This window comes from Pseudorca crassidens, chromosome 13, assembly GCF_039906515.1.
Source record: "Pseudorca crassidens isolate mPseCra1 chromosome 13, mPseCra1.hap1, whole genome shotgun sequence".
NCBI classification, from domain to species: domain Eukaryota; kingdom Metazoa; phylum Chordata; class Mammalia; order Artiodactyla; family Delphinidae; genus Pseudorca; species Pseudorca crassidens.
In genome coordinates, this window is record NC_090308.1 from 88,213,487 (window position 1) to 88,285,575 (window position 72,089).

Consider the following 72,089-nt stretch of genomic DNA (forward strand, 5'->3'; position numbering starts at 1 on the left):
CCCTGAGCCCACAGCCTCCTCTGGACATGACCCTGCCCACTAGAGGACCCAGGATGCAGCTGTACACAACATTGGGCAGACACGAGTTCCAGAATTCCTTGGTCCCTGGCCCTGCCTTCTAGGGAGCCTCCTCTAGCCTCTGAACAAGCCTCACCCACCAGAGGGCTGACACCAGACTCAAGAAAACCACAGTCCCACAGCCTGCAGATCCAGCCTACCCATCAGCAGGACAGACCCTTCCCTGGGATAACCTGGGCCCTGGTACTGCCCACTAGAAGGCCAACACAAGTTTTGGGACACCCTGGGCCCATACCCAACTGTGTCAGAAACCACCCCTTCCCCCAATTGATCTGACACCAACTCTGAGAAACCTGGGTCCTACAAGCAGGCTCCAGGACCCAGCTCTGCCTGTCAGTAGTGCAACACTTGGCTTCACCTACCAGTGGGTAGGCAATAGCACTGGAGTCTTCTTGACCTCAACTCAACCCACTAGTGAACTAACATAAGCCCTGGAGACCACTGGAGTTCTGCAGTCAGCCATTCATGATGCAGTACCACCAGCAGCAGCCTCTACACAAGGCATGACCTGGAAACAAACCAGACTGGGAGCAACAAAGTCCATGAGACCACACACATAATCCATCCCCCACAACAGAAGGACCCATGCAGCCCTCATAACAGGAACCCCTAGAATAAATAGCTTGGGGGATGAGAGTGGGGTACACTGCTGGGATGCATGGCACATCTCCTACAAAATGTCACTTCTCCAAGATTGGGAAACATAACCAATCTACTAGATACATAAAAATAAAAACAGCAACTTAAGCAAAATGAAGCAATAGAAGAACGTGTTCCAGACAAAGGAACAAGATAAAACCCCAGAAGAACTAAGTGAAGTGTAGATAAGCAATTTACTCAAGAAGAAATTCAGGGTAGTGATTGTAAAGATGATCAAAGAACTCTGGAGAAGAATGGGTACACAGAACTAGAAGTTAAACATTTTTAACAAAGAGTTACAATTATAAAGAAGAACCAGAGATGAATACAGTAACCAAAATGAAAAATACACTAGAAGGAATCAACAGTAGATTAAATAATACATAAGAATGGATCAGAGAGCTAGAAGACAGAGTAGTGGAAATCACTACTGCTGAACAGAAAAAAGAAAAAAAAAGAAAAAAATTGAGGACAGTTTAAGAGACATCTGGGACACTATCAAGTGCACTAATATTCATAATACAATGGATCCTGAAAGAAGAGAGAGAGAAAGGTGTTGAGAGCATATTTGAAGATATAATAGCTGAAAACTTTCCTAACCTGGGAAAGGAAACAGACATCCAAGAAGTCCAGGAAGTCCAGAGAGTCCCATACAGGACTAACCCAAAGATGAACACATCAAGACACATTGTAATTAAAATGGCAAAAATTTAAAGATAAAGAGAGAATAGTAAAAGCAACAAGGGAAAAACAACAGATTATATACAAGAGAACTGTCATAAGTCTATCAGCTGAATCTTCAGCAGAAATTTGGCAGGGAAGAAGGCAGTGGCATGATATATTTAAAGTAATAAAAGGGAAAAACTTACAACCAAGATTACTCTACCCAGCATGGTTCTACTTCAGATTTGATGGAGAGATCAAAAGCTTAGCAGACAAGCAAAACCAAAAAATACCACAAAACTGGCTTTACAAGAAATGTTAAAGGAACTTGTTTAAGCAAAAAAGAAAAGGTCACAACTAGAAAGATGAAAATTATAAAATGAAAAAGCTTATTGGTAAAGGCAAACATATAGTAAAGGTAGGAAATCATCCACACACAAATCTACTAGGAAGGTTAAAAGACAAAGTAGTAAAATCATCTGTATCCACAACAAGCAGTTAAGGGATATATAAAATAGTTAGATGTAAAATAAGATATCAAAAAGAGTACTTGTGAGGGGAAGAGAGTACAAATGCAGGATGTTTAAAATGCATTTGAAACTAATATCAGTAACTTAAAACAATCATGTATACATATAGATTACTATGTAAAAACCTCATGGTACCCACAAAACAAAAGTCTATAACAGATGAACACACAAAAAAGAAAAAGGAATCTGAACATAACACCAAAGATGGTCATCAAATCACAAAAGAAGAGAACAAAAGAAGATGAAAGGAATAAAAAATACCTATGAAAACACCCCAAAACAATTAAAACAAGATGGCAATAAGAACTTAAATATCAATAAATATATCCATAAATGTAAATGCGGTAAATGCTCCAATCAAAAGACATAGAGTGGCTGAATAGATATAAAACAAGACCCGTATATATGCTGACTATAAGAGACTCACTTCAGATCTAAAAACACACAGACTGGGGATTCCCTGGTGGTGCAGTGGTTAAGAATCCACCTGTCAATGCAGGGACACAGGTTTGAGTCCTGGTCAGGGAAGATCCCACATGCCACAGAGCAACTAAGCCTGTGCGCCACAACTACTGAGCCTGCACTTTAGAGCCCATGAGCCACAACTACTGAGCCCCTGAGCCACAACTACTGGAGCCTGCATGCCTAGAGCCCATGCTCTGCAACAAGAGAAACCACCACAATGAGAAGCCCATGCACCACAACGAAAAGTAACCCCCACTTGCTGCAACTAGAGAAAGCCTATGTGCAGCAACAAAGACCCAATGTAGCCAAAAATAAAATAAATAAATAAATTCTTAAAAAAATAAAATAAAGCACACAGACTGAAAGGAAGGGATGGAAAAAGGTATTCTATGCAAATGGAAATCAAAAGAAAGCCAGGGTAGCAATACTTAGACAAAATGAACTTTAAAGTCTGTTATAAGAGACAAAGAAGGATATTATATAATGATCAAGGGATCAATTCAAGAAGATATAACATCCAACGTAGGTGTAACTAAAGTCCTAAAGCAAATATTAACAAGCATAATGGGAGATATTAACAGTGACACAATAATAGTAGGGGACTTCAACACTCCACTTACATCAATGGACAGATCATTCAGACAGAAAAATCAATAAGGCTGTAAATGACACTTTAGACCAGATAGACTTACTAGATATATGTATAGAATATTCCATCTGGAAGCAGCAGAATACATAGTCTTTTCAAGTGCACATGGAACATTTTCCAGGATATATCACATACTAGGCCACAAATAAGCCTTGGTAAATTTAAGAAAATTGAAATCATATCAAGCATCTTTTCTGAAACACAATGCTATGAGACTAGAAAACAACTATGAAACAAACACTTGGAGGCTAAACAATATGCTACTGAAGAATCAATGGATCACTGAAGAAATCAAAGAGGAAATAAAAAAATACCTGGATACAAATGAAAACAAAAACACAGCAATCCAAAATCTATGGGATGCAGCAAAAGCAGTTCTAAGAGGGAAGTTTATAGCAACACAAGTTTACCTCAGGAAACATGAAAAACTCAAATAAACAACCCAAACTTAGACCTAAAGGAACTAGAAAAAGAAGAATAAGCAAATCCTAAAATTAATAGAAGGAAAGAAATCATAAAGATCAGAGCAGAAATAGAGACTAAGAAAACAGTAGAAAAGATCAATGAAACTAAGAGCTGGTTCTTTGAAAAGACAAACAAAATTGATAAATATTTAGCCAGACTCATCAAGAAAAAAAAAAAAAGAGAGAGGACCCAAATCAATAAAATCAGAAGTGAAAAAGGAGAAGTTATGACTGACACCACAGAAATACAAAAGATCATAAGAGACTACTGCAAACAACTATATGCCAATAAAATGGACAACCTAGAAGAAATGGACAAATTATGTATAATCTCCCAAGACTGAAGCAGGAAGAAATAGAAAATATGAACCGACCAATTACCAGTAATAAAAATTGAATCAGTAATTTAAAAACTGCCCCCCCAAAATGTTCAGGACCAGATAGCTTTACAGTGAATTCTATTAAACATTTAGAGAAGATTTAACAACTATCCATCTTAAACTGTTCCAAAAAATTGCAGAAGAAGGAATGTCTCTGAACTTATTCTATGAGTTCAGCCTCACCCTGATATCAAAACCAGACTAAGATATCACACAGACACACAAAAAATTATAGGCCAATATCACTGATGAACATAGATGCAAAAATCCTCAACATTATATTAGCAAACTTAAATCAACAATACATTAAAAGGATCATACACCATGATCTAGTGGGATTTATCCCAAGGATGTAAGTATTTTTCAATATCTGCAAGTCAGTCAATCACCACATTAACAAATTGAAGAATAAAAACCCTATGATCATCTCAGTAGATGCAGAAAAAGCTTTTGACAAAATTCAACACTCATTTATGATAAAAACTCTCCAGAAAGTGGGTATAGAGGAAACATACTTCAACATAATAAAGGCCCACAGCTAACAATCATACTCATTAAACTTATCAAGCAGAAAAATTTTTTCTAAGATCAGGAACAAGACAAGGATAGCCATACTCACCACATTTATTCAACACAGTATTGGAACTCCTAGCCACATTAATCAGACAAGAAAAAGGAATAAAAAGAATCCAAATTGGAAAAGAAGAAGTAAAACCATCACTGTTTGCAGATGATATGAACTATACATAGAAAATCCTAAAGACACTACCAGAAAACTACTAGAGTTCAGCAATGAATTTGGTAAAGTTTCAGGTTATAAAATTAACATACAGAAATCTGTTGCATTTCTATGCACTAACAATAAACTATCAGAAAGAGAAATTAAGGAGACAATCCCATTTACCACTGCATCAAAAAGAATAAAATACTTATGTATAAACCTACCTAAGGAGGTAAAAATCTGTACTCAGAAAACTGTAAAACACTGATGAATGAAACAGAAGATGACACAAACAGATGGAAAGATATACCGTGTTCATAAATTGGAAGATTTTATGTTGTTAAAGTGACCATGGTACCCAAGACAATCTACAGATTCAATCCAATTCCTATCAAAATAACAATGGCATTTGTCACAGGACTAAAACAAATAGTTTTAAAATTTGTATGGAAACAAAAAAGACTCTGAATAGCCAAAACAATCTTGAGAAAAAAGATCAAAGCTGGAGGTATCCTGCTCCCTGATTTCAAACAATACCACAAAGCTACAATAATCAAAACATTATGATATTGGCACAAAAAATAGACACGTAGACCAATGGAACAGAATGATCAATTAATATATGACAAAGAAGGCAAGAATATACAATACAGAAAGGACAGTCTCTTCAATAAATGGTGCTGGGAAAACTGGACAGCCACATGTAAAAGAATGACATCAGAACATTTCTCTCACCATATACAAAAATAAATTCAAAATGGATTAAAGACCTAAATATAAGACCAGAAACCATAAAACTCCTAGAAGAAAACACAGAACACTTTTTCACATAAATGGTAGCAATATATTTTTTAGATCTGACTCCTAAAGAAAAGGAGATAAAAACAAAAATAAATAGATGTGACCTAATTAGACACAAAAGCTTTTGTACAGCACAGAAAACCATGGACAAAATGAAAAGACAAGCTACTGAATGGGAGAAAATATTTGCAAAAGTGGTTAATACCCAAAATATATAAATAGATCATACAACTCAACATCAAAAACACAAACAACCCAATTAAAAAATGGGCAGAGGACCTGAATATACATTTTTCCACAGAAGACATACAGTTGGCCAACAGGCACATGAAAAGATGCTAAACATCAGTAATCATCAGAGAAATGTAAATTAAAACGAGAATGAGATTTCACCTCACACCTGTTAGCATGACTATTGTCAAAAAGACCACAAATAAAAATGTTGGTGAGGATGTGGAGAAATGGGAACAGTCATACACTGTTTCTGGGGATATAAATTGGTGTAACCACTGTAGAAAATGGTATGACGGTTTCTTAAAAAACTAAAACTAGAACTACTGTATGACCCAGCAATTCCAATCCTGGGCATGTATTTGAAAAAAAATGGAAACACTAATTTGAAAAGATACATACACTTCAATGTTCACAGCAGCATTCTTTATAATTTCCCAGATAAGAAGCAACCTAAGTGTCCATCAACAGATGAATGGATAAGGAAGATGTGGTATATATATACAATGAAATATTACTCAGCCAAAAAAGAATGGAAGTTTGCCATTTGAGACAACATGAATGGGCTTGGAGGGTATTAGGTTTAGTGAAATAAGTCTGTCAAAGACAAACAAATACTGTATGATATCACTTAAATGTGGAAACTAAAAAGTTAAGTAAACTAGTGAATATAACAAAACAGAAACAGACTCACAGATATAGACAACAAACTAGTGGTTACCAGTGGGGAGAGGGAAAGGGGGTGGGGCAAGATAGAGGTAGTGGATAAGAGATACAAACTATTATATATAAAATAAATAAGCTACAAGGATATATTGTACAACACAGGGAACATAGCCAATACTTTATAATACTATAAATGGAGTATAACCTTTAAATATTGTGAATCACTATGTTGTACACCTGTAACATATATTTTTTTACATCAACTATACCTCAATAAAAAAAGAATATAATCCATCTTAAGAAAAAAAAAGCAACCAGATTACCATGCATAGAAAGATAGTTAAATGAATTTGATTTTTTCCACTATGGAGTATTATGTTGCTTATATGATCAAATTTTTATAAAATTTACAGGAGCAATAACAACAAAAAAACAGATTTATTCTTCAGATTCACACGTGCTTGCTAAGTATCTTTTAAATATTTCCTTTTAAGCATTCTTTTCCTTTCAAGGTATTTTCTTTCTCTCTGAAAAATTGAGAAAAAAATCAAATTGGCAATTTCTGAAAAAGAAGAGACAAAAGTATGTGAAATACATTTTGGTTTCAGATTCTCTATAAATGCCATTCTGAAATTTTTCCTTTCCTTAAACTTTCAGCTATCACTCACTTTCTACAAATGAAAGAATTATATTTCCTCCTATGTAGACTTCCAACTGAAGATTTTACTATTTAGAAATGCTAAATATATGATATCAAACATCACTCCTAAAAACTCTAAAACACCTGTGCCCTCATAAAATCGATTGACAATTTGATTTTTGCTGTAAGTGGTCAAATAAATTTCCCACTCAGATGGGACAATTTTAGAGACAAAGAAATGATACGAATAGAGCTTCTTTAATCTGAATGGCTCCTGACAGTCTCACTAATGAAAAGAGAAAAGGGTTATTGAAGCTTCCTCACCTTATATTTATGCATCTATTTATGGTTTCTTAGGTGCTGAATTTTTTAAAAGTCTGGATTCCTTCCCATCTTGCCTTTGTGGTTGAGGGTATGGACTCTGGGCACAGGCTATTGGAGTTCATATCCTGTTTGTGCCATTTACTAGCTGTGTGAGGCTTCCACAAGACACTTAAGATTTCGGTGCCTCAGTTGCCCCCTCTGTAAAATGGTGGTAGTAATGGTGTTACCTCATTGGTTTTGGTAATTAAATGAGTTACTATCTGTAAAGCACTTAGAAGTTCACTCTAAGAACTATTTAAGTCTGTCTTATTTTATTCATTACAATAATGTAGTAGTGCTAAATATCTGTTAAATCCTTAAAGCTTTTGTTGTAATTACAAACTTTTACAACTGGAGTGGAGGAAGCAGTGTGGATACTCCAGCTTCATCTAGGTCACAGTTCCAAAGTAAAGAGACTGATATACACTGTGCTGTGTAGGCACATGGGCTCTCATTGAAGAAGCTCGGTTAATGAGGAGAGGAAAGAAGTTTTTTGGGAAGTTTTTAAAAATTTTTATTTCTTTTTCTAAAACATGTTTGCTTAATTAAAGACATATTACTTTAAAATTTATGATACCATCAGAAATTTATTTATTGTGTTGTAACATAAAACACACCAATGGACAGGCGATATACACCATTTAGATTATTATCTATCATCCTTTATAATAGCCAGTATACAATGGAAACTAAAGTCTTCAAGTGATTTTGGGCCCTATTATTTGAGAATCTAATGTCATTATGGTTTTTAAAAATATATTTGTATATAGATTACAATTATATCTGTTTTGCAGACAAAATTATTCATAAGTCATCTAGACTCAAGTAGAAGGTACAACTTATCTTTAATTCTGTCTACTATCTAGGAGGCAATGTGGTACGAATATCAAGTTAATTTTGTGAATCTTAAATGACTCCCCTAGAATGATTCTTAACAAACCCGAAACAGGAGTAGATAATACAGATTACATTCTAAATCAGGAATGTGGTTAGAGAACACTAAAGTGTTTGGTGTGTAAATTGTGTGAAGGGCTCTAACTTTATCTGAAAAAAAATTATGAATATAAATAATTACTTATGGGTGAAGATGTCTGACAGTAGATGTTTTCAGTCCTTTATCTAATAGAAAGAAGGCACTGTGGCTATGGTGATTGACAGGAGTATAGAGGATATCACCAGAAACTAGGTCATCATAAAAATTTGATTTGGTGCAGCAGAAGAGAGTATTTGTTCTTTGGCAATACATACTTAATTCTCATAATAGAAATGTAACATATTTTCCTAGATAATAAGTTCCATTTTTCTCATATATCATTCATTCATTCAACAAATGTATACTGATCTCTTGTAATGAAATAGGCAGTGTTCCAGGTGCTCAAGTTACAAAAGAGAATCCAAATTCTAGGATGTGAACCCTCTGCTATGTGAAACTCTAGGAATTCACAGCTTAGGTGGGAGATATAAAAACAGATAAAATACAGTAAAACTTGATGAGCACTATATAGTTATATGAAAGCCAGAGGATAGAGTGACTAACTGTACATAAATTAAATAAGATATCATCAAAGAAAGATCAAATAAATACAATTGAAAGAACTGCTTTTTGAAGAAAGAATGTCAACAATTTATTCATTTCTCTATGCCCCCATTTTCATATTTTTAATTTTATGTTGGAGTATAGTTGATTTACAATGTTGTGCTAGTTTCAGGTGCACAGCAAAGTGATTCAGTTATACATATACCTATATTCATTCTTTTTCAGATTCTTTCCCCATGAAGATTATCACAGAATACTGAGTAGCATTCCCTGTGCTCTACAGTAGGTCTTTGTTGATTATCCATTTTATAGATAGTAGTGTGTAGATGTCAATCCCCAACTCCTAATATATCCCTCCTCCACATGGGAGACAGGGTGTGGTGTGGACGCTGCTGAGTGGAAGAGAGCACAGCCCGGCCATCAGACCTACTTCCTCATCTTGCTGATTATCTATTTTTATGGGTTTACAACTTTTCTAAGAACTTTTGTATACAAAGGAACTTTTTTTTTTAAAGTAATTTCCCCTTTATATTTAATCCAAAGAAGGATCTCGGGCAATTTGGGGTTTTTGGTTTTGGCCTCGTTTCTAAGTCTTTTTTCCTCTTTGTTGACTTTGGTGTTCGGGCACCCCCACTGCTTCGGATTCCTGAGGACCTTCTGGGCACCCACATTAATGAGGCAGCCACCTGGCGAGTCTGACTTGGCTGTCAGCGACGCACTGCTCCCATCCTTCTCCACTGTCCGTTCCGGCCCCCAGGGAAGGGGGAAGACACTGCGTCCAGCAGGTGTCCTAAATAACCGTGGGTGGGGGAGCTCTCCCACGTGAAGTGACTTCCCCCGGGGCTTCCTGTCTGCCCCTACGACCTGGCGGCGGCGACCGTGGCCACCGACCTGCAGAGTGGCAGAGTCAGCGCGGCTTGCGACAGAGCAACCCGGCTCTCCTACCCTGGAGGGAGACGGAGGAGTTCAGTGATCTCCTGGACCTGGACTTTAATCTCTCCAACTCGCTGTCCCATCATGAGCCAGTGGTTTCCACCGTGTCGTCGGCATCAGCCTCATCCTCGTCCTCCCCTTCGAGCAGCGGTCCTGCCTGTGCACCCTCCACCTGCAGCTTCAGCTGTCCAGACCAGGCTGGGGGCGACCCAGACTTGGAGCCAGGCAGCAAGGGCGGTGGCCTGCTCCATGGCCGGGAATCTGCACCCCCTGCAACAGCTCCCTTCAACCTGGCAGACATCAACCACGTGAACCCCTCTGGCTGCTGCGTGGCTGAGCTCCTGTGGCCCGAATTGGACCCAGTGTACACTCCATGGTAGCAGCCGCAGCCGCCAGGTGGCTTGATGAGCACCTTGATGGGCAAGTTTGTGTTGAAGGCATTGCTGAGTGCCCCTGATCATCGGTGTTAGCAAAGGCAGCCTGGATGGCAGCCACTTGGTGGTGGCGGCACCCTACAGTGGTGGGCCGCCCCGCTTGTGCCCCAAGATCAAGCGTGAGGCTGTCTCCTCATGCATCCTGTCGTTCTGACACTAGAGGCCCACTTGGTCACTGGACCCCCTCTCAGCAATGGCCACTGGCTGCTGGCGCATGACTTTCCCCTGGGGTCGCAGCTCCCCAGCAGGAGTACCCCAACCCTGGGTGCCGAGGAACTGCTGAGCAGCAGTCATCCTGCCCTGCCGCTACCCCAGGCTTCCATCCCCACCCAACTACCCTCCCTTCCTGCCCTACCAGATGCAGCCGCAGGTCCCACCGCTCCATTACCAAGAGCCCATGCCACCCAGTTCCTGCATGTGGGAGGAACCTGAGCCAAAGAGGGAAGAACATCGTGGCCCCAGAAAAGGATGGCCACTCACACCTGGGATTATGCAGGCTGCGGCAAAACCTACAGGAAGAGTTCTCATCTCAAGTCACACGCCTGTGAGTCCACCCAGGTGAGAAACCTTACCACAGTGACTGGGACGGCCGTGAGTAGAAATCTGCCCTCTGAGATGAACTGACCAGGCACTACCGCCAACACACCGGGCACCACCCCTTCCAGTGCCAGAAGTGCGACCCAGCATTTGTGAGTTTGGACCACTTCGCCTTACACGTGAAGAGGCACTTTTAAATCCCAAAACAGTGGGTATGACCCACCTTGCCAGAAGATAATTCAGTATTTTTTACCTTTCACACTGTCTTTCTGGTGAGGGAAGGAACCCAGCTGGAAAGCACTACAATCATGGTCAAGTTCCCAATGAGTGAACTTGTGAATGGATAATCAGGAGACCTGAGGAAACCAAACGACAAAGAACAGACGGGGTCTGTGACTGGATCTTCTATCATTCCAATTCTAAATCAAACTTGAATATATATTCCTGGACTTCGAAAACACCAAGGGGGCTACTGGAAGTGGTGGATATCAGGGTATAAATTAGATCAGTGAGTGTGGGGGAGGGAAGACCAGAAAACCTTGAATTGTTTCAATGCAATATAAGCATAAAGATCACCTTGTATTCTCTTCTAAAAGCCGTTATTATGATCTTAGAAGAAGAAGAAGAAAATCAGGTACAGAAAATGTGTTTTAATAGCCTAAACAATGGTGCTTGGTGAGTCTTGGTTCTAAAGGTGCCAAATGAGGCCAAAATTTTCAAACTGCTGCATACTTTGATGAGAAAATCTATTTTTGTCTTCGAGTCTACATTTATAACCTAAGTCAGGTAAATGCACCTGGTTTACTTTAACCTTTTTAGGCAGAGAGTCTTTTATGCACTGTGGTTTCAGTTGGGCAATAATTTGTACAATGGTTTATCTCCAAATATGTCTTAAGCAGAATTTTTTTATATATATAGTTCCTTGTCTTAATAAACATGTAATATAAATTTTAAAAAAATGATCTCACTGCAATTTATGTCAAAATGTTCTGCCTATATTTTCCTCTAAGAGTTTTATAGTATCTGGTCTTACATTTAGGTCTTTAATCCATTTTGAGTTTATTTTTATGTATGGAGTTAGAGAATGTTCTAATTTCATTCTTTTACATGTAGCTGTCCAGTTTTTCCAGCACCACTTATTGAAGAAACTGTCTTTTCTCCATTGTATATTCTTTTCTCCTTTGTCGTAGATTAATTGACCATAGGTGAGTGGGTTTATTTCTGGGCTTTCTACCCCCTTCCATTAATCGATATTTCTGTCCCTGTGCCAGTACCATACTGTTTTGATTACTGTAGCTTTATAGTAGAGTCTGAAGTCAGGGAGCCTGATTCTTCCAGCTCCATTTTTCTTTCTCAGGATTGCTTTGTCTATTCAGGGTCTTTTTTGTTTCCATACAAATTGTAAAATTTTTTGTTCTAGTTCTGTGAAAAATTCTGTTGGTAATTTTTTTTTAACATCTTTATTGGGGTATAATTGCTTTACAATGGTGTGTTAGTTTCTGCTTTATAACAAAGTGAATCAGTCATACATAAACATATGTTCCCATATGTCTTCCCTCTTGCGTCTCCCTCCCTCCCACCCTCCCTATCCCACCCCTCCAGGCTGTCACAAAACACCAAGCCAATATCCCTGTGCCATGCAGCTGCTTCCCACTAGCTATCTACCTTACTACGTTTGTTAGTGTGTATATGTCCATGACTCTCTCTCGCCCTGTCACAGCTCACCCTTGCCCCTCCCCATAACCTCAAGTCCGTCCTCTAGGAGGTCTGCGTCTTTATTCCTGCCTTCTGTTGGTAATTTGATAGGGATTGCATTGAATCTGTAGATTGCCTTGGGTAGTATAGTCATTTTGATGATATTGATTCTTCCAATCCAAGAACATGGTATATCTTTCCATCTGTTTGTGTCATCTTTGATTTTTTTCATCAGTGTCTTATAGTTTTCAGAGTACAGGTCTTTTGCCTCCTTAGGTAGGTTTATTCATAGGTATTTTATTCTTTTCGATGCAATGGTAAATGGTATTTCTTTCCTTAATTTCTCTTTCTGATCTTTTGTTGTTAATGTATAGAAATGCAAGAGATTTCTCTGTGTTAATTTTGTATCCTGCAACTTTACTGAATTCATTGATGAGCTCTAGTAGTTTTCTGGTAGCATCTTTAGGATTCTCTATGTATCATGTCATCTGTAAACAGTGACAGTTTTACTTCTTTTCCAATTTGGAATCTTTTTATTTCTTTCGCTTCTCTGATTGACATGGTTAGGACTTCCCAAACTATGTTGAATAAAATGGTAAGTGTGGACATCCTTTTCTTTTTCCTGATCTTAGAGGAAAGAGTTCAGCTTTTCACCGTTGAGTATGATGTTAACTGTGGGTTTGTCATATATTGCCTTTATTATGTTGAGGTAGGGAACTTACATATGCCCACTTCATGGAGAGTTTTTATCATAAATGCATGTTGAATTTTGGCAAAAGCTTTTTCTGAATCTTTTGAGATGGTCATATGGTTTTAATTCTTCAATTTGTTAATGTGATGTATTACAATGATTGATTTGTGGATATTGAAAAATCCTTGCATCCCTGGGATAAATCCTACTTGATCATGGTGTATGATCCTTTTACTATATTGTTGGATTGCTTTGCTAGTATTTTGTTGAGGATTTTTGTATCTACGTTCATCAGTGATATTGCCCTGTAAATTTCCTTTTTTTTTTCTGGCATTTTTGTCTGGTTTTGGTATCAGGGTGATGGTGGACTCATAGAAAGAGTTTGAAAATGTTCCTTTTTCTGCAATTTTTTGAAATAGTTTCAGAATTATAGGTGTTAACTCTTCTCTAAATGTTTGATAGAATTTGCCTGTGAAGCCATTTGTTCCTGGACTTTCGTTTGTTGGGCATTTTAAAATCACAGATTCCATCTCAGTACTTGTGATTGGTTTGTTCATATTTTCTATTTCTTCCTGATTCAGTCTTGGAAGATTGTACCTTTGTAAGAATTTGTCCATTTCTTCTAGGTTGTCCATTTTATTGGCATATAGTTGCTTGTAGTAGCCTCTTACGACCCTTTATATTTCTGGGGTGTCTTGTAACTTCTTTTTCATTTCTAATTTTATTGATTTGAGCACTATTCCTTTTTTCTTGATGAGGCTGGCTAAAGGTTTATCAATTTTGTGTATCTTTTCAAAGAACCAGGTTTTAGTTTCATTGATCTTTTCTATTGTTTTCTTCGTCTCTATATCATTTATTTCTGTTCTCATCATTATGATTTATTTCCTTCTACTAACTCTGGGTTTTGTTTGTTCTTCTTTCTCTAGTTGCTTTAGGTGTGTGGCTAGGTTGTTTATTTGAGATTTTTCTTATTTCCTGAGGTAATATTGTATTGCTATAAACTTCCCTCTTAGAACTGCTTTTGCTTTGTCCTAAAGGTTTTGGATCATCATGTGGTTTTTTTCATTTGTTTCTAGGTGTTTTTTATTTCCTCTTTGATTGCTTCAGTGATCTATTGGTTGCTTAGTAACATGTTGTTTAGCCTACACATGTTTGTGTTTTTTACAGTTTTTTTTCTTGTATGAGATTTCTAATCTCAGAGCATTTTTGGTCAGGAAAGATGGTTGATATGACTTCAATTTTCTTAAATTTACTTAGGCTAGCTTTGTGGCTTAGGATGTGGTCTATCCTGGAGAACATTCCATAGTCACTTGAAAAGAATGTATATTCTTCTGCTTTCAGATGGAATGCTCTATAAATATCAATTAATTCCAACTGATCTAATGTGTCTTTTTTTTTTTTTTTTTTTTTTTTTTTGCGATACGTGGGCCTCTCACTGTTGTGGCCTCTCCCATTGTGGAGCACAGGCTCCGGATGCGCAGGCTCAGCGGCCATGGCTCACGGGCCCAGCCGCTCCACGGCATGTGGGATCTCCCCGGACTGGGGCACGAACCCGTGTCCCCTGCATCGGCAGGTGGACTCTCAACCACTCTGCCACCAGGGAAGCCCTAATGTGTCATTTAAGGCCTGTGTTTCCTTATTGATTTTCTGTCTGGATTGTCTATCCATTGATGAAAGTGGGGTGGTAAACTCTCCCACTATTTTTGTGTTACTGTCAGTTTCCCCTTTTATGGCTGTTAGCATTTGCCTTATATTTTGAGGTGCTCTTATGTTGCGTGCATATATATTTACAATTGTCATATTTTCTTCTTGGATTGATCCCTTGATCTTTATGTGGTATCCTTCCTTGCCTCTTATAACAGTTTTTATTTTAAAGCTTATTTTTTTCTGATATGAGTGCTGCTACTCCAGCTTTCTTTTGATTTCCATTTTCCTAAAATACCTTTTTCCACCCCCTCACTTTCAGTCTGTATGTGTCCCTAGAGGTGAAGTTGTTCTCTTCTAGACAGTGTATAGATGGGTCTTATTTTTGTATCCATTCAGCCAGTCTATGTCTTTTGGTTGGAGCATTTAATCCATTTACATTTAAGGTAATTATCAATATGTATGTTCTTATTACCATTTTGTTAATTGTTTTGGATTTGTTTTTGTAAGTTTTTCCCCTTTCTCTTTTAGTCTGTTGTCTTGTGATTTGATGTCTGTCTTTAGTATTGCGTTTGGGTTGCTTTTTCTTTTTTGTGTGTGTATCTATTGTAGATTTTTGGTTTAAGGTTACCATGAAGTTTTGATAGAGCAGTCTATATACATACAACATTGTTTTAAGTTGCTGGTCTCTTAATTTCATGTGCATTTCCAACATCCTGCATTTGCACTCTCCTCTTCTCACAATTGCTTGTTTTGATATCGTATTTATGTGTGGATGATTTCTTACCTTTACTGTATGTTTGCCTTTACTGGTGAGCTTTACCATTTATAATTTTCTTGTTTCTAGTTGTGGGCTTTTCTTTTCTGTCTAGAGAAGTTCCTTTAGCATTTGCTGTAAAGTTGCTTTGGTGGTGCTGAATTTGCTTAGCTTTTGCTTGTCTGTAAAATTTTGATTTCTCTGTCAAATCTGAATGAGAGCCTTGCTGTGGAGTACTCTTTGTTGTAGGTTTTCCCCTTTCATCACTTTAAACATATTGTGCCACTCCCTTTGGCCTGCAGAGTTTCTGCTGAGAAATCAGCTGATAGCCTTATGGGGAATCCCTTGTATGTTATTTGTTGCTTTTCTCTTGCTGCTTTTAATATTTTCTGTTTTTTGTCAATTTGATTAATATATGTCTTGGTGTGTTCCTCCTTGGGTTTGTCCTGTATGGGACTCTCTATGCTTCCTGGACTTGAGTGAGTCTTTCCTTTACCATGTTAGGGAAATTTTCATTTATTATCTCTTCAGATATTTTCTCAGGCCCTTTCTCTCTCTCTTTTCCTTGTGGGACCCCTATAATGTGAATGTTGTTGTGTTTAATGTTGTCCTAGAAGTCTCTTAGACTGTCCTCATTTCTTTTTTCTTTATTCTGTTCCACAGCAGTGATTTCCACCAATCTGTCTTCTAGTTCATTTATTCATTGTTCTGCCTCAGTTATTCTGCTATTGATTCCTTCTAGCATATTTTTTCATTTCAGTTATTGTATTGTTCATCTCTGTTTGTTTGTTCTTTAAATCTACTAGCTCTTTGTTAAACATTTCTTATATCTTCTCCATCTGTGCCTCCATTCTTTTTCTGAGATCTTGGATCATCTTTACTATCATTATTCTGAATTCTTTTTCAGGCAGATTGCTTACCTCCACTTCACATCGGTGTTCTTCTGGGGTTTTATCTTGTTCCTTCACCTGGAACATATTTCTCTGCCGTCTCATTTTGTCTAGTGTTCTGTGTCGTGGTCTCTATTCTGCAGGATGCTGAATTGTAGTTCTTCTTGCTTCTGGTGTCTTCCCCTTCATGGGTGAAGTTGGTCCAGGGGCTTGTGCAGGCTTCCTGGTAGGAGGGACTGGTGCTCACTGGTGAGTGGAGCTGGGTCTTGTCCCTCTGGTGGGCAGGGCTGTGTCAAAGGGTGTGTCTAGAGGTGGCTGTGGGCTCAGGAGGACTTTATGCAGCCTGCCTTGATGGGTGGTGCTGTGTTCCCACCATGTTGCTTGTTTGGCCTGAGGTGCCCCAGCCCTGGACCTTGCAGGCTGTTGAGTGGGACCAGGTCTTGGTGACAAAATGATGACCTACAGAAGTGATCATGCCTAGGAATATTCACTAGGGGCTTCAACCTCCAGTGTCCTTGCCTCCCACAGTGGGCCATAGCTGACTCCCTCCTCCCCTGGAGACACTCCAAAACCTGCAGTTAGGTCTGGGCCAGGGTCCTATGGTGTCCCTGCTTTGCCCTGGGTCCCAGTCCATGTGAAAATTGTGTGAACCCTCCAATAGTTGAGTCTCTGTTTCCCCCTGTCCTGTGGAGCTCCTGAACTGAAGCCCTGCTGGCCTTCAATGTCAAATGCTCTGAGGAATCCTCCTCCTGATGCCAGACCCCAGGCTTGGGAACCTGATGTTGGTCTCAGAACTCTCACTTCTGTGGGAGAACCTTTGCAATATAATTATTTTCCAGTTTGTGGGTCACCCACCTGGCAGGCATGGAATTTGATTATATTGCAAAAGTGTCCCTGCCTTCTGTCTCATTGTGGCTTCTTCTTTTTCTATGGATGTAGAATATCTTTTTTGGTAGGTTCCAGTCATTTTTTGTTGATGGCTGTTCAGCAGTTCATTGCGATTTTGCTTTCATGAGAGGAGGCAAGCTCAAGTTGTTCTACTCTGACAACTTGTCTACAATCATTAAAGTTATAAATGCCCATGGTTTAAAGAGTTAAACAGTTCTTTGTTCTACCTCTTTTTCTCCTCCAAAGACATCCATTCTCAATTTCTTTAGCTATATCTTTTGTTTGTACTCAATATGTCTAAAAATTATACTTAAATTACTATTTATTCCTCTGTAATTGTTTGGCATTAACTACTGACTTCTCACATTGGATAAATGAGGATTTAACTCTTTTTCCTCCCTCCTCCCTGAATGCACATGCACACTTTCAATTTTCCTAATCATCTTAATAAAGTATTGTGATTTTAGTAGAACAAATATTTAGTCTTTACATTGTGAATGTAATTCACAATTGTAACGCTATCCACAATTGAGCCATGTAGTATTATTATATGATAATTTTTCCTTGCTCATATAATTTTTTCTTTTCCATGGAGTTGATAGGCATAGAGTAGTATAATTAAACAGTTAGTTTAGAAATCCTACTAGAAGATTAAAGGAAGAAAGGGAATTTTAAGGGAGTTTGGAAGACTGTTGTAAGCCAGTGACCACTTAAGAAAATAATCCAGTAGCCTAGCAACAATTTATTTTACCTTGAAGGAAGACCAGGTGCATTTAAGCACCAGGCACAATCAAGCCACAAACCCTGATAATTAAAACATGACAATAGATATGGGGTCTGAATCTTGTTACATGAAGTCAGGAAGTTAATGGTCCTCAAAGAGTAGAATCTCTGCATGTAACCAAGACAGGAATACAGGTGAAAGGGGAAACAAACTAGGTGAAAGGGGACATTATACAAAAACCTGGGATGAATCACCATATTTTAGTATATGTTACCACCATTTTGTTAATATACCTATGATTTAAATAGCACCATGACAGTCCCTGTTATACGATATAGGGTCAAAGGAGGAACTAATGACATAAGCCTTGATGTCTACCCAAAAATGAGGAAGAAGGGAGTCTTATCTCCTCCCAATTTTCTTTGATTTTAAAAATGTAACGCTCTTTGTTCTTAGGGCTGCGCTCCCTTGCCTACCTGCTCATATCTCTCACAAGCATCCCTCGCTAATAAACTCATTTTTTGCCTGTCACTTTGCCTCTTGCTGAATTCTCTCTGTGCCGAGACAAAAGAACCTGAGCTTCAGTAAGTCCTGTGGCCAGGTGTACAGTTTCAATCAAAAGACTGTGGGTTTGAGTTCCCTTCTACATCAGAGACTGTGGGTTCAAGTCCCAATCTGAAGTGCAGCTGGCTTCAAGTCCTATCCAAGGTGTGTGGTTTCAGAGTTAATAATTGTCTTTTTTTCCTAGTTGCTTACTATCCCATATATATATTAGAAATTCAACCTCAATTATTTCCCAACATTCATGTACAAGAGGTATTTTATTAACTTATTCTTCTTGTAAATTATTTCTTGGGCTTTTGTCCTGAACATATCTGATAGTACTTTACTGCTTATAAAAGTAAAGTACTATCATATATGTCATTCAGCTGTCATTCTGAGATTTCACCTTATCAATTTCCTGGGGATTCCCTTTACTCTCCACCATTTGGATCTCCTGTTACTTGGTTTTATGGTTTTCCTCTGTATTGGTTTCCTATTTCGAAGAAACACATCTTTCATCAGTTTTTTGAGAAAAGTATATGAGTGGTATGTGAAACATGTCTTCATTTTGCTCTTCACTTGATTGTTAGTTTTGACTCAGTATAGAATTATGGGTTAGACAATTTCCCACATGATTCTGAAATTCTTTCTCCATTGTTTTCTAAGTTCCAATGACGTTATTAAGAAGTCTGAGTTCATTCTGATTCCTCATCCATGGTATGTGTTAACATTCTGAAATTTTATGACGGTGAGTCTTGTATCAATTGTAATCTACTTAGCTAGGTATACAGAGTACCATTTCATTCTGGAAACTCATGCCCTTCAATTCTGGGAAATAAATATTTTTGAAGGTTTATTTCCCTCTATTTTCTCTCATCTTTTTCAGAATCTTTTATTATTCATATGTTGAACCTCCTGGATTGGTAATCTTTTTCTTTTTTAATCCCTTCTATCTTATTTTCCATTTCTTTGTTTTATTTCTCTTATTTTTGGAAAGTTCTATGTGGTACACTGCATTGTTTCCTGGTTTTCCTCACTAATTATGTGGGAATAGCTCTCTGAGTTTTGTTAAATGTTTGGTACAATTTTTCTTACTGCTTTATTCCACCCAGATCTTTTTTCTTTTGTCCCCATTTCCATTTTCTTTTCTCGCTTTTTGCTTATGGTATTTTGTTAACTTTTTTTTTGAAAGAGGCAAAAGTAAGTGCATGTATTAAATGTGGCATTTCTCCCCAAAAGGCCTCATCAACATTTTAAGAAAAGCTTATAAAGGTAAAAGATGTATTTTATCCTAAACAATCAGGTAAGAAAATTGGTTGGTTAATCAAGAAAGTCAGCAGAAATAAGGAATCATAAAAAAGAGTAAATATTTTAAACATATTATTTTAAATTGAGTTGTATAATTATACATTTGTTAACCAACATATTGAATTTAGAACAATGTCTTTTTTTGAGTATACATCCATTGGTTTGAATCTCATATTGTGTTTCTTGCAAAAAACCATTATCATAGTGCATCATATAAGAATAATATAAGATTTTTTGTTTTTTGTTTCTTGGATGCTAGGTCTTAAAAACCATTGTAAGACAATCTGAAAGAGAATTCTAAATTTAACAAATTGTTTTAATTTTTTTTACATTTATATTACCCAAACGGAATTCAACAATTTGTATTTGACATATACTGCTATGAACTGATCTCTCATAAATTGGATTAGTGCCCTTATGAAAGAGACTCCAGAGAGCTCCCTCACCCTTTCTGCAAAGTTAGGACACAGTGAGAAGACAGCTGTCTATGAATCAGGAAGCTGCCCTCCCCAGATGTTGAATCTGTTCTTGATCTTGAACTTTCCAGGCTCCAGAACTGTGAGAAATAAATTTCTATTGTTTATAAGCTACCCATTCTATGGTATTTTGTTATAGAAGCCCAAACTATGGCATGTATTATATATTCAAGTCTTTCTAAAACATTCAGCTTAGATTTGAAGAAATGTTAAATATCTTTCTTCATATTAGTTTACATAATATTTAATTAAATTGCATGTATGCAATAACCAGCACAACTATGATAAACAATTGTGAAAATAACCACAGTCAGTATACAACTAGACTGGTGGGAGAAGAAGCTGGGCGGGTCGGGGGAGACTGTTAAAACAGTTAATCTTGAGGTTTAGTGCAGGAAGAGTCCAATTATAATGAGGAGGGGCTAAAGATAATTTGATTAGTAGGTTAGATGATGACGTACAGGCCCAATGAGTACAACAGAGTTGGAAGGATGCTCAGTGAGTAGGTTGTCACTAGAAATGAGAATCTCTGAATTAAGATCTCTTTGACTTAATAATGTGCAGTTTATGCCTCTATTGGGCAGATAAGACAGCTCTTCATTACATGGAAAATCTTATAAATGAAGAATAACTAAGTTCTAACAACTTAGTAAGATCTAATAGTTTATCTGATTTATTTGTCAGAAATGTACCAACTCTGTGTTTTATGACACAACAATTTTTCCATTTTACTTCAAATATTAGAATTAGGATGAGTGATTAATTTGGAGGGTTAGGAAAAAGTTGTGGCTGTGGATGCAAACTGTATTTAGATTGTTGTGTTTTATGTAAATAATATTGATTATCTGGCAACTTCAGGTATAAGTTTTTACTTCATCTTGATTCTACAAAATAGATAGATGCATTATTAAATTTTATAAAGAGAATCAGCATTTAGGTTTGGATGAAAAACAACCAAGTGAACAGGTAAATAGGTTAATTTTAAGCTTTTTAAGTTTTAAAAGAGAAATGAAAACACTTTCAAATACTCATTTTTGTAATTAAGAACAGAGATAAAAATTTCTCAGCAATATAGCAACTGTTGTACACAGTATGTTTGAATTTTATATTGCAGTTTGAGTAGAAAGAAACAAAGAGGGTAAACGGAGAAGATATTGACATTCATAAGGTAGGAAAGAGAGACAACTGGAACGATGATCAAAGAAATAAAGGAAAAGGTAGAGTTGATTACAACAAACATAAAATAATGACTATGCAATTGCAGAGATAGAACAAGAGAGTCAGGCCCAGCTGACTAGTTGGAGTTGGGCCTGGACTTTCTTGGGCCTAGACGCCCTGGAAAGGAGTAATCAGCTGTGGAGACTATACATCACACAAGGAGGAGGGTACAGAGGGTTTGACTGGATTCAGAAAAAGCCTCCTACCATCCCCCATCAACTAGACTTGAAGTTGTGGTTGAAGGCAGCAAACTCCCTTTGAGAAAGCATTTCCTATTTCCTCTGACTGAGTTAGGATTGTTTCTGGGACCATGTAGAGCAGCTTGTAGATGATTTCTGTGCTCATTGTGGACAGCTGTAATGGCTGGGGTTCTTCAGAGACTGACATTTGGAGAATTGAAAAGGCTAAAGAAAGATGACAGTAGTTATACAACACAGGACCAGAATTAATTTAGAGACTAGAAGTGATGCTAGAAAGGAAAATAAGAATAGAAATTACAAATAAGTAGATCTTTGCCATCAGTAAAAATCTGGGTCACTTACAGGTGTATTTTTCCAAATATGTTTTTGTCTGTGGACTTCGATAGCATAGTTGTCTAATAAATATTTCATTATCTCAGTCTAACAATAGATTTCATTCCAGAATACAATTGTTATATAACAAAACCAGTATGTTGCAGAAAATGTTGATCAACACAGTTTTAAGCTTTGTATATCCTTTGTTTGTAGGGAGTCAGGCATAAATGAACATTTGTCATTAGACTTTTCTAGTGCATTTCTAGTGTATTGTGCCTTGGGCATGACACATCAGAGTCTGGTGCTTATCTTTTGTTACCTGTCAGACCCCTCTGGAAAGAGCCTCTATGCAATTCATCATCTGCAGTGTTTGTTTTGGGTATACATATAAATACATGTTGAATGCATTTGTTGGGGAGACTGTGGTTTCCTAAGCCAACTTAAGTAAAACTGTGTGAGATGAATGATGAAGGGGACCTTCTGAAGGAGGTATGAAGTTAATAATTAACATGTTATTTATCAAAATACTGACAGAAAAGCTTTTTATTATTCTATGTCAACTGTTTGAGTGTCAGAATGAATAAGGACAACGTGATTACACTTGTTTTATGTCTGCACTGGGGAAGTTTATGAAGAAACTCTCTACTACACATTGAGTTTATAAATGTAATAAAAACTAAATTCAGAATTTGCATTAGGAAAGCATATTTAGTTTGATGAATCATTTAAAATAACTTCATTAGACACTGAGTTTGAAGCATAAGTATGATGTAAAAATTTTTATGCCTATTTTGGTTGTTATTGAGAGAACAATCTTTGTTTTCCCAAAGTTTTTGTTTCATTCAAACAAAAATGCTTTGAGGTTAAATGACTAAAGGTAAGAAGCCATTTTCAAATTATATTTGAAATGCACGTCATTTCAAATAGTGACAGCCACTCATCTCTTTTAGAATATATTTAAACAACTCAGTTGTCAACATGTAGCATTTCTCATTACTTCTTAATGTGTATATACCCAACTTTGACTCCTGTTATTCTCACAGACCATTCTGAAAGTCTAGAATGTAGACTGGGATGTATGTTGTGGTCAAGTCTGGGAGTATGTGGGTTTTCATTAGTTGAAGTTAAGAAAATACTGTGTAAGAAGCATGCCTACTCTGTGTGAGGCACAGTGTTAGACCAATGCACTGTGTTTGAAATAGTGGCAAATAGAGAATAGACTCCTCCATCTAGTGGGGAAGACAGCTAAATACCTAAGGAAGCGGGACTTGCCTGGTGGTGCAGTGGTTGAGACTCCGCCTGCCGATGCGGGGGACATCGGTTCGAGCCCTGGTCCGGGAGGATCCCACATGCCATGGAGCAACTAGACCTGTGTGCCACAACTACTGATCCTGCGTGCCACAGCTACTGAGGCCCGTGTGCCTGGAGCCCATGCTCCACAGCGAGAGAGACCACCGCAGTGAGAAGCCCGCGCACCACAGTGAAGAGTAGACCCCGCTTGCCACCACTAGAGAAAGCCTGCACGCAGCAATGAAGACACAACACAGCCAAAATAAATAAATAAATTTATTAAAAAAAGAAAACAAACACCTGAGGAAAAATGGGGTAACTGCTGTGTCTAATGAGCATAAGCAGTGTGCTTTGGGATGGAGACAAGTGCTTTCCACGAGGAAACCGGGTTACACTGTGTGAAGAAGGGACCCACTGCGGAGTGGCTGTGGCTTATCAAGTAGTGTCCTGTCATTGTCAGAGGCATCAAATGATAGACATGTGTAAGAGAACAAGTTAGTCTGAAAGTAAACTTGTAGCTGCAAATGATGGCTTAGAGAAAGTAGTTAGTATACACATAATAGCTTTTAGAAATTTTGATTTCTAACTATTTAATTTCTTCTTGGATTAGGTTTTACTACTCCTGAGCCTATGGCAGAACTGTGTTTTCTCCCCCACCTTCCACAATTTTAAGGATTCCAGGTGACCCAGATTTTGTGAAAATATATGAGTCACACTCTCCCCAAGACCAGCCTAGACCAAATGTTGATAGTTCACTCTTAGGAGAATACAAAAACCAACAATACGATTTTAAAGTACACAATTTTTACAACAAAAGACATATTCTGCCTTTTGAGAAAAAGTTCCCTGCTAACTGGGATGGACATTATATTTAATAGATGTAGTAAAGGTGAGTCTTGGTGTCCACTTTGCCCAACTCTTCATTGAATAACCTCCTCTGTGTTTTCCTGCCTAGGGTCATATTTCAGAAAGAGAATGAATATGAGAGGAGCGAGGGAGATGGTGTATGATATCCTTTTCCTGTTAACTGATGCCTAGAAAAGGACAGTGATTGTGTGCTGTACCAGACACTCTGGTAAAGTAAGCAGCAGCAGCACGAGGTTAACAAAGGCCCAATGGATTCAGGAGGGTGGATTAGATGTAGGAAGAAAATCCCCAGGATGATCATGTACCCAATCTGAACAAATTCTTTGTCAGAATCTTCAGTAAAAATGAACTTATTAACCTTAGATATGGTATGTCCCTAAAGAATATTTTATTGACATTCCCTATTCCGATGTCATGAAGTCGTGTGTTCAGTCAAATTCTTATCAACAGTGAAAAGAAAATAGATCAAAAACACATTCTTATTCCTCAAAATACACCTTATGGGTGTATGACATTGGGAAACTGAGAAAAATAGCAGCACATCAAGTTATCAAAATTAAAATCTATCTATCAAAAACCTTGAGTGCGGCACTGAGTTGCGTGATACACCAAGAGACCTGGGTAAGATCTGCTCTCTGCCCTGTAGATGCTTATGGCTCAATACAGAAAACATCCACCCAGGTGGACACAAAAGGCTGAGCCTTCCACATTGAAATGTGGAAGAGAAATGGGTGCCAGCTGGGGTGAGACCAGAGGCTTCTCATCCTCTGCAGCCTCTGTGTGTGTTGGCAGCAAGCATGGCACCGGGGGAGGCTGTAACTGACTGAGGCCGCACTCAAGGCTACAGATTTACCTACCCTACTTTTCCTGCTCTATGCTACTGTGTGTGCAAGTTGCTAAGGACTTCTTGATCCTATTTTTATATTTTAAATGTGTTTTGTCTTTTAGGATTCAAAGTCTTGTTTTCAAGGTTTTTAGCTCATTTTATACTTATTTTCATTTGCCTCAAATGTACCTCCTTCCAGTTCATTAAACGCCTCTCTCAATGTTAAAAATTAGGTTTGTGTTTCACATGCAGTGACTAAGAGTACATTCCCTGAAGCCAAAATGTCTGTGTTTTAATCTCAGCTCTATTACTCACTATCGGTGTCACATAGGGCAAATTATTGGACTTCTCTGTGCTTCATTTGGACATTAATATTACCAAATGGAAGAGGTATTGTGGAGGGATTAAATGTCGTAATACATGCAAAGTGCTTAGAATAGTGCTTACAACACAGTGAGCACTCATGAAACAGGAATTAGTTATCATACATACTTTAGTATATTTTAGACTGACTAGTAATATCTTCCCTAAGTTTTCATTTTTACAGCCTTAAAGAGTTTTACACTTTTTATTTACATGGTAGAACTTCATTTGCTTTTCTATGTCATAATGAAATAATTATATGTGGTATACATTTATATAAACACACATCTATTCACTTCTAGCCCATTAAGTCTTTCCTAAGGTATAGTGATGAGAACTATATTTAGTATTCTAGTTATAGGCACATCATATTTTTAAAAAGATAGAATGCCTTCTCCTGTCATATTTAAAATATTTTTGATGAGACCCAGTATTTTTATCTACTGCAGCCTATCAGTTGATATTTTTACCAACAGTTCTATAATGTTCTTGGATCTTATTTCAACTATATTACAAGAATCCATTATCATAAATATTATATTATATTCTAAATGTACATTAAAATTTTTCTACAAGTCTTTTCTTAGTATTGAAGTATATTTGTTGCTTTTCTGCCCATGCACAAAGCCTTCAAAAATTACTTTGATCCTATCTACACAGATAAATATATTTTTAGGTGAAAATCTTAATTTCTCTGGAAAATGTGGAGATTTCTTTTTTGGTTCACTTATGAAAAAGCAAAGTAAGACTGGTATACTAGCACCAAGCCCAGGGAATTGACCGAACGTTTTGCTTCCTTTATTATTTCAGCTTCCTTTGTTATTTAGTTTCATGTTATGAAAATAACATGGTGTTAGACCTTTATAAGAACATTTTTCCCTTATCTGAAACTATTGATTAGGCTTTTTTTTTCTTGTATAGAATGTACTGTTGCATATTTTGCTTTGCCCCCGAAGTTGCGATTTTCTCTGGGCTTGGTGCTGATGTTGCTTATTTGCCATCTTGCTGGGAATGGAAGCAAGATCCAGAACTCTCCACTTGAGGAACAGCCATATCATTTACACTGTGACAATTGCTTCACACAGAGGCTTTTTATAATGGTAGTTTCTCTATAATTCTTGGGCGGATGTGGATATATATTATGTTCCACCTAATCTGCCAACTAGTATATAGATTATCTTATTGCAAAGGTGGTGAGCATCTATGGTGGTAGAACTGGAAATGATCTGGGTCATCTCTGACATTTGACTCTCTAACCTTTCCACAAATGAACTTGAGGATAAGAAGCTTGACACTTTTCCAAATAGCCCATCCCATGTTAGCCCATTATATTAAGTAAAATTTGGATTCTCTGTAACTTCCAAAAAATTTATTTGTATTTTTCGTCGATGCATAGTTTCACTTCAAAGGATGGAGATGGCACTCTTCGGTTGGAATGTGAAGTTTAAAAAAAACCCTCAGATTTCTTATTGCTTTTCATGTATTCAGATGAAGGTTCCTAAAATGCAACACAGTTTAAGGATGAAAATTCTTTAAAATATAAAGATGAAGGTCTAGTTTTTATAATAAGTAGATATGTAGATAGTGTCTTTGTAAGAATATCTTATTTTCTATAAGTTGGGTCCTTGTGCATAATGATCTCAGGGACTCTCTAATTTAGTGAAAGACTAAAGTGACTTTGCAGAGACAGCTTGGTGGAAGGAGTGAATTACTCACTAAGCCATAAAGCGGTGTGGAAGTTTTTCTTTTTCTATTTAATTATTTATTGCCATGTGGGATCTTAATTCCCCTACCAGGGATCGAACCTGTGTCCCCTGCAGTGGAAGCTCAGATTCTTAACTACTGGACATCCAGGGAAATCCCTGAAATTTTTAAATAAACTCCAAATGATGTTCATTTATCTGGGAAGCCAGACAACTTAAAAGGAGAATAATTTGACTAAGGTTTTAAATAAGACATGGAACAGATCAGCGTATACAAACATAGTTAACTGCCAGTGAATATTTTCACTGAAAGTGAATATTTTGGTTCTCTTTAATGTTTCTGAGTTTTCTTTATTTTCTTTCATATAGTTCTTTAATGTTTAAAACATTCTTTTGAAATATTAGCATGTTTCAGCTATGCTATAAGGAAGCATTGGAAATAAGATTCTATATTTTAAAGGAAGTAATCATAACCCTGGAGATAAGGTGTTTTGAGGATAAATATGGTGAATAAAACCCTGAAGGAAATTATGAAATGGTGAAATTAATGGGGAGAGGGGACAGAGTTGTGGAGCAGCTTGTCACCAGCAGAAGCTTCTCTTTCTCTAAGCCCTTCTCGAGAAAACTTTGAAGGATTCCACATAATATTTTATCTAGGAAAGCTGTTTTGATTATGTCAACCTATTGGATTACTATCAAGTCCTGTTGGACATTTAAAGAAATCTCATTTGGTATTATTTATGAAGGAGAGATCTGAATCAAATGTCCCTTCTGGCCTTGTGTTTCAACATGGTAGACCTTGGTTGCCATTAATTCATTCATTTATTAGAAAATACTTAATCAATTTCCATTTTATTCTAGTCAATATATTAAGCTCAAGGGTATATCTAAAATGGCCCCTTCTAGGACTCTCCAATCCCTTGACTAGGTTCTCTTTGTCAGTCTTTCCTGATTTCACTTCCTATGCCATCTGTCTTGGATTTCATGTCTCATTATTTTAGCCTCTTACTTGCCAATATCTTCAACTTATTTTTGTCATTGTCTTCCTGAGTTTGTATCATCACAAAACCTCAACCATGTGTTTTTCACAACACCAACAGAGCTTTGCTGGAGAAAAATAATTTACCTGTGAAGATTGGTGCCACTAAAACTTTAAAGTCTTCAGTTCTTTTAGACACTAGACATTTTTGTTTCCTGAGTTGGATTTTTCTTGTTCTCTGCTATGTCTATGTCAAACCACTTCCATTCTTCTTAAACCTTTAGTTTTCCATACACTTACTGTCTGAGCATACCCAGAATGGATAAGAAAGATCAAAGTTTAAAATTAGTTTTAAATTCAGATTCTGCCACTCATTAGGTGCAATTAATCTTACTGAGGTACAGTTATGTCATCTGAAAAGCACTCATTAAACGTTGAGGATTCCTTCTTTCTCTCCTACTCCTAATTCTCCTCTTCCTCCAGATTTTTCCTCTTCTCCCCTCCTCTAAACTTCTATCTTCTATCTTCTTTACTTCCTCTTATGGAAGGAGATATATTAAAGTTATTCCTTCATTTCAACTCTAGTTTCCATAATTTTTGCCCTTTCAGGGATCTCGCTTTATCCTTTTTCTCCTTTCTTCAACATCTCCTTCTTTATAGACTCCTTTCATTAAGTATTTAAATACAATACACGTAAGTCTTTTCTTCCTAAAAGCAACATAAGCTTTTCTTGGACCCCTAGGCACTACTCTCCCATTGGCCATCCTGTCTGTCTTCTTCTCTTGTATTTCTGAGTTGTATTTCCTGCCTGTCTCCACTCGATGGTGGTGGACATCTCTGGTGCACTTATTGTGTGTGGACCCAGGACTGAACACTTCTCAGTCCTCCTCAGTTTACTGCATTCTGGCTGCTGCTTACATTCTTCCACTGAAACTGCTCTTACCAAGGCCTCCAGTGACCTTGTTGCAAAAAACGATGGGCAAGTTTTAATGCTAACTTTATTTATCATTTCAGTAGCATGGCCTATTGGTGCTCCCTTCTTTGAAATACAGCTTTTATCTTTTTATGTCAATGAAGCCATGCTGTCCCAGTTTTTTCTTTCACATTCTCATCCTTTGTTCTCTGACTACTGTCTGAGATTCAATTTCTATGTTTAATCATTAAATATTGTTGTTCTCATTTTTATCTTAGTCCTTATTTTTTTCAGTCTCTGCTCTTTTTTTCCTTAATAATTCCAACCACTGTCAGGCCTTTGCTTTTTTCCTTTTGATTCATCTTTTGGGTTCTGACCCATATGGCTAATATTTGCTGGGTACCTCCAGATGACACACTTATCTTAGATTCTATATACCCGAAATAGAACCCAGAAACTCTCCTCTCAGGTCTCCTCCTCATTTGGGTTTCCTGGTCAGAAACCTTACTGCTATCTTTAATCCTTCTGTCTACTTTATTTCCTATATCCAGTCAAACACCAACCTGCCAAATCTACCTCCCCAATATATCTGTAGTATGCTCATTTATTGCCTCATCTCTACAGCCATTATCCTAGTTCAGATCACTGTAATCTATACCCTAGATTGCCCAAGTGGATATTGGGAGGTCTAAGTAGTTCCTTGGTTTATGGCTGCAGAAGTTCTTAATTCTAGAAGGGGCACCTAAATACATACTTGGCACTTAAGGAATCATGATACTTGGGCTAAACTAATCATTGCCTTAAGGTTTGGAGAGATTGGTAAGGCTGGGTTATGCAGGGCCTCAGAGAATACTAATTTGAATTTTTCCTGAAGGAGATGGGAAACTGTGGAAGTATCCTAAGCAGAGAAATAACAAGACCAAAATTGTGATTTAGAGAAGTGTTATGGGCAGAAGTCTGGAGGATGGGTAGGAGAATGGTAACACTGAAGGTAAGGAGAAAGTTGGTTATGACTGTGGTAATCTAAGAAAAATGTGGGAAATGGAAGCACGTACTTTTAAATGGGGAATTGTTGAACAGAATTACCACACTGTATTCAACTCTTCCTACTTTATGCTGCTTTCAAGTTTTCACTATTATAACAAAGATGGCACTGGACATGCATATAACTTTACATATTTTGAATTATTTTCTTAGACCAAGTTGCCGGAAGTAGGAAAATGTTTAATAGGTATGGATATTTTTAGATAAGCTGATGTGAGTTTAGAATGTGTTCTTTGAAGTATCTTTCTACAAATATTTTGAACACATTTCTTCCCCTTTTCTTTGAAGAATACATTCTAAGGAAACTGAAATTCTTTCCTCTTTGATATATTCTTTTAAATTTGATAATCACTGATCCTTTTTAACATTATTTCTAACACAGGTTAAAACTTGATGTGGCTTTTTTCCCCCTGTGCTGTACAGTAGTTCCTTGTTTGTTATACATTTTAAATATAACAGTGTGTACATGTCAACCCCAAACTCTGATTTTATTAATGAGGGGAGGTACATGAAAAAGCAAGCAAGCAAATACAAAAACAAAAATTAAAAAGAAACAAACAAAAAAAATACTTGATGTAGGGATGTGGGATTTTTTTTTTCTTGCTGGCTGTTTCATGCATCTCCCCTCATCAACAAAATCAGAGTGTATGGTAAATGCATTAATAATTATACCACAGACTATACCCAGTATACAGGGGTTAAAACAAGGATTTTTAAAGTATTGACATTGAAAAGGTAACTGTTAGAGAAAATTAAAAATAAATGAAAAGAATCAGTGATATCTAGAATCTAAATAACACTGGTTACTTTATTGGAAAGAAACTTATTAGGTCAAATTATGCCTAAATTTAATGCTTGGCAGTATCCCTTTAGGTTAAATCTTTTAGATAACTTGATCAGCCACTGAGTGTAAATGCAAAATGACAAACATATTAAGCCATATAAACAATTTTCAAAGGAAATGCTGTGATGAAAAAAACATGAATTATGAAAATATCTTGTAATATGAAATATTCTTTAAAGACCATTCCTGTGTGTGAACTGAAGTCATCTGATAGAATGAAAGTAGAAAAGTATCTGAAGTGTGAAAAGCTTCTCTGGTGGAAATGTCAAAAGAAATCAGAGTCAACCGGTTGTAGTAGAATTTTGAGACTGTCCAAATTAAGCATAAATTAGATTTGTATGTTCACACATATCCGTGTTTATGCTCATGGTTTTTCCAGCTTCGTTTATTGACTTCTTTCTATCTTTAGTTCAAGTGTCCCCTCTTCTGTTTAAACTTGGCCTAGTTTCCCTGAAGACTCTCTGAAGACCCTATTTATAAAACAATCTGCCTGTTTAATAGCAGTGCTGTAGAGTACAAGCATGAGTATGTTGGCTCCCAGCTGAGAACCCTCAGACTACTTGACATATCCTCACCTCTCTGAGAGGTTCCACTAGTTTACTGTGTTCAGAGTCTAGAGATGCTTAGAAAAGAGAGGGATTAGAGCCTGACTGAATAAGAGTCATCTCTCATGAGTTAAGGGCCCATGAGGTAGCCTAGAAAGAGGTATCTTTGAAGCAGAGATCTTCAGTAATGCATGGTGCCTGGGTAAAGATAATCATGACTAACACCTATTTAGTACTTACCACGCATCAGGCACTGCTTGTCCGACTAAACGGTGCAACCAGGAAATTTGTCGGCTGCACCTGTAATGTCAATTACTTGATCAACATTTCTAAACTGGTTGGTAAATAGCTGCTGACGAGTCCCTTGAAGATACCCCAACCCTCTGAATTTCTCTAGCTCTCCTACTGTTTCCCTGGGGCCCTTAGACCTCTCCATAATCCATCTACTAAAGAGTTAACATCTGGTCCTGCAGGGACCCTCTAGAATCCTGTCCTGGCTTCCCAGCACCCCAGCAATGATTCTGGGGCATTCTGACTGACTGTATTCATTAATAATGCATTAAGCACTTGTGCTCTGGAGCCAGTTTCCTGGGCTCGAGTCCTAGCTCCACCACTTACAAGATGTGTGGGCTAATTAGTCTTTCTTTGACTCAGTTTTACTCATCTCTAAAATGGAGATGACAATGTATCTCTCTCAAGTGGTTGTTCTGAGACGAAACGCAGAGCATTTAGAAGAGAGCTGACACATAGTAGGTAAAATAAAAGTATTTGTTATTTTTATTATCTGTACTAATGGTTAAATATCTTGACCGTCTCTACTAACCACCACTGATGGGGAAAAGATAGGTGGTCTCTGCTGCTATCATTGTGCCCAGGGCCTCTAGCACTGCTGAATATTCTGAACAACATTCCAGTCTTTTTGAGATCTGGCTATATGGGAATTGAGTATCTTTCTTCTCTTCTTTACTACCTACTTTATACTTTAAATTGATTGTCAACATTTTAAAAAATCATAGAATTTCAAATGAAAATCCAGATTTCTGGCATTCCTTGGAAATTTGGAAAACTGGCATCACTAGGGCCACATTTTGTCACGGCAACTGTTGGCTACAGCCACACATTGGTTCCTTCCTTGGATGGATGTCAGCTCTGGTGTTCACCATACAGCCCACTGCATCTCTGTTACTTGCTCAGCATTGAGTTTGCTGCCTCTGAACTAGGGTATCCTAACTATATCTCTTTCTTTGTAACATGGGAGCCTTCAACTTCAATAACAACACTTTATCTCCTATACTAGATTGTAAGATTCTTTATGAAATGGACCATGTTTTATTTATTTTTATGTCTTTGATTTTACCTTACCCATAGTCCTCATTGTTTGGACTGATGAAGTTTAAGCTAATAGTGACTTAAGATGGTTTTAACCCTTATTCAGGAAAGAGTTATTAAAACACAATATAATTGTAGAAGAATATGTAACTGAGGGAGTTGAGTGAACAAATTTTTACAAGTCATACAGATAATCTTATAAAATAGAAGTGGAATTTCATCTAGTTCAGCTGTCTGCTATGGTGATGTGGGAAGCTCCCCAGATAATTCCTATTCTTCCTTGGCAGTCATATGACCTTGAACAAATCATTTCCTGGTGAACGTGTTTCTGCCTTGGCAAAACGTAGGTGATAATAAATGTTCCCTGAAAGTTGTGAGTATTAAATAAGATATAACATATTTTTTAAAATACTTGTTATAATACTGGTTATAAAAATACTTGTAAAATGTTAATATACTTTTGGGAATTGTACTTATAGCAGTGTTTACAGATGAAAATACCAAGGATCCAGAGGACTTGCTACTTAGTGGAAAAGTCAGAATTAGGACTCAAATCACATGAATCTTGACTAGTAGATTTTTTTTTACTGAAACATCATTCACATTGTAACTAAATGTAGTTAAGAGATTAAGGAGAATAAAAATACTTATTGGAGGTGAGGTAAATCAGGGATCCACTAAATTTGTTTGAGCTATTATAGAAATGATCATTTTAGTATATAAAGGAAAATCAGAGGACTGAACTAAATGTATTCTTCATTTGAAAAAAAATTGAGCATCTATTTTGGAGTCAGAGGCACATACTATGACTTAGTTCTAGGGTTTTTATTGGTGAAATTCTCAGTGTAGGAACTTGGTAAATTGTCCTTGTTTTTCTCTTAATAAACTTTCCCTTTTGGTCTGGTTTATATGAAGGCAGGTGAAAATTATTAAAATAAACATTCTCTGGGTTTGAGTTTCTGAAATTTAGGAAGCAGAATGGCATTTTGGAAACCAGAGGACATGTTTGCATCAATACTCTGTACTTTCCATTCACTTTTGTGGCCCTGGGCAAGTTATTCAGGGTCTCACTTTTCTCATTTGTAGGATGGAGATTCTACCATCTTGAGGGTTATGCTGAAGAAATGTGCCTGACAGAGTGCTCAATTGTAGCACATTGTTATTTGGTTGCAGTTAGAGTTTGAAGCTGGAAGAAATCTTAAAATTTGTTTCATTTGATTCCATCAATCTGTATATGAGAGGATCCCTATGAATCAAACTAACACAAATATTAGTCTGCTCAGTTTCCTTTGAAATTTGTGTAACTGGCCTAATAAGTCATTTTCTAAAGAAGACTTCTTAAAAATAACCAGAGACATGAATATGTAAAAACATTTACCAAAATTACAACTATATAATGTATATTTCTGGCAATGCAATCTTAGAAATTGTGAATATATACAATAAGGCTAGTATGTCACTGTCAGAATCCTATCCAAAGTGCATAGGGATAATTTACACAAATATTTGAATAAAATTATAAACTACTAAAAAAAATAAATTACTATAAATATCACATGATCCAAATATAAGATTATCTGTAGTGAAAGACCACAATTTTCTAAAAAGTGAAACTTAAAATCACACAAGATGTTAAAAAAAAAAACACTATGGCCAACTTAAAAATTGCTTCAAAATTTAAAAGGCTAGATCTCATGTTAAGTGTTCTTACCATAATAAAATTTAAAAAATTTAAAGTATAATGTTGGTGTTTAGTATCCATTAAGTGCTTAATAAATATTAGTTTCTTGAAAAAAAATCACACAAAGACTTTATCCTATGAAATATATCTTTTTAAAAACCATGGTAACAATAAGAACAATGTACCATAACTATATGTAGACACAAAACAGTTAAATTCATGTTTCTTCTTTTAGTCTTCAGAGATTGAATTGATTTAATTGACAAATGGTACAGCTGTTCCCCAGCAACCATTCTGGACATGTATTTATAACTTGCCTCCAGGGATGGAAACTTCAGAAATAGCTCTTCAAAAAGAAAATAGCTCGAAACATTTTAGAATATAGTTTTTGACCCTGATCCTCTCACCTCAAACCACAATGAGGAGTTTGTAAAAAAAACATTAAAAATACCAGTGACAGCATAATTCCCTCCAGGTTCATCCAACTTGTTGCAAATGGTAAAACTTCATTTTTTATGGCTGAATAATATTCCATTATATATATATGCCATATTATCCTTAGTGAAATAAGTCAGACAGAGAAAGACAAGTACTGTATATTTTCACTTATATGTGGAATTTAAAAAAATGAACAAATATAACAAAACAGAAACAGACTTGCAGATACAGAGAACAAACTACCAAAGGGGAGAGGTGTGGGGAGGGATGGGCAAAATAGGAGTAGATGATTAAGAGATACAAACTACTAGGTAGATAATAAATAAGTTACAAAGATGTAATGTGCAGCACAAGGAATATAGTCAATATTTTATAATAACTTTGTATGGAGTATACTCTATAAAAATATTTAATATTGTACACCTGAAACTAATATAATATTGTAAGGCAATTACACTTCATTAAAAAAAATCAGAAAAGTTGACTTGGTAGAAGTAATGACACCTACACAAAACTTAAAATAGAATCTATAGTCAGTACATTATGATGTGCATAAAGTATCAAGCCATTTGAGTAGAAAATAATTGATTCTTTTAAAAATTATTTCAGTGAAGTAAAAATAAAAGTGTATAAATGAAAAAAATCAATGTCAGCTTTTTACTTTAAAAAATTCTTATTTATTTCAGTTGTGACTCAGGACTGCAGGGATTATTCTGTCCACTGATGGGGCAGAGACACCATAGCTCTCCATCCCCAGCCCCTGCCTCACTGTCCAGCTCCCCGTGGGAAATTGCCCTTGACAGCTCTGTCAAGGGATCCTGTCAAAGATTATAACTAGAGTGTTGAAGTTAGGTTATTTTGTTTTAATATGTATTTCTTTAGGTTTTCCTAAGCTATAAAACACTTTGAGCATGACATTGTTTCACATACATAAAATACAGTCACAAAATAGAATTTTATGAAAGCATGTGCTTTTTTGAAGTAAACATTGACGCAATTAGGATGAGGGTAAGAAGAGGAGAATCTAATTCCTTAGGTATAATACTTACGTCTCTGGTCAGAAACATTAGAGATCCTAAAAAAGAGAGAGAGAAATTATAAAAGAGGGCTTTTAAAGCTAAAATGGGTTTGGTAAAATTACTTAAGAATAAATAATGCAAAATATCCCAGAGTAAAAAATATAGAAAATCCTGACTAGTTGGGCAAGATTTTAATTTATTTGGTGATATTTTTTGTACCACATATAAAAGGAGATACAGAAAATCCATCCTGTCAGCAGAATGTTAAGCCTCTTAATTTTGAATTATTCAAGTGGATGTGGAAACAAAATTTACCTTGTTTTTAAAGTCTTCTAGAATCATTTTTATATCATCATTCTTTCTTGACCTCCAAATTTCATTGTGTGCATGATCTGTTATTTGACTTTTTGTTTATTAATTATTACAGGACATCAGAGATGAAGGTAATGAGACTAAAGCCAGCAGGATGAGTAAATTAAGAAATACAAGAAAGGAAGTCACTAAACTACATAGTTTGTCAACTGAAATAGGAGAAGTGGATATAGCCAACTCAAAAGGTATCTTGCTACTATGATCCCTCAAGAATATGTAGTCAAAGATAATCTCTATTTGGTCTCTTCTTCATAAAACATTTTTCTTCTCTTCTATGTGAGAAGCAAAGAAAGAAAGAAAATTTATTCCTACACAGGCAACATAAAAGATGGAAAATATAGGCTTGCAGTATAAATATATAAAAATAATAAAAATATTTAGAATTTTAAGGGAGTGGAACTAAGAAAATAGTAGTGTGAACAAAAGAGAGTACAGAACAGAAGGAACATATGAGTAAGAAAAGAAGCATATTTCTGCTCTGAGAATGAGTACAAAGATCATTACTGAGAGAGGCCACAATGAAGATGTGGATCAAGTTTTCATAACACATGTTGGAATTCCAACTAGACTCCAGTGGATTTGAAACAGTGCTGAAACTAGGAGTTGATGTGGACAACAGTCTCAATTCTAGGAAGAGTGGTGTTCCAAGGCAGGGGCAGTACAAATGGCCAGTGCATGGCAACAATAAAATGCAATTAGACTTTTGTAAACTTTATTATTGTTTTAAAATTCTCTACAGAAAATGCAACCCCATATATCTTGAAACCAGGGTGAACTACTCCCACTGCCCCTTATTTGGTATGTCATTGCCTAGGAATAAATTATTTTATCAAGTATTCCTCTTTACATCATATTGAAAGACAGTTGAAAACAGTGCCAACATTTTTAAACATTTTTCTTTCTTTATTTAAATTGATGTATAGTTGATTTATAATATTGTGTTAGTTTCAGGTGTACAGCAAAGTGATTCAGTTATATACATTTTTTCAGATTATTTTCCATTATAGGTTATTACAAAATATTGAATATTGTTCCCTGTGTTATACAGTAAATCCCTGTTGTTTATGTATTTTATATATAGTGATGTGTATCTGTCAATCTCATACTCCTAATATTTTCCCTCCCCACTCTCCCCTTCCCCTTTGGTAACCATAAGTTTGTTTCTATGAAAACCATTAAATCTACTACAGAACCAGTAAGTCCGTTTTTGTTTTGTATATAAATTTGTCTTACTTTTTTAGATTCCACATATAAGTGATTATCATATATTTCTCTTTCTGACTTACTTCACCCAGTAGGATAATCTCTAGGTCCATCCATGTTGCTGCAAATAGCAATATTTCATTTTGGGGGCTGAGTAATATTCCATTTTATATATATATATATACACATACATCACACATACCACACCTTCTTAAACCAATCATCAGTTTATGGACAAGTGGGTTGTTCCCATGTCTTGGCTATTGTAAATAGTGCTGCTATGAACATTGGGGTACATGTATCTTTTTGAATTAGAGTTTTCATCTCTTCTGGATATATGCCCAGGAGTGGGATTGCTGGAACATATGGTAGCTCTACTTTTAGTTTTTTAAGGAACCTACGTACTGCTTTCCATAGTGGCTACACCCATTTACATTTCCACCAAAGGTTTAGGAGGGTTCCCTTTTTTAATCTAGCATTTATTTGTAGACTTTATGGTGATAGCCATTCTGACTGGTGTGAGGTGATACCTTATTGTGGTTTTGATTTGCATTACTCTAATAATTAGTGATATTGAGCATCCTTTCATGTGCCTGTTGGCCATCTGTATGTCTTCTTTGGAGAAATGTCTATTTCATTTTGATAAAATGGCCATACTACCCAAAGCAATCTGCAGATTTAATGTGATCTCTATCAAATTATCTATGACGTTTTTCACAAAACTAGAACAAATAACTCTAATATCTATATGGAACCATGAAAGACCCAGAATTGCCAAAGCAATACTGAGGAAAAAGAACAAAGCTGGATGTATAACCATCCCAGATTTCAGACAATACTACAAAGCTACAGTTATCAAAACAGCATAGTATTGGCACAAAAGCATCATACAGATCAATGGAACAGAATAGAGAGCCCAGAAATAAATCCACATACCTAAGGTCAATTAATATTTGACAAAGAAGGCAAGAATATACAATAGAGAAGAAACAGTCTCTTCAGCAAGTGGTGTTGGGAAAGTTGGACAGCTGCATGTAAATCAATGAACTTAAAACATTCTCTCACACCATATACAAAAATAAACTCAAAATGGTTTAAAGACCTAAATATAAGACATGACACCATGAAACTCCTAGGAGACATGAATTGTAGCCATATTTTCTTACATCAGTCAATGTTTTCTTTAGGCCAAGGCAAAAGAAATAAAAGCAAAAATAAATAAATGGTACGTAATCAAATTTAAAAGCTTTTGCACAGCAAAGGAAACCATCAACAAAACGAAAAGACAACATATGGAATAGGAGAAAATATTTGCAAACAATGAGACCAACAAGAGGTTAATATAAAAAATACACAAACAGTTCATAAAACTCCATATCAAGAAAACAAACAACCTAATCAAAAATGGGCAGAAGACCTTAACATTTTTCTTTATTTCTACAGAAAGGATTAGAAACCAAATAGTGTGTCACAAATTGGGGGATACCAATAAACCAGTCATGGGACCTGGCTCTGCTGAATCTCATTTGTCAGAAGATGACAAGGATTCCAAAGATCAGAAAATAGTGATAAAGCCATTGCCCATCAAAACATCAGTTAACGCTCCTGGTGGTGAATTTCACCCAAACTCCAACTATACTGGTAAGGACTCTGGGACAAACTGGCAAATCAAAAATGGGCAGAAGACCTTAACATTTTTCTTTATTTCTACAGAAAGGATTAGAAACCAAATGGTGTGTCACAAATTGGGGGATACCAATAAACCAGTCATGGGACCTGGCTCTGCTGAATCTCATTTGCCAGAAGATGACAAGGATTCCAAAGATCAGAAAATAGTGATAAAGCCATTGCCCATCAAAACATCAGTTAACGCTCCTGATGGTGAATTTCACCCAAACTCCAACTATACTGGTAAGGACTCTGGGACAAACTGGCATATGGGTCTAGTTGCTAATCCCAAATTTGTATTTGAATTAGTGATATTGTGTTGTTGGTTGAAGATGCTAGCCTGAAAGTCAGAACACTTAAAATAATTTATACACCTATCATTTATAAAATGCTTTACAGTTTTCTTTCCCCACTAGGCTGCTCATATGGAAAATGGAGGGGTTACCATGCATGGTCTCTCAAGTCTTTTCTAAAAGTAAAATTGTTATTATTATTATTTTTTTTTAGATTCTATTCCCATATAGATCATTACAGAGTGTTGACTATTCACTGTGTTATAAGGAAGATTCATATTAGTTACCTATTTTATATATATAGTGTGTATATGTTAATCCTAATTTATCTCTCTCCCTTTTCCCCTTTGGTAAATGTAAGTTTGTTTTCTTCATCTATAACTCAATTTCTGTTTTGTTAATTGGTTCACTTGTACCTTTTTTTTTAAGATTCCACATATAGGATGATATTTGTCTTTCTCTGCCCTTTGTACTTCCCTCAGTATGACGATCTCTAGGTCCATCCATGTTGCTGTAAATGGCATTATTTTGTTCTTTTTAATGGCTGAGTAATATTCCACTGCACATATGTACCACATCTTCTTTAACCATTCATCTGTTGATGGACATTTAGGTTGCTTCCTTGTCCTGGCTATTGTAAATAGTGCTGTAATGAACGTTGGGGTGCATGTATCCTTTTGAATTATGGTCTTCTCTGGATATATGCTCAAGAGTGGGATTTCTGGATCATATGGTAGCTCTATTTTTATTTTATTTTTTATATCTTTATTGGAGTATAGTTGCTTTACAATGTTGTGTTAGTTCCTGTTGTACAACAAAGTGAATCAGCTACAAGTATACATATATCCCCATATCCCCTCTATCTTGAGCCTCCATCCCACCCTCCCTAGCCCACCCCTCTAGGTCATCACAAAGCATCGAGCTGATCTCTCTAGGCTATGCAGCAGTTTCCCACTAGCCATCGATTTTACATTTGGTAGTGTATATATGTCAGTGCTACTCTTTCACTTCATCCCAGCTTCCCCCTTCCCACCCCCCATGTTCTCAAGTCCATTCTTTACATCTGTGTCTTTATTTCTGCCCTGCCACTAGGTACACCAGTACCAGTTTTTTTTTAATATTCCATATATGTGCATTAGCATATGGTATTTGTCTTTCTCTTTCAGACTTACTTCACTCTGTATGACAGACTAGGTCCATCTACCTCATTAGAAATAACTCAATTTCTTTCGTTTTTATGGCTGAGTAGTATTCCATTGTATATATGTGCCACATTTTCTTTATCCATTCATCCGTTGATGGACATTTAGGTTGTTTCCATGTCCTAGCAATTGTAAATAGTGCTGCAATGAATATTCTGGCACATATCTCTTTTTGAATTATGTTTTTCTCAGGGTATATGCCCAGTAGTGGGATTGCTGGGTCATATGGTGGTTTTACTTTTAGTATTTAAAGGAATCTCCATACTGTTCTCAATAGTGGCTGTATCAATTTACATTCCCACCAACAGTGCAGGAGGGTTCCCTTTTCTCCACACCCTCTCCAGCATTTATTGTTGTAGACTTTTTTGATGATAGTCATTTTAACTGGTGTGAGGTGATACCTCATTGTAGTTTTGAGTTGTATTTCTCTAATAATTAGTGATGTTCAGCATCTTTTCATTTGCCTCTTGGCCATCTGTATTTCTTCTTTAGAGAAATGTCTATTTAGATTGTCCACTCATTTTTAATTGGAATATTTGGTTTTTTGATGTTGAGCTGCATGAGCTGTTTGTATATTTTGGAGATTAGTCCCTTGCTGGTTGCTTCATTTGCAAATACTTTCTCCCAATCTGTGCTTTGTCTTTTCATTTTGCTTATGGTTTCCTTTGTTATGCAAAAGATTTTAAGTTTAATTAGGTCCTATTTGTTTATTTCTGTTTTTATTTTCTTCACTCTCAGAGGTGGATCAAAAAAGATCTTGCTGCAATTAATGTCAGAGAGTGTTCTGCCTATGTTTTCCTCTAAGAGTTTTTCAACATAGTTTTGGAAGTCTTAGCCATGGCAATCAGAGAAGAAAAAGAAGTAAAAGGAATCCAAACTGGAAATGAAGAAGTAAAATTGTCACTGTTTGCAGTTGACATGATACTATATATATAAAATCCTAAAGATGCTACCAGAAAACCACTAACGCTCATCAATTAATTCAGTAAAGTTGCAGGATACAAAATTAATATGCCCAAATCTCTTTCATTCCTATACACTAACAATGAAAGATCAGGAGAAATTAAAGAAACAATCCCACTTACATCAAAAATAATAAAATACTTAGGAGTAAGCCTACCTAAGGAGGCAAAAGATCTGTAGTCAGAAAACTATAAGATACTGATGAAAGAAACTGAAGATGACACAAACAGATGAAGAGATATACCATGTTCTTGTATTGGAGGAACGAATATTGGCAAAATGATTATAGTACCCAAAGTAATCTATATATACAAAGTAATCCCTATCAAATTACCAGTAACATTTCTCACAGAATTAGACAAAATATTTTACAATTGTACAGAGACACAAAAGACCCTGAATAGCCAAGGCTATTATGAGAAAGAAAAATGGAGCTGGAAGAATCAGGCTCCCTGACTTCAGACTACACTACAAAGTTACAGTAATCAAACAGTATGATACTGGCACAAAAACAGAAATATAGATCAATGGAAGAGGATAGAAACCCCAGAGATAAAGCCACACACCTATGGTCACCTAATCTATGACAAAGGAGGCAAGAATATACAATGGAGAAAAGACAGTCTCTTCAATAAGTGTTGCTGGGAAAACTGGATAGCTACATGGAAAAGACTGAAATTAGCACATTCTCCAACACCATACACAAAAATAAATTCAAAATGAATTAAAGACCTAAATGTAAGACCAGATACTAAAAATTCTGTTATTCTAAATTTATGGGTTATCAATAGTGATATAGCTATTTTGACCTATGAGTGTATTGGTCAAAAATCTGTGGGATCCAAGTGATAGAAAATAATTTTAAACTTATTTATTCCACATAGGAATCCATGATGAAAAGATTGAACAAACAAAGTTTGGAAAGGTAGAAATATAGCAGGGTGTAAGGTTAGAGATACAGTGTCTACCAGGCTACTCTCACTTCTGAAACCAATTTCAAGATTGGGAGTTCCCTAAGACTAACCTTAGTTTTGATAATTAGCTATAAGAACTCACAGAACTCACCGAAGGCTATTATCCTCAAGGTTATGGTTTATTACAATGAAAAAAATACAGATTAAATTCAATTAAGGAAAGGATTCATGATGAAGAGTCCAAGGAAGTTCTAAGCATGGAACTCCCACTTGTCCTCTGCCACTGAAGTCATGAACAACACTATTTTCTTGGCAATGGTGTGTGACAATGTAAATGGAGTATTGCCAACTAGGGAAGCTCACCTTAGTCTTGGTGTGCAGGTCTTTATTGGAGCTCCACAGTCAACTGGTCACACGGCTGACCTCAGTCTCCAGCTCCACTGCGGTCAAGCTGATGCCACATGACTCAATAATAAATGACATTGCTGGACTTTCTAGTGTGGCCAGAGACACAAGGAAAACAAAGACACTCTTGTCAGGCAGGACATTCTAAGGGCTTAGAGATTACCAGTCAGGGCCAAGGGTAAAGGCCAGAGCTCTCTTTGGGCAAGGTTAAATTCTTTACCACACACAGGGCCTAAGAAGGACATAGAGCCTGGGAGTGAACACTGTAAGGATTCCATATATATTAATTTTCTGTTGCCACCATAACAAATTTAGCATTTTAAAAGAACGCAATTCATTATCTCACAGTTCTGTACATCGGAAGTCTAGGTTTGCACAGCTGATTTCTGTACTTCAAGTATGTCAAGGCCAAAATCAAGGTGTTGGCCATCTTAGTTCTTAGCCAGAGATTCTAGGAAACAATACACTTCCAAGATCATTCACATTGTTGGGAGAATCCAGTTCCTTGCAGTCATAGGACTGAGGTTCCTGTTTCCTTGCTGGCTGCCAGCTGGAGTGGCCCTTAGCTCCTGGAAGCCTTTGGTTCTACATCTCTGAGCCAGTGGTGCCTCAGATATTTCTCATGTTTGGAATTTCTCTGAATTCCTCGTCTTCCACACCTCTTTTATGCCTACAGCTGGCGAAAGTTCTCTGCTTTTAAGGGCTCACCTGAATAATACAAGACAATGTCCCTGTTTTAAGGTCCATAACCTTAATTACATCTGCAAAGTCCTGTTTGCCCTGCAGTTTAACATATTCTACATGTTCCAGGGTTTAGGGTGTCAACATCCTCGGGGGCAATTCATACCATCTCTCATGCCTGCATTTCTCCGTGGCTTCATGAATGTCTCTTTCTGTGTTTGGCTTCATGAATTTCTCCATGAAGTGAAGAACATGAGCACTGACAGCCTCCAAGCATCAGGGACTATCAATACAAATGCCACAGGGGCCAGGCAGATAATGCCAATGAGTGAGGCATGCTGGTGAGAAAGTAGTGAGTGCTACTCACTCAGAGACCACATGGCTTGCAAAGTTGTGAATATTTACTATCTGGCCATTTACAGAAAACATTTGCCAACCCATGAATTAGAGGATGCATACATACCCCATTTGAAGGCCACCTCAGAGTTCCAGCCAATGTTTGCTACAGAGAAATGTTCACCCAGTGTTGCCCAATCTTTCTCTTTTCTCAAGAGAAGGTTGAACTCAAGATTTTTATATGGAATTTTCTGATATTTAACTGTCAGCTAATTTAAAAAAAATTCCAAACACTGGGAAGGCTAATGAGAAAATATCTGCTGATTACACTGGCTCTTTCACAGTTTGTGACCTTTGTTTTATATAGTTTCAGGCATAAAAAAAATGGAATTTACCATTGTTTAGACTCAAGTCAAAATATCTGAGAAAAGAACTGTGTCATGAGTTCTCTTCTTACCAATCAACTATGACCAGGGGTGTGGGTATAATTATTGATTGATTCAACTTGATTAATTCACAGTCTTCTTCTTTGGCCCAGGGCTAGATTTTTTACAGGCCCCAAGTACCAGGAAGTTCACAACTCCAAACAAACCACCAATAAATAATTTCAAAATAAATATAAAAATAAATCTCCAAAATAAGTGTAAGGATTTTCAATGTGGTATTTTCTTCTCTGTAATAACTACTTTGAATTTATTAAAAATATATTTTTTTCAAAGAATAGCTCCCCCTACCCTCGCTTTTTATTGTTTTTGTTTTTGTCCCGGCTTTTATACCAGGTTATTCTGCCATCCTTGTTTTCGAATACTGCTGGGCTAATGTGATGTGGCCAAAGGTGGGGTCACATCTGCATTAACAGTGTGGCTCTCAGAGCAGCCAGGTTGATGAAGGAAAGGAATATGGCAGCCGTCCCTAAGCTGAATGTATTACAGAGTGTACTCTCAAATGCACTTTTCCTCTTTTTTTTTTTTTTTGCTGTATGCGGGCCTCTCACTGTTGTGGCCTCTCCCGTTGCAGAGCACAGGCTCCGGATGCACAGGCTCTGTAGCCATGGCTCACGGGCCCAGCCACTCTGCGGCACATGGGATCTTCCCAGACCGGGGCACGAACCCGTGTCCCCTGCATCGGCAGGCGGACTCTCAACCACTGCGCCACCAGGGAAGCCCACACTTTTCCTCTTTTGAAATGAGTTTTTTGAAAGCCCAAACACCTATTTAATTTGCCTTTTATAAGTGACCATGGCTTGTTCTCTATAACTGAAACATGTCCTCATTGTCACGGAACATGGACATTTCTCCAAGGCTTTCTAGCTGCTATAGATCTTTGAGGTTTGCTTGGTTTTTCATGTTTTCTTATTTTTCCCCTTAAAAATTCACAGCCATGAAACTTCCTCTATAAAAGCGCATTGATTTAATTTATTAACTCTCTGAGGAGATGGGAAAGGAGAGCACCTCTCAGGAGCCACAGTATAAGTAAAACAAATGAGCCCCTGAACTGGCAAATATCTGTCTTCTCTTCTATCATACACATGTATGCTCTATCATACACATCTAGGAAGGGCTGACCAAAAGTTTTAATTGTAACTAAGAAGTGCAATTTATTTGAAGAAAAGAAAGTCAGACGATTCAGATTAGTTGATGTCATGAAAATGAAATTTGATTGAATAGGGCTCTCATATTTGGTGAAAGAATTAAACTTTTAAATGAAAATTTGATACTTAGGATACATATCAAAATATGTGATGCCAATTTTTACTTTTTAATTAGACAAGGTCAAATCACATGATGTATTAATTACTTAACTAAATAATTAAATCACATTAATTATTAAATTATTAAAGGAATAGCCAGTGAGTGCCTATGATATGCCTATACTGCTTGGAGGTACTGGGGATACAATAGCAAGTAAGTAAATACAAAATAAGTAAGCTCTCCTGGAGCTAACATGCAAGTGGTGAAGACAGTAAACATGTATTACACAACAACATGGCAGGTGGTGATTAGGACCCTGAAGAAAATGGAAACTGGTCAGTATATTATTATGGGCTGAATTGTGTCTCCCCAGAATTCATATGTTGAAGTTCTAACCCCTACTACCTCACAATGTGACTGTATTTGAAGACAGAGTTTTAGAAGAGGTAATTAATGTTGAATGAGTTCTGTAGAATGGGCCCTAATCCAATATGACTGGTGTCCCTATAAGAAGAGATTAGGAAACACACACACAGAGGGAAGACCATGTGAAGAAGATGGCCATCTACAAGCCAAGGAGAGATGTCTTCAGAAGGAAACAACCAATCTTGCTGACACCTTGGTCTTGGACTTCTACTCTCCAGAACTGTAAGGAAATAAATTTCTGTTTAAGCCTCCTGGTCTATGGTATTTGTTATGGCAGCCCTAGCAAACTAATATATGCACTCACTGTCCAGCCATAGTGCAACTTGGTGATGTTAGAGAGACTCAGTGGTTGGACCTGTCCACATTGTGATCAAATCTCACAGAATTAATACTTCAGATGGCTATGTTATTTTTCCCCAGCACTTTCACCATGATAAATTATCCCACCTTTGCATTTGGTGGCATGTTTATTGTCTATAGCTTCCTCACTCAATAACATAAAGCTCTCTAAGGGTGCCCAACATTTTTCTGGCTGCCCCTATAATATATGTGCAGTATAAATAGTATGTGGTAACAAAAAAAAATCTATATTGAGTGGATAAACCTTTTTCTTATTTTAAAATAACACTCATTTATTGTAGTAACTGTAGATGATACAGATAAGGCAAAGAACTAATGACTACCTGTGATTGTATTATTGGTGAACCAGTAAAATGACTATTCTTTTAATAGGAGATGTCTTCTGATTTTTTTATGTTATTAATATATTTATGGTTTACATGTAATTGCTTATTAGGTTTAGAATACTGATTATCTGAAATTTTCCATATTTTAAAATGCCTATAAATTTTATTTTCTTTAAGGAGAATTATTCATCTTGGGCAGAACACCCAATACTTCAGAATAAGTTTGGGAACACAGCAACTGATAATTTGACATAAAACACTGTAACTGCTACAGCTTAATTGTTTCTGTTAAATGGAAGGTAGTTATAAAGCCTATGGAGCATGAGAGCAGCCAAATTTATCAGTGACGGGACAGCATCCCTAATATATTTGCATAGGTAGAACCAGTCATTGCATAGGTAGAACCAATCAAATGACTACATGTGCTTCATGTACTTAAAATCTACTTAATCTGTGTTTTTAAACTGTCAATCTTTATGTTTTAAAAGCCTAATTATATCTCAAAAAATGATACTCAAGCATCACTTTAAAATTACAGCTGTTCAACATCAGTGATGTGACAGATTGATGGGTATTCAGATTCAGACATGATCATGGTACCATTTACCAGGGTTAGAGTAATTGTGCTCACTTGATGCATTTAAGAAACATTGATATGGTGCTTACTGTCTGCCAAGAACTGTTAAATAACTTGTTTAATCATCATAACAAGCCTATGAAAGAGGTAATATTGTGTCAGTGAGAAAGCTGAGACACATAAGAAAGCTGAGATAAGGAAAGTTGCCAGGGCAAAGGCAGGATTTGTAGGGAGGCAGATGAGCTTCAGTGTTTTTGCTGAATGACTACAATCTGCTGCATCTCCTAAAAGTCAGACAGTAACCAACATCTATGATGTGTACTGTGTGCCCGATCCTTCTATACACTTTAGATTCATTCAGTCACTTTATGGTATTGAGCCACCCACCCAGAATCAAAAGGTCTGGGTTCCAGTTTCGATTTTGGTGATGGACTGAGAGCGTGATTCAGGGAACCTGGTTGTACTTCTCTGGGACTTAAGCTACTGAGTTGGTTGAATTAGATGTTATCTCCAGTCTCTTCTAACTCTAGAGTTTTAGAATTTGTAGACTATCTTAAAAGTCTTGAAAAAAACTTCTTTTTAAGTTTTCTAGTGTTTAAAAATGGAGTACTCAGTCTAGATTTTTCATCTCCTACACTCTCATTCTTGGAAAACACTTTTATATGCTCATTTATACAAGTTTTAAATTTGACAGAGATGTAGATGTCTTAGATTCAGATGCCGTTATAAAGATATAAAGCTCTTTTGGCAAAGAAAATGAAACAAAAAAGCAAACCCACAGAAAATAAAACAAACAAATAATTTTACCTTTAATCATACAGGAACTTTTTATTTGGGTAAAACCAGTTAGCTCAAGAAACTTAAAGTCTCTTTGATGATACTCATCTATATACAGCCTTATATGGTGCCAAAACAGTGATGTAAATATATTCTAATTTCCATAAGCAAAGACATTTTCAGTAAGTGCTTACATATAATATTACTATTTACTTAAGCAAATAGAGTTAACCTTCACCTTATCCCAGGTGATAATCTCTTAGACTGTTTAGAGACAATGTTCTCAGGAATAAGCCAAAGACATGGAAACATATGATGCTTTTGTTAATGATCATAATGACTAATTCACTATTCTCTAGCCTCATTTTACTTCGCAGTTCATCATGATCTAATGATTTAGACCATTTTTTATTTTACAGATAACACTGGGAACAGCACTCAAATTCCTACTGCACCTCAACTCTCCTCTAGAATGAAACACATTAAACAAGAGATGGCCAAAAATCACCTTCAGTTTGTGCGATTTGAAGCAACAGACCTCCATGGTGTATCCCGGTCTAAGAGTATCCCTGCACAATTTTTCCAAGTGAGTTTTGCAAGTAGAGTTATGATTGAATATAATTTCATTCAATTCATTTGCAAGCAAATGGTCCTTATTGCTCTTTCTTATTTTATTGTAACCGATACAGCAATTCTAGTTGAAAACCAATCATTCATTTTGTTTCTTCCCTTGCCACTCCGCAGACACATTATTGTTCCCCTAAGAGCTGAATGTATACTTTCAGCTCCCAAACAGCAATTCATTTACCCAATATAAATATAAAACTAATTAAGACTGGTAAATTTCATCCTTCAGCCTTGAATAATTTCACTACTTTTTTCTCTTATCGCAATTATGAAGATTATAATTTGTTTGATATAAGAAAATTACAACAGAAGACCTAGGAGTAAAAACAAAGAGAAAAATAAGATTAAATAGAATTTTCTAGATAAAAAGTATATCCCTTTTAGCTTCTAATTCTGATAAGAATATATCCTATTTTTGTTGGATGACAATAAATATTATTAAGTTCTCAAAAATAGTGATATCAAGAACTATGATATTTTTAGATATGTTTTGAGATTTTCTGAGTATTTTTCAGTTTATGTCATGTATTTACTTTAATAACTGACTTACTGTGTTACTGAAACATCATTTCTTAGGAAGGGACATCAGTATTATATACAAAAGTATGAAAATTAAGCATCCTCTAAGATTATTGTTTAAATATATCTTACTTATTACTTCAATATCAAATTGTAATTTTTCTCATTTGCTTTATATTGGGAAAAATTGGGCATCTTCAAAACATTTTTTAAAGAATTCCAAAAGATTCAAATCTGTTTCTTCAAAAATTCTTTAGATCTGCCTGCACACACACACACACACACACACACACACACACACACACACACACGAAGTTTATGTATATAGGTCCTTGAGTAGGTTGAAAATTAAGCAGGCGCTGAATAAACAGTGCTTGACTTACTCAACTTTACTACTGGCAAAAGCAGATTTGGATCATCCAGGTCAAACGGCACTTGGAAATGTGCAGAGATGGTGGAAAGTGAAGGAGGAAGTGGCTCACCGACACCTGCAGAAGAGTCGCTTCTGCGAGCATCAGCCCTTCCTCATTAGCCACCCTGTTTGAGATTTGGAAGTAATATAACAACCAATTTGGCTTGCAGAATGTGAGTAGGTTTTGTTAACCTCACGGTGTTCACTGACATCATAGGAACCAAACTTTACAGTCAGCTTTTTCTCCACCCATTAATGGAAACGTCAACACATGAAACCTTATTGATATTCCTACTACACAATTTCTACATTTTTATGTGTCTGTTCAACTTTATAACTTCATTATTTCCCTGTTGTAGGGCACATAGAAAAGTTAAATAAAAGTTAAATCCATTGAACCCAAGAGGTATTTGACTAGAAAGTGTCTTAGCAATCATCTACTCTAACACTTCTGTTTCACAGATATGGAGGCTGAGGCACATAACATAGTTCTGTGACCTGCTTAACTTCACACAAGGAATTAATGACAGAGTTAGGACTGCTGACTTGAAGGCTGCAACATTTTGGAAACTATAACATAGGTCCACATTCACGGGCAAGGTTTCTGGAACTCTGCGCCTGTGAGGTAGTTTGTTCGTTAGTGTGTTGTAAAGGTGAGTGAAGAGTGGAGTGCAGCTGTCAGCAGTCCTGGCTCTTCTGTCCTGTGTGTCCCGGGTGTGACAACAGTCAGCTCTCTGAGAAAGACTGAGGATTCTTTACTGTAGACTTTGGAGAGTCAATTACCTGTGGGGATTACAATAGAATAAGCCTTATCTGAAGTATTAGCCACTACGCCACATGATAAAAAGTGCTTTAAAAAATATTTTTGGTTATGAGCAGTTCAAATAATTCCGTTAGGTTTTACCTTTGTCATTTGCTATAGACATTTTCTTTATCATTATAGCTTTTCTTTATGAGTGCTGTTTTCATGAACATGAGCATATAAAGTCTCCAAGGCTAAAGCTATTAAGACTTGTTTATAAATTACCTTTGGGGGTTCTATTTTAAACTATTTAAAATTTATCTGATACTAAGCTAGCTTTAACCAACAGATGTTAAACATTTTTTTCTCGTTCTCCCACCCCCAACGTTTTTGTTTGTTTTCAAGTTTCAAAACTTGATTGCTCTATCCTTTAACTTCTTTAGGAAAAAGTGATCCATGGCGTTTACATGCCCCGAGGTTATCTTGAATTGATACCAAATCCTAAGGACAATGAAGTGGATCACATAAGAGCAACATGTTTTAATAGTGACATAGTCCTGATGCCAGAGCTATCGACCTTCAGAGTTTTGCCGTGGGCCGAGAGGACAGCAAGGGTGATCTGTGACACGTTCACTGTGACTGGCGAGCCTCTGCTGACTTCCCCAAGGCACATCGCAAAGAGGCAGCTGAGCCGGCTGCAGGACTCTGACTTCTCCCTGTTCTCTGCCTTCATCTATGATTTTTGCACTTTTGGTGTACCCGAAATTATCAATTCAAAGACCATATCTCTTCCTGCTTCAGCATTGCTAAATGACCACGACCAGCCTTTCATCCAGGAACTCGTGGATGGGTTGTATCACACTGGGGCCAATGTTGAGAGCTTTTCCTCCTCTACCAGGCCTGGCCAGATGGAAATCTGCTTTCTGCCCGAATTTGGCATCAGTTCAGCTGATAATGCATTTACCTTTAGAACAGCTGTCAAAGAAGTGGCAAGGAAATATAATTACATCACCAGCTTTTTCATTGAGACTGGATTCTGCAATTCAGGAATTTTGTCTCATAGTCTCTGGGATGTCGATGGAAAAAAAAACATGTTCTGTAGCAGTTCTGGAATGGAGCAGCTCACGACCACTGGGAAAAAATGGTTGGCAGGTCTCTTGAAGCACTCTGCTGCTCTCAGCTGCTTGATGGCTCCTGCTGCTAGCTGCCGGAAGCGCTATTTCAAGGACAGTAAAGACCTGAAGGAGAGTGTGCCGACAACGTGGGCATACAACGATAACAGCTGTGCTTTTAATATCAAGTGCCATGGTGAGAAAGGCACCAGAATAGAAAATAAGCTGGGCTCAGCCACGGCAAACCCTTACCTGGTGCTGGCTGCCACTGTGGCTGCAGGCTTGGATGGACTTCAAAGAAACGATGGTGTTTTGGCTGCTCCAGAGGATGGCACAGACCTTCATCAGCCCAAATTTTCTGAGATCCCTTTGAAACTAGAAGATGCCCTCATGGCACTGGAGGAAGATCAATGTCTGAGACAGGCTCTAGGGGAAACTTTTATTCGATATTTTGTTGCCATGAAGAAATATGAGTTGGAAAGTGAAGAAACAGATGCTGAGAGAAATAAATTCTTAGAGTATTTTATTTAGTGTGAAACCCTTGACTGTTCCTTTAGCGATGTGAGTTTTACTTAAGTAATTGATCTGCCAGAAAGAAAAGATTGGATTTTTGCAACAACAACAAGACTACAAATGCTTTCTCTCTTTTTGGTCCCCATGGAGTATTTGACAGATGAAGTGGGGTTGCTGAGAGGATTCTGATTCAGAAACAAACAATAAAGTTGTGGTGCAGCTGTGATGTGAAAACCCAGCAAACCTTGTCACTCGGTGGTCATTGCCTCTGCATATGTTGACCTAGATACGAATATTCAGTTTTGTGGGAGCAACCAATATATTCACACAATTAAAAAGACTTAAGAATTAGAATGCAAAATTTAAATAACTATAAAAAATGAAATAATTTCAAATATACACATAGGTTGTGACTGCCAGGAAAACAAAGGTATTTGCTAATATAATCTCACTCATCAAGGCATTCTGAAGGTCTATTTTGCAAGCATCATTGTGATGCTTCTAAATGATTTAATTAAGTTTTACAAAAATATGTCATGATGACAAGTTAGCAGAAGTTTTCACATATGTCCCTTCTCTTTCTACCCTTTGTCACCAGTTCCTAAAAGGCCAAGGAATTTCAAGGCTGTAATGTCCACTAGAAACAAATCCACAAGAAGTAGATTTTGAGCTGGGAACAATGAGGTCAAATATTTAAAAGTAGTGAAAATGTTTCTTTAAACAGTATCTCATATAGAAGCCATATTCATAAAATGCGGATGGAATGGGGATGGGCTGTGGTGGGTGGGCTCTGCCTGGTTTGTACCACTCTTTGAAACTGGAGATTTCAAAGATACCTCTGGTGCTTTGTGGAGCATGAAAGCAACTGCCTTGATAACCAGGGCAATGCTTTCAGCTAAAATTGTCTTTAAATTACTGAGTCTCCTGCCCACAGAAGTTGGTATCTCCCCAGAGAATCTTAAATGTTCTAGACCTTTGTGTGAATGAGATACTATTGTAACTATCACCAAAGTTTAGCTTCTTTTGGGAGGAAATTCAAAATCCACTTACTAGCAAATAAAAACCCTATTCCACTGCTTAGAATCAAATAGGAGATTTTATGTTCAATAAAAAACAACTGTGGTCTCAGTTGAGCGAGCAAACATGCAGGCACAGGATTAGAATATGGCTCAGATCCTCCTAATTCAAATCCATGGTACTCAGTAGCTTTAATACTGAAAGTCAGACTGTCTTCTTCTAATTGCTCACCCTCTTTCCTTTGAGCATGGAAACTCTAGGAAACTTCCTTCAAGGACAGATTCTCCATTCCCTGTCCTTTCCCCATCCTTCTGCCCTCACCTTCCTGCCGACTAACCTGCAGGTGATGTGGCCACAGTGATGCACTGAGGAATGGAGCTGCACAGGATAGTAACGGGGTGGAAGCTTTGTCCTGTGGGCAGAGCACACTGTGCCCACATTCAGATTTTTACTTCTATCTCCTTTAAGGCACCATGAGTTTGGGTCTTCGTTACTTGGACAAAAATCACCTTTCTTGCTTGTGTGTGAGTGTGATTGTGTGTGTGTGTGTGTGTGTGTGTGTGTGTGTGTGTGTGTGTGTCAGAGTGTGTGTGGGGAAAATGTGAGGGATTTGGGGATGAAAGAATAAAGGTAAAAGAACCAGTGAAAGATCAGTTCCTCAACCTTTCTATTCTAGGAGAATCTGAATTAGAGGGATTCACACATGCAAAAAAGTTACATTGTCACCCACCCTAACAGAGCTGTATAGACCTGTACAGCAAAGAGTGTTTCCCACCCTTCAGTTCTACAAGGATCGAGTCTTTAGCCACTGCAGTCACTGACCAACAGTGTACCCCAGAAAGAATTCAGGATGAAAAACAGGATGAAATGTGCTTTGGAAAAACAGGCCTTTAGACAGTGAGATGCATATCTGAGGAAGAATTTTAATGAACCCAGATTCTTGTATCTTCCCATGCATAGAAAAGCACTAAAATCATTAACTGAACTACCTGTTCATTGTGACTAGAGATAATCGTTTACTGAGAGGTATGCTTGGTTGACTGCCCTTATTCCTTAGCCCAAAGTCATGTATATCCTGGCTCCTTCCCTACTTCTTTGGAGCAGTTCCTCAGAGCTGTCTGAGAGGCTGTCTCCCAGGCTACAGTCCACAGTAAGACCCTGAATAAAACTTAAACTCACAGATCTTACATTGTACCTTTTTCTTTCAGACCCCTTATGCAGCTTATGTGCCTTCATGAAACGTGTCTAGTGCTTTGGCTTAGTTTTACCACTGTGTAAAAGATGGCATAAAAACTCTGTTAATCAAGGTGTTTGTAGGCTTTTTTTCTCCTGGAATATGATATTAGCAAAATAATTTTAAAAACCCACAATATTCAGGATGGCAGTGTGAGGGAATTATGTAACTGGGAACGCTATCATCGGTGTTCAGTATACAGTAGTGAGTTGACAGAAAATATTCAGCCATGTGTTACCAATCGGTTTATAATATAAACTGGTGTGGCAATCTTCACAGAGATTTCCTTTAGGGTGTTCTGATGTATATATTCTTGCTTTTTAAGGCAAACCAAAAATAAACATTGGCTAAGAGAGTTCAGAGCTAAAGAAAAATTGGAGTAGACATACAAATTCTGTTGTATGTTTCTTTCCTATTTATCCATTCACAGGCTTTTTATTTTTGAAGGGATTTTCTCTGATGCTTCTACTGTCTTAGTCTAGGTTAAGAGGGCCAAGCAGTCATTCAACAGCATTTGTTGGACATCTGTTGTGTGCTAAGCCTTTTGCTGGGACTCACAGTTCTAGGGGAGACCAAGACAAATATGGGCAGACAATGAAAGGGTTTGGGATCTGTGTATTTTAAACAGAACAGCAAGAATTTTTTGCAGCCCTAATACTGAAAAAACTAGTTAGAAGGCTGCACTTTAGCTGGAAAAGGATACTTTATGAATCTCTTCACGAAATTACTCCTTTATTTTCAATTACTGTAATTGTTCTAATCAAAGATTAGGGGAAATGTGATTACTGAATTTAAGGCTGATTGTTAAGTGAGTACCCATAAGAAGTATAAACTAAAGACTATGATAAGGCAAGGAAAGAAATATCAGTATCATAGTAGGAAGCTTCTGTTTTCAAGAACATTTTATGATATAAAATTTCATTTTACAGTGATTGAATAACAACGAAGCTTGAAATACTTATTTGAAGGCAATGAGAGATTTAAAGACTTTAATATGAATAAAATTTGAAAGCACATAGTAAAGTCTGAACTTATCAGTGACACATAACAGTTTACTGACATATCTTCAGTCAACTGTTTGACAAAACAGGTTACCAATATATTTGTAATATGGATATTATGGGGCAATGCCTTTAATCTTGGGTTTCCAATTACAGGTGTTAAAACTTGTATCTCTAAACGTTACATATGTGCACTGTGCCTTGTATCTTCCCTGTTAAAGCTCTTCTCATATTGCCTATAATTAGTAGTTTACATGACAGATTTTCTAATTAGAATATGAGTTCCAAGAAGGAAGGGCACAGATCTTGTTCATATTTATATTTTTTATTCCTTGCAGATATTCTGAAATTCAATAACTGTTTAACCAGTCAATCGATTGATCAAACAGCTTATATCCTATAGGCATAATACAGTTCTATAGTATAGTATAATACTCTCACACACATGCACATACCCAGAGAGAGTGAGAAATAAAGATGGGGAAAACTGAAAGAATCAGTGATTTGTGGTTTGTTATTGGCCCTAAAATTTCTGCAATTAGGTGAACTTCTTTAGCTTCCTCTGTTTTCAGAAACTCATGTGTAAACACTATTTGATCAGCTTGATGGGGATCATAAAAAACAGAGATCTGGGTGGAATAGTCATGCTTATTTGCCGAGCAGAACCCTTCAATGGCTTTCTTTTTTTTTTTTCTTTTTTAACATCTTTATTGGAGTATAATTGCTTTACAATGGTGTGTTAGTTTTGGATGTATAACAAAGTGAATCAGCTATACATATATATATGTTCCTATATCTCTTTGCTCTTGAGTCTCCCTCCCTCCCACCCTCCCTATCCCACCTGGCTGCTTCCCACTAGCTATTTATGTTACGTTTGGTAGTGTATATATGTCCATGCCACTCTCTCACTTTATCACAGCTTACCCTTCCCCCTCCCCATATTCTCAAGTCCATTCTCTAGTAGGTCTGTGTCTTTATTCCTGTCTTACCCCTAGGTTCTTCATGACCTTTTTCTCTTTTTTTGTTTAGATTCCATATATATGTGTTAGCATATGGTATTTGTTTTTCTCTTTCTGACTTACTTCACTCTGTATGACAGACTCTAGGTCCATCCACCTCCCTACAAATAACTCAATTTCGTTTCTTTTTATGTTTGTGGAATTTCCCTCCTTTTGTCTCCTGTCTTGCAAGGTAGAAGTCAGAACCTCACCTCCAGTTTCTGTCACAGCTATGGTACAAATACTGTCAATCAGATGCAATCATTCAACCTTTGTGGACTCCATTCTGGGTAAGCCTGAGGGAGGCCACAGTGGCAAGAGTCCCAGGGGCAGCATCCTTGGACTCTTGTCCCTCTGGCCTCCTGCAGGCTTACCCAGGGATAATGTATCCATAACGTTACAGAAACATTAACTGCATTATGTGATGTGTGAAATTAATCCGGGTTTTTTTTTTTAACATCTTTATTGGAGTATAATTCCTTTACAATCATGTGTTAGTTTCTGCTTTATAATAAAGTGAATCAGCTATACATATACATATATACCCATATCTCCTCCCTCTTGCGTCTCCATCTCCCTCCCACCCTCCCTATCCCAACCCTCTAGGTGGTCACAAAGCACCGGGCTGGATTACTCTGCCAGTGATAGTCGCTTAGGGCCTCTCAGAGCAGTCAGACTTATCTTCCAAACCTGATTTTCTGACCTTCCCAGATTCTGTGAATTATCTAATATCTTTTAATACATTTCTTGTCTGCTTAAGCTAGCTAGAATTTGCAAAAAGTATCCTGACTGAAAACAGTCTATAAAAGGACACAGAAAGAGCAAGACACTTTGATAAGGGGGAAGGGGGAAAGCAGGGAGTGCTCTTTAATCAGAAAAGTAGGAACAAGTTAATGTTTATATTAGATGTAGATTTGTACCAGTTTATTAAGCTACATCATACTGGTGCTTTCTCATTCACTGCCTTATTTGATGCTCCCTACAATTTCATGAGAATAGTATGCTCATTATTTTAATAGGAAGAGATGTAAGACTCAGAGAAGTGTGGAGACAATTGGCAGGTGAATCCAGGCCCCATACTTTGAGTCTCATGGTCTCCATGCTACACACCGAAACACCATTCACTGTAGAGTTCCAGCAGAGTCACTAAAAAGAATGTTATGTTTCAATTTTAAGGCTTCTGGGCACCAACAGGTAGGTTCTTTAGCTAGATAACTAAATAATTGGACCTTTTCTTTTTTGTTAATATGTACTTCAATTTAAAGTAGTTTCACTAAGTTTATTCAATGTGTTTGACTACAAACAAATCTCAGCAAACCAGATGTGGGATTGTTCAGGTAATAGCTATCTGCCAGCTACTCCACACAGGCCAGAAAATCTCATCAAAAAGGAAGATCATGCTATAACAGCATTTATATTACATTCAGAACTTTTCTCAGAGAAGAATAGTAATTTAAGCCATAAAATTTTTTAACATTTTTTGAATATAAAAATACCTGGTTGAAATCCCTAAGTCCCTGGGATTTAAACTGAAATTATTTTGTTCCACCTTCAGAAATATTCCTTGACAAGAAATCTGCATTCACTGAGGGCATAAAATATTTGATACTTCTCTATGTCTGCTTAAGGAATAACACATAAGAACGTACATTGATGTTTTTTTAAAAAGCAGGCAGCTTACCTGAAGGGAAAAGGTATAAATTAAAGTGAATTGACTAGAACCTAGCACACAATGAGAGTTTTTTTCTTTTCTTTCCTTTTTAGAGGTTTTTCTTTTAAGGTCAATATGATCAGTTGATTCATCACCAATCATCAGGATCACTTCACACCTGTCAGAATGGCTATTATCAAAAAGGCAACAAATGTTGGCAAGTATACGGAGAAAAGGAAACCCTCATGCATTGTTGGCGGGAATGTAAATCGGTGCAGCTACTGTGGAAAACAATATGGAGATTCCTCAGTAAATTAAGAATAGAACTGCCTTATGATCCAGCAATTCCACTCTTGGGTATTTTTCCAAAGAAAATGAAAACATGAATTGGAAAGATATATGCACCCCTATGTTCATTGCAGCATTATTTGTAAATAGCTTGGCTATTTGCAAATAGCCAAGATATGGAAGCAACCTAAGTGCTCATGAATAGATGAATAGATGTAGAAGATGTGGTATAGATATACAATGGGATGTTACTCAGCCATAACAAAGAATGAAATCTTGCCATTTGTGACAACACAGATGGACCTAGAGGGTATAATTCTAAGTGACATAAATTGGACAAAGACAAATCCTGTATGATTTAACTTATATGTGAAATTTAAAAATGCAAAACAAGTGAACAAACATAACTAAACAGAATCAGAGGTATAGATACAGTGAACAAATAGATGGTTGCCAAAAGGGAGAAGTGGGGGCTTGAGAGAAATAGGTGAGGGAGATTAAGAGGTACAAATTTCCAGTTGCAAAATAAATAATTCATGAGTATGAAATGTACAGTGTAGGAGATATAGTCAATAGCTATGTAATACCTTAGTATGGTGACATATCATAACTAGAGTTATCATGATGATCATTTTGAAATGTACAGAAATATCGGATCACCATGTTGTGTACCAGGAACTAATGTCCTGCTGTAGGTCAATTATACTTGAAAAATAAACAATGTATTAAAATACTAATAACATATGCACTTACAATCACAGGGCTTACATGTGAATATATTTAAGTCTACAGATATTAAGTACAGGCTCAATATCAGTGGGGAGAGGAGAGAGGAACATTGAAAATATTTAATATTACTGACATCTATGGGTATATTCGAGAGCCAGTAGAAATATGAAACTATGGAAACACTACATGCATTATGGGATGCCTGAAATTAATCCAGGTTTTAAAAATTCTGGATTACTCTGCAATGCATTTGGAATAAATAGTCTGAAAGGGACTAAGAAAGAAATATTTACTATTTAACAAACCATGAAAGGATAAAAAAATCTAGCTATAATTTGTTACTTGTTTGGAGGTTGATGTAAATGAATCAGATTATAAAAACCTCTAAAACATCTACAAATTAAATAAATTTTACAAAGTGCTAAATTCCTTTCTTTTTTTCTTAACATCTTTATTGGAGTATAATTGCTTTACAACGGTGTGTTAGTTTCTGCTTTATAACAAAGTGAATCAGTTATACATATATATATATGTCCCCATATCTCTTCCCTCTTGTGTCTCCCTTCCTATCCCACCCCTCTAGGTGGTCACAAAGCACCGAACTGATCTCCCTGTACTATGCGGCTGCTTCCCACTAGCTATCTATTTTACATTTGGTAGTGTATATATGTCCATGCCACTCTCTCACTTCGTCCCAGCTTACCCTTCCCCCTCCCCGTATCCTCAAGTCCATTCTCTAGTAGGTCTGCGTCTTTATTCTCATCTTGCCGCTAGGTTCTTCATGACCTTTTTCTGTTTTTTTGTTTAGATTCCATATATACGTGTTAGCATATGGTATTTGTTTTTCTCTTTCTGACTTACTTCACTCTGTATGACACACTCTAGGTCCATCCACCTCACTACAAAAAACTCAATTTCGTTTCTTTTTATGGCTAAGTAATATTCCATTGTATATATGTGCCACATCTTCTTTATCCATTCATTTGTCAGTGAACACTTAGGTTGCTTCCATGTCCTGGCTATTTTAAATAGAGCTGCAATGAACATTTTGGTACATGATTCCTTTTTGAATTATGATTTTCTCAGGGTATATGCCCAGTAGTAGGATTGCTGGGTCATATGCTAGTTCTATTTTTGGTTTTTTAAGGAACCTCCATACTGTTCTCCATAGTGGCTGTATCAATTTACATTCCCACCAACAGTGCAAGAGGGTTCCCTTTTCTCCACACCTTCTCCAGCATTTATTGTTTCTAGATTTTTTGATGATGGCCATTCTGACTGATGTGAGATGATATCTCATTGTAGTTTTGATTTGCTTTTCTCTAATGATTAATGATGTTGAGCATTCTTTCATGTGTTTTTTGGCAATCTGTATATCTTCTTTGGAGAAATATCTATTTAGGTCTTCTGCCCTTTTTTGGATTGGGTTGTTTGTTTTTTGATATTGAGCTGCATGGGCTGCTTGTAAATTTTGGAGATTAAACCTTTGTCAGTTGCTTCATTTGCAAATATTTTCTCCCATTCTGAGGGTTGTCTTTTGGTCTTGTTTATGGTTTCTTTTGCTGTACAAAAGCTTTGAAGTTTCATTAAGTCCCATTTGTTTATTTTTGTTTTTATTTCCGTTTCTCTAGGAGGTGGGTCAAAAAGGATCTTGCTGTGATTTATTTCTGAGATCACTAGGAAACATACACCAAATCAGTTTTTATGAAGTAATCAGAAATTATTTTTCTTTAGTGTTCACAGTGAAAAAGGATGGTTAGATATTTTGAAGTTTACAAATGCTTTTTATTTGTATTTATTTTTATTTTTTAAATGAACCTTTTATTTTAGAACAGCTTTATATTTACAGAAAAATTGCAGAGATACTACACAGAGTACCATAAATCTCACACCCAGTATCACTTATTCTTAATATCTTAGTATGTCTATTTGTTATAATTAATGAACCACTATAGATACATTATTATTAAGCAAAGCCCATACTCTATACAAATTTGCTTAGTTTTTCTATAGTATCCTTTTCTTAAAATGGAAGTAAAATTGACCTACAGCACTATGTTTATTCCAGGTGCACAACACAGTGCTTTGATATATCTATATATCACAAAATTATCACCATATGAGTCTAGTAACCATTTGTCATCATAAAAAGTTATTATAGTATTATTGACTCTATTCCTCACGCTGTATATTTCATTCCTGTGACTCATGAAACTGGACGTTTGTACCTCTTAATCTTTCTCGCCCAGTTTACTCATCCCCAACCCTCCCACTGTGACAACCATCTGTTTATTCTCTTTATCTATGATTCTGAAATTTTTCTTTCTCTCTTTGACATTTCAGTTAACATAATACCCTCTATGTCGATCCATATTGTTGCAAATGGAAAGATTTCATCCTTTTTAAATGGCTGAGTAATATCCCATTGTGTACATGTATGCCACATCTTCTTTATCCCTTCATTTATTGATATATGCTTAGGTGGCTTCCATATCTTGGCTATTGTAAATAATGCTGCAATGAACAATGGGGTGTATATGTCTTTTCAAATTATTGTCTTTGTTTTCTTTAGAAAAATACCCAGAGGTGGAATTGCTGGATCACATGGTAATCTTATTTTTAATTTTTTTGAGGAAACTCCATAATGTTTTTCACAGTGGCTGCACCAATTTACATTCCCACCAACAGTGTATGAGGGCTCCCTTTTCTCCACCTTCTCACCAACATTTGTTATTTGTTGTCTTTTGGATAACAGCCATTTTGACAGGTGTGAGGTGATATATTTTTGTGTGTTTTTAAAAAATTTATTTATTTTATTTATTTATTTTTTGGTGTGTTGGGTCGTTGCTGTGCACGGGCTTTCTCTAGTTGTGGTGAGCAGGAGCTACTCTTTGTTGCGGTGCATGGGCTTCTCATTACAGTGGCTTCCCTTGTTGCGGAGCATGGGATCTAGGCACCCGGGTTTCAGTAGTTGTGGGCCACAGGCTCTAGAGCGTAGGCTCAGTAGTTGTGCCACATGGACTTAGTTGCTCCACGGCTTGCAGAATCTTCCTGGACCAGGGCTCAAACCCATGTCCCCTGCATTGGCAGGCAGATTCTCAAACACTGAGCCACCAGGGAAGGCCCTTGTTGTGTTTTGCTATGCATTTCCCTGATGATTAGTGATGTTGAGTATCTTTTCATGTATCTGCTGGCCATCTGTATGTCTTCTTTTGAAAAATGTGTATGAAGGTCCTCAGTTAATTTTTTAATAGGGTTATTTGGTGTTTTTTGTATGATGTTGAGTTCTTTGTATATGTTGAATTTTAACCCCTTATCATCAACGACTATATCATTTGCAAGTATCTTTCCCCATTTATCAGTAGACTGTCTTTTCATTTTATTGATATGTACAAAAGGATTTTAGTTTGATATAGTCCCACTTGTTTATTTTTGTTTTTGTTGCCCTTGCCTAAGGAGACATATCCAAAAACATATTGCTAAGACTTAGCAATATGTGTTTTCTTCTAGGAGATTTATGGTGTCAGGTATTACATTTAAGTTTTTAATCTATTTTGAGTTTACTTTTGTATATGATGTGAGAAAGTAGTCCAGTTTAATTCTTTTGCATGTAGCTGTCCAGTTTTGCCAACCCATCATATAGTCTTGCCTCCTTTGCCATAAATTAGTTTAACATATAAGTGTGGGTTTATTTCTGGGTTCTCTGTTCTGCTCCATTGATCTATGTGTCTATTTTTTTGCCAGTACCATACTGCTTTGGTTATTGTAGCTTTGTAGTATTGTTTGAAATCAGGGAGCATGATACCTGCAACTTTGATCTTTTTCTTATCAAGATTGCTTTGGTTATTTGGGCTCTTTTTGTTTCCATTCAAATTTTAGAATAATTTGTTCTAATTCTGTGAATAACATTGGTATTTTGATAGGGATTGCAGTGAATCTGTAGATTGCCTTGGGGAGTTTGTTCATTCTAATAATGTTAATTCTTCCAATCCATGGGACAACATATCTTTCCATTTGTTCATGTCATCTTCAATTTCTTTCACCAATGCCTTATAATTTTCCAAGTATACGTCTTTTAACTCCTTGGTTAGATTTATTCTTAGGTATTTTATTCTTTTTGATGTGACTGTAAATGGGATAGTTTTCTTAATTTCTTTTTCTGATAGTTCATTATTTGTATATAGAAATGTGACAGATTTATGTATATTAATTTTGTGTCCTTCAACTTTACTGAATTCCCTTGTTAGTTCTAATGTTTTTTTGGTGATATTTTAGTATTTTCTATGTTTATTATCATGTCATCTGCAAATAGTGACAGTTTTACTACTTCCTTTCCAATTTGAATTTTTAAACTTCTTTTTCTTGCCTGATTGCTAGGGCTTCCAATACTGCATAATAAAAGTGGCGAGAGGGGTCATCCTTGTCTTGTTCCTGATCTTAGAGAAAAGTATTTTCTGCTTGATGAGTATGATGGTCATATATAACCTTTATTATGTTGAGGTTTATTATGTTGTGGTATGTTCCCTCTCTGCTCACTTTGTTGAGAGCTTTTAGCATAAATGGATATTTAATTTTGTCAAAAGTTGTTTCTACATCTATTGAGATGATCATATGATTTTTATTATCCAATTTGTTAATGAGGTGTAACACATTGATTGATTTGTGAGTGCTGAAACATACTTCATTCTTTGGAAATAATCCTGCTTGATCATGGTATATTATCCTTCTAATGAATTGTTGAATTTGGTCTGCTAATAGTTTCTTGAGAATTTTAAAATCTATGTTTGAAATTGGACTGTCATGTGTGTGTGTATGTGTGTGTGTGTATGTGTGTGATATTTTTGTCCTATTTTGGCATCAGGGTGATGCTGGCCTTGAGGACTGAGTTTGGAAGCATTCCTTCCTCTTTAATTTTTTGGAGTAGTTTGAAAGGATAGGTGTTAACTCTTCTTTAAATGTTTTGTAGAATCCTCCTTTGAAGCCATCTGTTCTTTTGTTTTTTGGGAGGTTTTTGATTACCGATTCAAGTTCATTACTAGTAATTGGTCTATTCCTATTTTCTATTTCTTCTTGATTCAGTCTTGGGAAATTGTTTGTTTCTGGGAATTTATTCATTTATTCTAGGCTGCCCTTTTCTTTGGGCATATAATTGTAGTAATCTATTATAATCCTTTGTATTCCTATAGTGCTGTTTGTAACTTCTGTTTCATCTCTGATTTTAAATTTGGGCCCTCTTTCTCTTTTGCTTTGGGAGTCTGCATAAAGTGTTACCAATATTGCTTATCTTTTCAAAGAAACACTTCTTAGTTTCATTGATCTTTTCTATTGCTTTTTTAAGTTTCTATTTCTGCTCTGCTCTTTATTATTTATTTCCTTCTGCTACATTTGGATGTTGTTTGCTCTTCTTTTTCTAGTTCCTTTAGGTGTAAGGTTAGGTTGTTTATTTGTCATTTTCTTGTTCCCTGAGGTAGGATTGTATTGCTACAAGCTTCCCTCTTAGAACTGCTTTTGCTGCATCTTATAGATTTTGGGTCATTGTGTTTCCGTTTTCATTTGTCCCCAAGCATTTTAAATTTTCTTTTCAATATCTTCAGTGACCCATTGGTTGTTTAGTGGCATATTATTTAACCTCTATGTATTTGTGTTTTTTTGCAGTTTTTTTCTTGTAATTGATTTCTAGTCTCATAGTGTTGTGATTGGAATAGATGCTTGATATGATTTCAATTTTCTTAAATTTACTGAGATTTTTTTTTGTGACCCAGCGTGTGATCTATCCTGTAGAATGATCCAGGTCCATTTGAAAGGAATGTGTATTCTGCTGCTTTTGGATGGAATGTGCTATACATACATATTATGTTCGGCTGATCTAATGTGTCATTTAAGGACAGTGCTTCTATATTGATTTTCTGTCTGGGTTACCAATTTACTGATGTAAGTAGGGTGTTAAAGCCCCTACTATCATTGTGTTACTGTGAATTTCTCCCTTAATGTCTGTTAATATTTGCTTTATGTATTTAGGTGTTCCTATATTGGGTGCATATATATTTAGAACTGTATACCTTGTTAAATTGATCCCTTTATCATTATATACCCTTTTTAGTCCTTCTTACAGTCTTTGTTTTGAAGTCTATTTTGTCTAAGTATTTCTACCTCAACTTTCTTTTCCTTTCCATTTCTTTGAATACCATTTTCAATCTCATCACTTTCAGTCTGTGTGTGTCTTTAGTACTGAAGTGAGTCTTTTATAGGCAGCATATATATGGGTCTTGTTTTTGCATCAATTTAGCCACTCTATGTGTTATGATCAGAGCACTTAGTTCATTAATAAAGTAATTATTTATGTGTACTTGTTGCCAGTTTTTTAAAGTTTTGGGGGATTTTGTAGTTTTTGTTTGTTTCTTTCTATCATTCCTCCTCTTTTGTTCTCTTCCTTTGTAACTTGATGACTATGTTTATATGTTATATTTTCCTTCAGTGATGAGATTTTTCCTTTTGGAATTTTCACATTTCTAGTTGTGGTAATTTATTTTCTGCTCAGAGAAATCCCTTTAATATTTCTTGTAAAGCCAGTTTAGTCATGCTGAACTCTAACATTTTGCTTGTCTGTAAAACTTTTGATCTCTTCTTCAAATCTGACTGGTCATTTTGCCAGGTAGAATACTCTTGGTTATAGGTTTTTCCCTTTCATAATTTTAAATATATCATGCCACTCCCTATTCTCTGCAAAGGTTCTGCTAAAAAGTCATCTCATGGTCTAATGGGAGTTCCCTTGTATGTAATTGTTGCTTTTCCCTTGCTGCTTTTAATATTCTTTCTTTATCTTTGCTGTAGATAGTTGCTACATAAATAGTTTAAATTTGGGTGTACCCATGGGAGAAGGTGAATTCAGGGTCTTCTTATTTAGCTGGTTAGATTTTCAATTGCTATTGATGTTAGATACCAAATAGCATTTCTATTCAATTTATTAAATAATTGGTTTTGAGAGCCATTTGTTACTGAAGAGGAAGGTGCAAAGCTTTGTTAGGATTAGTTGATTATAGGGGTGTGGGTTTATTTCTGAGCTCCCTATTCTGTTCCATTGATCTATGTGCCTGTTTTTGTGCCAATACCATGCTACTTTTTTTTTTCGGTATGCTGGTCTCTCACTGTTGTGGCCTCTCCCATTGCGGAGCACAGGCTCTGGATGCACAGGCTCAGTAGCCATGGCTCATGGGCCCAGCTGCTGCGTGGCATGTGGGATCTTCCTGGACTGGGGCACGAACCCATATCCCCTGTATCGGCAGGCGGACTCTTAACCACTGCACCACCAGGGAAGCCCCACCATGCTGTTTTGATTGCTGTAGATTTATAATGTTGTCTGAAGTCTGGGAGGGTCCTGCCTCTAGCTTTGTTCTTATTTTTCAGGATTGCTTTGGCAATTTTGGTTTTTTGTGGTTCCATATATAGTTAAGGATTATTTGTTCTAGTTCTTTGGAAAATGTCATGGTAATTTGATAGGGATTGCATTAAATCTGCAGATTGCTTTGGGTAGTATGGCCATTTTAACAATATTAGTTTTCCAATCCAAGAGCACAGGATAACTTTCCATTCTTTGAATCATCTTCAGTTTCCTTTATCTACATTTTACATTTCTCAGCGTATGTCTTTCACCTCCTTGGTTAAGTTTATTCCTCCATTTTTGTTTTGTTTTGTTTTTTTTGCGGTACGTGGGCCTCTCACTGTTGTGGCCTCTCCCGTGTGGAGCACAGGCTCTGGACGTGCAGGCTCAGTGGCCATAGCTCACGGGCCTAGCCACTCCATGGCATGTGGGATTTTCCCAGACCGGGGCACAAACCCATGTCCCCTTCATCGGCAGGCAGACTCTCAACCACTGCTCCACCAGGGAAGCCCTGTTTTGTTTTTTTAATGTGATTTTTAAAGGGATTTTTTTTTTACTTTCTCTTTCTGATATTTCACTGTTTGTGTAAAGAAATGCTACAGCTTTCTGTATATTGATGATATATCCTGTCATCTTGCTGAATTCATTTATCAGTTCTAGTATTTTTTTGTACAGAGTCTTTAAAATTTTCTATATGTAGTATCATGTCATCTGCATATAATGACAGCTTTACCTCTTCCTTTCCAAGTTGGATATGTTTTATTTCTTTTTCTTGTCTGATTGCTGTGGCTAAGACTTCCACTACAATGTTGAATAGAAGTGGTGAGAGTGGGCATCCTTGCCTTGTTCCAGATTTTAGCAGGAAGACTTACAGCTTTTTCACTGTTGAGTATTATGTTGGCTGTGGGTTTGTCATAAATGGCTTTTATTATGTTGAGGTATGTTCCCTCTATACCCACTTTGGTAAGAAATTTTATCATGAATACAAGTTGGATTGTATTAATATTTAAATTCTTTTGCTACTCAATTCCCTTTCAGAAAATTTGCACAAATTTGCAGTCTCAAAGGTAGTATGTCAGTGCTTGTTTTCAACATAGTTAAGAAAACACCCATTTATATTATCCTGAAACATTTTCAGAGACCTCAGATTGTCTTTAGATTTAGTCTTCTTGGTGTTACTCTAATTATTCCTTTTTATTTTTATGTACTCAGTTGACCCTCGAATAATGTAGGAGATAATCTTGCAGTACTTTATAGTTGGCCCCATATCTGTGATTCCTGTGCATCTGCAGATTCAATCAGCCACAGACCATGGAGCATGGCAGTATTTATAACCCCGTGTAAGTGGACCCTCTCAATTCAAACCCACATTGTTCAAGGGTCAGTGTCCTCTTCCAGGGTTGTAATTTCTTATTTAATTATGAACCAGGGGTGCTTTGGGCAATTACATTCATGTGTTCTGTCAAGAGCTGACTAAATGGGTACAGTATAATATTAACTGTGACATGATTGTGACAAAAATATAAATTATCAGTGTGAAAATGATGTAATAGTTTAAAAAAGTCTACAGTATGTTATTATGAAATCATGTGCAGTATGATTACAGCTGTATAATATATTAAAGGAAGGCTTAGAAAATATTATACCCAGGGGATGCTGTTGTGTATGGTAGTGTTTAGTTATTGTTTTTTATCTTCCCTATTTCAAAGCAACTCTATATAGTTATGCTGTTGGTTTTTAATGATTAAATGATTAATGCAAACCAAAATATCATGAGTCCAATTCAGTCTACTCTCAGTGCATCTACTGTTTATCCTTCCAGTCATAAAAAGTTCAAGGGAGTGAAAGTAGATAAATGAATTGATTTTCCACCATTTCCCTAATATTAATAATGTGTTCATCACCACCTAATTCCAAATAGTACTTACAATGATTAGTAAGAAAAGTAAAATACTGTAAAATAATAAAATTCAGCCATGAGTGCACCAAAAAAAAAAAAAAAAAAAAAAGACAAAACTAAACTGCAGGGGGAACATAAATGGAGGTAAGAATGAGGCTAATCAGAAGCATACATTTTGGAACTGGAAAACATGTGGTATGAGGGATATATACCTATTTCAGATTTTCCAATAACCAGAACAAAAAGCACATCACATCCACAGGATTAACAGCACAAATAAACTCAATACCATCCAGGTATTTAATTCTTCAAATGAAGATGTAAAGTTCCAAGATGAGACCTTTGATCCTCAGAACCCTTCTCCAGAGAGTGCTGTGGAAGGGGATGGACACACCCTCCATGTACTCTCTGAGGGCCTGGCTGTCTTGTTCTTAGTGGCCACACCCTGGCTCAGCTTGGCTGGAGCAGTTCTTGAGGTCAGTGTGGCCAGGTGTGGGGTGACAGCCATCTGCTGGCCTGACACAGATTTTTCTCTGTACTCCAGGGATGGATAGCGTGCATGTAAAGAAATGGTTGCATGCTGTACTTTGTGGCAATTTTTTACTTTTTTTACCCTCAGTCAAACAGTTGATGTTTGTTAGGAGAATGCACTTGCTGGGATGTCTGGGATGCACAGACTATATTTACCACTTAAATAGAGACCCTTTGGCCTTGAAAGACAGACAGTGGAGCTGGGGCAGTGCTGAGAGCTGAGGAAGTGAGTAGCCCAGGCTAGGATTGTTCCCACATGCAAGGCAGCCCATAGCTATGCGCTGACACGTCCTAAGAGTGTTGATGGGAAAGACATCCATGCCTCTCAGGGAGTAATCTAGATCCTCCCGCATGCACAGACCAAAGGGGATGAAATCTTCTGTATACAGCACCGTCTACAGAAAAGTTAACAAGCATTATCTTAAGGTGACAACCAAACTCTCATCTTGACTACAGTGGTTTCAACAAAGCACTCTTAGAATGCCTCACTTCAGTTGTTACAATTTTCTAGTGGGCCCTCTAAAATAAACTATTTGTGAATTACAGCTCTGAGTTATTTGAGAGGTCATTATTTATAGTCCAGTTAAAAGATGGGGAAATATCTGCTAAAAGAAACTGTTTTCTTTTTTGAGATTGCTAGCTTGTGGCCTGTTTATGCCACTTTCAGATTGTGATTTTAAATCTTCTGATATGCCTAAGGTTGAAAGCTTGTATCTGTTTTCTTTAATAGGAAGAAATGATCCATTTCAACAAAAATCAAAATAGACTTCAAGAATTTAAGGCAATGGAGTAGTGCCAGGGAGAATTATTCCTGTTTTAACTCATATAAAACTATGGTGTAATTTATTAAAAGACAACTTTTATTGGTCTTGACCCTTGTAGTTCCTTAATATTCATTGTGTGTCTGTTATGTATACAGAAAAAAACTGGGGGAAAACAAGTTGTATAGGATGTGGTTGGTGACTGGTGGCAGGAAGCTTGCATATCCTACTTGGGAAAATAATAAATACTTTTCAGAATTGTTAAATAGAAATACAACAGGGAAAAAGACATACATGTGTAGTTGAGGAAATGCGACAGGGCAGTTGTTAATTGAATTCAAAACTTAGTGACAATCAGCACAAATGTCAAGGGAACTATGCCGGCTACAGTTTGCTCACCTAGCTTCTCAGAATAAAGCAAATATTTAGTGCTGGTTATGTGGAGGTGTTCTGTTCATATGATGACGATATTTAATTCCTCTAAAAAGGATTTTTCAAAATAAAGGAAATGTGTGATTATTCTAATCAAACATAGATTAAATAAATCAGAACAAGTAGTAATCATGGTGGTTATACTTGAATCACAGTATGTGGTTTTCATTGCTCTTTCCACATAGTTTTTGCTCCTGCCTCACTCCAGTCCTGTGAAAAACACAAGAGAAGCCAGTTTTCCTGAATTACTGGTGAGAACACTGAGGCCTCATAAAGTTATGACATTTGTCTGGGGTACTGATTATATCCTAGGAGTTTTGTCTGCTCCATATTTTTCTTTATATGGTATAGTTGTGAAAAGGTTTAGATATCATGGATCACTTGATACATTTGCTTTCCATTTGATGCACAAAAAGTACCCATCTGGTACCTTGTTAATAAGCAAGTGAAGAGCATATTAATAGTGGGGGAGGTTAACAGCCCACTTTCAACAATGGACAGATCATCCAAAATGAAAATAAATAAGGAAACACAAGCTTTAAATGATACATTAAACAAGATGGACTTAATTGATATTTATAGGACATTCCATCCAAAAACAACAGAATACACTTTTTCTCAAGTGCTCATGGAACATTCTCCAGTATATATCATATCCTGGGTCACAAATCAAGCCTTGATAAATTTAAGAAAATTGAAATAGTATCAAGTATCTTTTCTTAACACAATGCTATGAGACTAGATATCAATTACAGGAAAAAAATCAGTAAAAGCACAAATACTTGGAGGCTAAACAATACACTACTTAATAACCATGAGATCACTGAAGAAATCAAAGAGGAAATCAAAAAATATCTAGAAACAAATGACAATGAAAACATGATGACCCAAAACCTATGGGATGCAGCAAAAGCAGTTCTAAGAGGGAAGTTTATAGCAATACAATCCTACCTCAAGAAACAAGAAACATCTCAAATAAACACCCTAACCTTACACCTAAAGTAATTAGAGAAAGAAGAAAAAAACCCAAAAAATCCAAAGTTAGCCAAAGGAAAGATCATAAAGATGAGATCAGAAATAAATGAAAAAGAAATGAAGGAAACAATAGCAAAGATCAATAAAACTAAAAGCTGGTTCTTTGACAAGATAAACAAAATCAATAAACCATTAGCCAGACTCATCAGGAATAAAAGGGAGAAGACTCAAATCAATAGAATTAGAAATGAAAAAGGAGAAGTAACAACTGACACTGCAGAAATACAAAGGATCATGAGGGATTACTACAAGCAACGATATGCCAATAAAATGGACAACCTGGAAGAAATGGACAAATTCTTAGAAATGCACAACCTGCCAAGACTTAATCAGGAAGAAATAGAAAATATGAACAGACAAATCACAAGCACTGAGATTGAAACTGTGATTAAAAATCTTCCAACAAAAAGCCCAGGACCAGAGGGCTTCACAGGTGAATTCTATCAAACATTCAGAAAAGAGCTAACACGTATCCTTCTCAAGCTCTTCCAAAATATAGCAGAGGGAGAAACACTCCCAAACTGATTCTATGAGGTCACCATCACCCTGATACCAAGAGCAGACAAAGATGTCACAAAGAAAGAAAACAACAGGCCAACAACACTAATGGACATAGATGCAAAATTCCTCAACAAAATACTAGCAAACAGAATCTAATGGCACGTTAAAAGTATCAGAAACCATGTTCAAGTGGGGTTTATCCCAGGAAAGCAAGGATTCTTCAAAATACACAAATCAATCAATGTGATACATCATATTAACAAACTGAAGAAGAAAAACCATATGATCATCTCAATAGATGCAGGAAAAGCTTTTGACAAAATTCAACACTTATTTATGATAAAACCCTCCAGAAAGTAGGCATAGAAGGAACTTATCTCAAGATAATAAAATCCATATATGACAAACCCACAGCCAACATTGTTCTCAATGGTGAAAAACTGAAAGCATTTCCACTAAGATCAGGAACAAGACAAGGTTGCCCATTCTCACCACTATTATTCAACATAGTTTTTGAAGTTTTAGTCACAGCAATCATAGAAGAAAAAGAAATAAAAGGAAACAAAATTGGAAAAGAATAAGTAAAGCTGCCA

At 36.6% G+C, this 72,089-nt stretch overlaps 1 protein-coding gene and 1 pseudogene across 1 annotated transcript; both read left to right on the top strand.

The window, feature by feature from the left end:
• Nucleotides 1–9,461: 9,461 nt before the first annotated feature.
• LOC137205080 (Krueppel-like factor 4 pseudogene) lies at nucleotides 9,462–11,175 on the top strand (annotated as a pseudogene).
• Nucleotides 11,176–31,668: 20,493 nt separating this feature from the next.
• Nucleotides 31,669–52,058, top strand: LGSN (lengsin, lens protein with glutamine synthetase domain). The gene is made up of 5 exons (XM_067702908.1): nucleotides 31,669–31,791; nucleotides 36,349–36,478; nucleotides 39,210–39,407; nucleotides 48,535–48,701; nucleotides 50,859–52,058. Exons 1-5 carry the CDS (start codon nucleotides 31,669–31,671, stop codon nucleotides 52,056–52,058), a joined length of 1,818 nt encoding a protein of 605 aa, XP_067559009.1.
• Nucleotides 52,059–72,089: the final 20,031 nt, after the last annotated feature.

Coding starts and splice junctions, on each gene's coding strand:
- LGSN (XM_067702908.1), top strand. CDS start 31,669: ATGACTAACACCTATTTAGTACTTACCACGCATCAGGCACTGCTTGTC. Junction 36,479..39,209: donor GGATATAGCCAACTCAAAAG/GTATCTTGCTAC, acceptor TTATTTCTACAG/AAAGGATTAGAAACCAAATG. Junction 48,702..50,858: donor TCCCTGCACAATTTTTCCAA/GTGAGTTTTGCA, acceptor TAACTTCTTTAG/GAAAAAGTGATCCATGGCGT.